Source organism: Neltuma alba, unplaced genomic scaffold, assembly GCF_004799145.2.
Source record: "Neltuma alba isolate B1F8T4 unplaced genomic scaffold, ASM479914v2 tig00012878_pilon, whole genome shotgun sequence".
Taxonomy (NCBI): domain Eukaryota; kingdom Viridiplantae; phylum Streptophyta; class Magnoliopsida; order Fabales; family Fabaceae; genus Neltuma; species Neltuma alba.
In genome coordinates this window covers 3,316-66,179 of record NW_021637255.1, presented here as the reverse complement: position 1 = coordinate 66,179, position 62,864 = coordinate 3,316, and the positions used below count along the sequence as shown (strand labels likewise).

Below are 62,864 nucleotides of genomic sequence, written 5' to 3'. Positions count from 1 at the left end.
ATCGCCTATTTAATTATTTTATTGGCATACAAAACGTGAGCTTCGAAAGAGACTAGCAAAGGTGGGTAAAAAGATTTCACCCACAAACTTTGCACCGACTGCTACCAAGAGGCAAGAACGTCTCTTGTTCTTTTGCTGCTTGCGTGTGCGAGCAGAACTGAGACAAATTCAAGCCTTTGGCGGCACGTCATATGATGACAGATCCGAATCTTCCTCCCAAACAGAGATAAATCGCTGGGCCGAAGAGCAAATCATTCTAGAAACAAAATTCTCATCTTCTCTTTTTTTTTTGTGCACTGCTGCTACGATGTGCATATATATATTCCATCTGCATCAGCTCGCAAAAGGCTATACATTAATACTCTTTCTTCAATTTCGGGATAAATAGATATTAAAAAAATGAACATATAAAACTCGTGTTTTTTACAATCCAAGCCTCATTTATAGAAAGCTGTTCTGCCGCCGGTACTTAAAGCTGTCTGCCTCTTATAGGGCTCTAAAAGTTGAAAGTTCCTTTACGCGAAAAAACGCCTTTGGCTAAAGATTATCAATAATCTGTCCTTGCCAATACTTAAGGCTGGTAGTACATACGTATAAAGTATAAAATAAACTAATGCCATTGGCGAAGGATAAACTCAAGCGCACTCATACAAGTAAACAATCTTTGTGAAAGATTTCAGGCAAGAAAGCCTGGCTAGGTCGGTCTTATTATTTTATTATTTTTGTGTGAAGTGGGGGGAGCTGGTGATCAATTTCTCATCATAAAATAAGAGCCTGTAAGTGGCTATGAAAAGAAAGCTTGGCTGATCAAGTGTGGGCCTAGTAGGCGTGCACTGGGCGTCTTTGACTTGGCTGAATTTGAGATCGCCCTCTAGAACCAAGCTTTTGTGCTCCGACTCAGTAATCCATAAAATCCTCTTTGGTCTAGGCCTGAATATAATCGAAAAAGACAAAACCAAGCACTAGAGGCTAAGGATTGAGCTCTATTTAAAGGCATAGTGGCTAAAAGGTCTGAACAGCTTGGTGATAAGAAAAACAAAAATCTCCACACTATTCAATTTCCATTGCATGGCTAAAAGACGAACAGAATAAGAAACATTATCATCCATCAGCAACATCATCCACATGTTCTCTTGTTATTAAATAAAAAGCAAGTTGACAAATTTAGTTCCTGTACTCTAAACTCTTGCCCCTTGCTTCTTAGCAGAGTCATTTGATCCTGACCATGTATGCATTAATTTGTGTCCATCCTGCCGTTTAGAAAACAGAAAAACTGCAACTGAGGTAATCTATGAGTCTATCTCAATATTCAAAGGCTGAAGATGTACAGAAGAAGGCATTTCCGAATTCACAAGGTGGGTTGACCACTAGAAATTTTAGAGCTATAAATGTGTTTCAAGAAGAGGCTCTTGCATTCCACAAACATATTGGCATGAAGCAAGCAAGCACTAGCAAATTTGACATGTAAAATTTGTGGGCACTAATAAAAGAGAGAAAAAGTGCGAGTTCAATCACATTCAATAACAAACTTTGAAATTCCCAGAATACAGTTACAAATTGTTGCCGAGGCCCCAAGAAAAAGGAATTAATTCCTGATGTCTGTAGCCAAAGAATGGAAACTCTCTGGTTTCCAAAGATGGCTTTAAGATAACTGTTCTCCTAATCAACAGGCAAAAACCCCTTCATTAGAAGAGATGCAAAGCATCTTTAAGGGCAATTACGGGGTCCTCTTATTAGAAGAGATTGCAGGAATCACTTAGCGGGTCGGTTGGTAAGATTATGATCATGCAAGAGAATCAAGCCAATCTCTGTGCTGAAAAAATCAATATGTTTTCAATTTATTTATCCTGGACCAACGCTGTGATGCAAAAGTATTAAGAGGGAACCCATCATACAAGATCATTAATATATGAGTAAATTAAAAGGTTGGTCATTGAAAGGCACCTCCCCCACCTCTAAAAGTGATGAGAAGAATGAAGAATATATGAACTAGAGGCAACAACTAGAATAGCTTAAGCTATTTTTGTGATATGGACAACTTCAAGCATAAACCATACAAAAAGAAAAAAGAAAAAGAAATCAACAAATTTAAAAGTTGCGTTCCCAATTAAAAAGAAAGTGCGAGAATGTATTTTAAGTTTGCGTGTCAGCTTAAGTTAGGATTAAACTTTCAAAGATTAGCCATCCTCAACTGTGTTAATCAGAACCAAAATTATGTATTTTTTAAAGCACAAGACTGGATTGATGACGGTAAGCTTTTAAGGATATTAAACGAATGGCAGCAGACTTGCAGTTTCTTTATAGTGAATTGAAACCTCCAGCAATCATAAATATAAACAGCTAGAAGAGATAGACAGAAAAGAATGATAAATATGCATAGAAAGTAAGCCGCATAAATATTCTCATCTGTTCATGTCACTTTTTCTATCCCCGTGATTGTGCAAGTACATAAGACCCAGCTTCTTTTTTCTAATACCTATGTAGTAGTTATGCAAATGCCGAAATAGTTCATCATGGTCGCAGGAGCAAATCCGGATAGATTGAGTAAAAGAGCCATATCATACATAAATAATCCTAATCCGAGGTGGTACAGTAGCCCGGAGGAATCATGAAAGCAAGCAAGTATTCTGAACGAAAAAAGAGTGATTCGAAATCACGACTAAAACAATCAATTATTTAGTTGATAACCAAAAAAAAAAAAGGAAAACGAAAAAGAAAACAATATAGCATAGCTAGTAGTTGTGAGTTATTAATATAAAAAAGGGCTGGGTTAGAGATCCATACACGTAGCAAAAAATAAGAAGGGACCAAGTTTTAACACAAAAACAGTATTGGATTCGTGGCAAGACTTTAAAAAGTTAAGAGCAATTGAAATTGTAGGGCTTGCGGTACCAAACGAAAGGGGAACATCAGCATCAGAAAATAAGTGCTCCGATGGTCGCCCAAAAAAGGGGGAATTATTAAACATGTGCACCCGCTGAAGGTGGCATGAGCGCGACGCATCCCAGAATCCGTACCCTAGATGAGAATTCAGAATCAAGCAGCCATAAACAACAACCCAACTTCATCCGCCACTGGGCCCACCACTGAGAAACTACACATCCGAGACGGTGATGGCCAGTGACTGACCTTTCATTTTTTTTTTTTAAATCTCAGTGAAGTGCGCATACTATTTTTTGGGCCTCAACAGTGCACACACTTTATAGTTTATAATTATATCCTCGGTAGTTTTTTTTAAATCTTTAACTTTGATTGTACGATGACAATTTCAGAGTGACCGTGGTTGCTGACATTTTTTAAATAGCTCCCAAAACATTAATATGTGTGTGTATATATATATATATAAGGCTTAGATGAGTTTTAAAAATGAAACAGATAGAGTTTGTGTGTGTGTCTGCGCGTATTAAGTTACTCCTCCGGTCCTAATTATAAGACCCAATTGACTTATTTGAGGAGATTAAGGAAGTAAGTTAAGTTGGTTATTTATAATAAATAAGTGTTGTCATTCCTAAAATATCCTTGCTAATTAAGTATATTGGCTAAAACTATCATTATTAGAAGGATTATCTTAGAAAAAAATGCATAAATATAAGAGAGAAAATGGATTGGGTCTTATAATTAGGACCAAATAAAAAGTCAAATTGGGTCTTATAATAAGGACCGGAGGAGTACATTGTAAACAGGATAACTTCCTAAAACATTTTTAGATGGAATACAAAAATTGATGTTTAGGTCTTGCTTATATTTTACTTGATTATTTGGAATGAATTTTCCCTTTTATATTGAAGATAGCTTCCGAACGGATGTAGTACAAGTGACTTGAAAATTATGTCCAACTAAAGTGATAAAACAAAAATTCAGTCCCCAAAAAAAGTGATAAAACAAATCACAGGTTTTTTTTTTCCCCGTGTTTTTCTTAAGATGTAGTGTTGATGGATAAGTAGATTGTTTTTTTAACCTTCGGTAGATAAGTAGATTCAATCGTTTTTATTTAGGGCCTATTCAGCATATAGAAAAAAAATAAAAAAAAATATAAGTAGATAAAAATAATTTTTGTTTTAAAAATATTTTTATATTCAAGAAGTCCTGCCGGAAGCCACTTGGGCTTTTCACTTTTTTTTCTCCAGTTCAGATTTTTTCTTGTTTTCCTTTTCCCTGAGTTCAGCTGCGGCAGCTTCAGCGGCAGATTTAGCCATAACGGGCTTAAGAAAGCCCTTAGGAGTGAAAGCCTGGCGAATCTTTAGAACAGCCCACGCGGCCCCCACGGCATGACCCGCAGCGTCAAACCCTTCATTCGTTGCCTTTGCAGCTTCTTCTCCATATCTGCAGTCACACACATCCACCAGACTCACAGTCCCCTCGCCACCATGCTTGCCTAAATTCACAAAGTGAGCCATCTAAATTAGAGCACAACATAAACCTAGGAGCCTCACCTGTGATTCACAAGGTCAGTTGTCACGGTAGACGTTGTTGACATCACATGTTTTCCAGATACCTCGACCGCATCACACACTTTGGCTGTTTACAAGAAAAACATCATGTGAAAGTATAGAATCCAAACTCATTACAGATCGAGATGAGAATCTGACCAAACTTAAATTCCATCAATTCTATCCATGTTTTTTTATTTCTTAATTATTTTAAAGTTGCAATTTCACTGAGAGCATGTTATTATAGTTCTTAGATTTACTGGTTAGCCTTGTCATCAAACATTTGTTATGTTAATTAATCCCTACTGTTGGCAGAGGATCTTTCTTGCCTTACTTTTCTTCGAAAAAATTAAAATGTCATAAAAGCTGTACACCATAACATATTTAGATTTTTCTTTTGGTAGAATATATTCAGATTGCTGTTCACAACTAAAAATAATGACTCATGGTTTCTTTTCTATTTTCCATACCGACATGTGGAATTTATGCTCATTTTTTACGCACACCCAAAAAGAAAATTTACTGCAGTCAGAATTTACAGGATACAGGGTTATCTAATATTCCTTGCACTTTATGAAGAGTATTATCTATTTCTTTCCTTCTTTCTTTATTGGCAGATACTTATCTAGCTCTTAGAACTAATGTTACGTGAACACATCAAAACCAGGGAATAAAATAGCTGACATACCAAATCCATCTAAGGATGCAAGTAAAACTTCTTCTGGTATAAGCTTGATAATTTTCTTTCCCGCTTTTGTATTTGCCACAGAACTAGCAAATAGTCCAGAGACTTTCACGACCCCAGAAAGGAGCCCAGTAGCCACCTTTTCTGTCATTCTAGTCACAGACTTAACCCTAAAAAAATATCAAGCCGAACGGTAAATTGTCATAAAGTAAATGAGCAAATTGCTCCAACTATACCAAAGTGAAAAATATCCCCCACAAGCCTAAAGCAGCAACCTCTTAACTTTCTTATCTAACACTAGGATATTAAATGTACTACACAGCAGGATGTAGAAAAGTCCCAGAGCAAATTAAATCTCCATAATAAAATGGCCATATAGAATACGGCAGGATGAAAACTCCAGTTTCTGTAAGCAATTCCAAATCCATCATAGTATCAATTATAGATCTCAGGCTTTGGTCCCAATTGCATGATAAAACATACATGCTCCTTGGTCAAAAGAAAAATATCCTGCGACAAGTGAAAAAGAGGATATGGCCAGGGGAACCTTTGGGAGCCTCAAAGACTAGTTCAATGACTTGCTCTGTTTTCTCTTTCCTTGATTCCAAGTTCCAACTCCATTCTTATTTTCAGATTTAATATAAGCACCAAACCATCAAACAGCTGTAGTCAAATCTTCGTTTTGATTATTAGAGTTTAGAATATATTTGTTTCGGATACATGTTTAAATGTTGAATTAAAATATTTGTAAAGAATAAAAAGAATCACAAGAATGATTTGCTACTCGCTTTATTCCGAGGAGATAATGTGTTCCAGAAAATCATTCAAATTAAGTTTTATAACTAAAATGCTCAAGAACCAAAAAATATTGCGCATACCTTTTAATCCGCTTTAATGTTTCAGGACTAACTTCTGCGTTTTCACCTGGAGCCATCTTCGTCTTCAAAACCTCATTTCCCACTTTCAACCTCTCCGCCGTCACATCGCCGCACCACAATATTCCTTTAATCAGGTGTCCAGATCCTTGCGCAATCAATCTTGCAGCTGTTCCACTGTAGCCCTCCACATTTGGAGCTATTGTGGTCCAATATGCAGCGCATGTCCCCTCCATGAATTCCTTCTTTTCCCCTGAACTCAAATCTGCAGGAGACATTTCCGTAGCCACCGAGGTATCCAAAGCCTCTCCCTTCTTCTTCGCATCCTCAGACACCTCCTGCACGGAGAAGTTGCTATAATTCTCGAAAATCGCATCTAGCTCCTTTAACAGAGCCTCCTGCCCCTTGGACGCGATCGTCAACCCATAGCTCAACACATAGCTCGTGACATCCCCTTGACAAACCTCTCCCTTGTCATTCTGATCGGGAAAGAAGAACGAAAAGAAATAATGCGAGTCGTCAACTTTAACCGCGGCCGTTTCCTTAGACAAAGACCACTGGATCTTATCAGCAACGCGGGCGAGGACAGCGACGGCGCTGCCGCCCTGGCAGAGACGAATGACCGTAAAATCGCCAGAACCGAGTATGACGCTGTATTGCTGATCAATGAGGTTCAGAACAGCACCGGGAATGTTGAGAAGAACCTCTCCGGAAGCCGGGAGCACCTCTTCATCGTGAACCGACGGAGGGGCAGAGAGCTCGTCTTCGCGAGGCAATGGAGGAGCAGAAGGGCGCGCTGGGAGTATGTCATAAGGAATTAGGTTTCCGGCGAAATCGCTCGGATCAAGTGAAGGGTAGAGATTGGACGAAGAGGAGGGGGCCGAAGAATTAGGGTTAGGATTTGGAAGTGAAGGTGCAGAAGGCTCAGGTTTCGATTCGATTACCTCCGGGTACATTGACCGTGTACTTTCCGAAGGCTTCATGGTAGCCATTGGCATTGATGAGAGGTCTGCAAGCTCAGATTGGAAATTTGGAAGCGGACGGGAAGAAATCAAATGACACAGACGGTCTGGATGAAATGGGCAAATTAAGAAACGACACGTGGCAATGGTGTTCTCGACAGTTGTTTCTTTAACTGCCCTGAAAAGCTTCCCGCGTGCATGCCGGTATGGCCGAATGTGTGCGTGTATAATATGAAATAGTTGAATTTTCCTTTTCTTTTTCGCCATCTTCAATATATATACCTTTTTGGCCAAATATATTCACGAGATGGAATCGAAATCGCACAAAACATTCAGAAAAATAATGTTTTTTTTGTTGTTGGAGCAATTTAACACCTGATGGAAAATCTTCTTTCAATTTAAATGTGAAACTTTGTGCTTAGATTGTCCCAAAAAAAAGGTGACATTATAAGAGGGAAAAATCGCAAATTAGGAGTCATTATCAGACTTGTATAGGTTTTAACAATAATTGAATGGCAAATAGAAATGACAAAATACCTTATTTATAATTTTTTAATTTTTCCTTATAACAATTCATTTTATTCTCTCATTATCTCTCATCTATTTATTTAAATTCTCGTCTTAGTATACTATAAATACACAAAAGCTTCCTTTAGTTTAGGCAGTGTGAAATTTTCATTTGTATTTTACACGTCACATAACTTTAATAATATACAAAGTGAATTGAGAATAAAATAATGATTGACAGATTTACTTTCGACTTGAAAGAAAGTTTAAAACAAAAAAAAGAATATAGTACGAGAAAAGCTCTAAAATTAGCTCTCTTTTTTTTTACAATTTTGAAAGTTCTCCCTCTTAATATTTTCCCGTTCAAATCAAGTCTTAGTCAATCATAATCTGAAAACCAAAAGAGCAAAATAAATGAAAACAGAATCAGACTTATTTTTCATGTGTCGGGTAAGCAAGATTGTTACAAGGAGCCCTGTTGCTGAGACGCTTACAAACCATATCCTATAATCTTAAATCACATGGAGTCGTTAAAACTTCAACAAGAAAGTGCGTATTTCCATGGGACCAAGCTCGACAATATAATCAGACATGTTGACTGGGCCACCCTTCACTGCCTGAGGCTCTTGACTGTTATCTCCTTCAACCTTCCAACGCAGCTTCTTCATCTCTGACTTCTCTTGATTCGCTGATAAGCTCACTTCCTTCAAACCCTTTATCTGCCACATACAACACCAATTACCCACAATTAATATTCACAACTTCTCCACAAGAATTGACTAAACTTGCAGCCTAATTCCCGTCACAAAAACCAGAGACGCGTACATTTTTGTTGGCAAACAGCTTCTTCAGTTCAACTTTGCTCAGACTTGAGTACTCAGCGTCTTCACTTGGCTGACCCCACAGAGAAAAATATGATAGAAACATCCATAAGATACAGGATGCAGCTAAAACAACTGGGAAAAGCGAAGACTATTTGCACTAAAATATGTATTAATACATAAGCTCGATCGTAACAAGCACGGTTCATCTCAAGTTTACCTCATATAGATGAGCCAATCGAAGAAGCACCAATCCATCATCCAACTCCTGCAAAACTTGTGAGTTTGAGATTGCCGGAGAGAGAAAGTATATGACAGGTTCTATAATTGTTATGTGCTGCTTGGCCTACCTGAAGGGTTATCAGTGCAACATTTTGAGGCAAGCTATAGTTTGGATCCACCACTGTTCCTTTTGTCAAATACGCGGACTTCCAATTTTCCAATGTCTGATGAAGTAAAATATTTTAGAAGTTGCGATATGACGATGATACTAAATATGCATGAAGAGGCTAGAGTGAAGCCGTACATCATGAGCAAAAGCCAGTAAAAATGGGGAGTAAATTTCCTGGCCAGTTGTACGGCGCCAGCGTGCGCCTGCTCCAAGCTGGTGGATGCTTACATAGTAATTTCCCCTGATCTGATACAAGATTTAGAGTGACAAGATACGGAACAGATCAATCAACATCTGATGATGGCCACCTTCTTAATGGTTGCAGTTATGTTAAGTAAGACTTAATTAAGATGCATAAATATATAAGTAATCGTCCGTATTGTCATACTGTTAGTCCTTCACATCTGTGTTTTATGCAGACTTGTTCATCGAGAGCTTCATCTACTCCTCTACCATCATCAAAGAGCATCCGCCTGAAGTTGTAAAAAGCAACGGTCAATGGTCAGGCGAGACGACCGAGTTTAGAACTACAACGTAACCGTACGGGGAAAAGCATCATTTGGGTTAATATTGTACCTGTGAAGCATAAGTTCTACCTCGCCATCTTGGATGCTAGCTCCACCCGTGGCACGGTCAACTAAGACTGAGAATTCATTTTTTTTGTCCTTGATATAAATTCCAAGATTAAGCTGGAAATGGAGAAAGTAAGTTTGAGTTTGATTTTTTTACCAACAAAATCAAGACTTTCTTAGCTCATTCCCTCTATTGGGAACTCGTTTTTCTTTACCTCAAGTTCCAAATGAAATTACTAGGGTTAAAATCTTACTGGATAGTAGTTTCCTGCTATAGGTTGGGTAACTTGAAGGGGCCAATCTTCCCTGAAATCACGAACCTACATTGACGACAGAACAAGTCACCGGTAAGAATTGCGCGTTTGCCTTTACAGTTTAACAATATTCACAAGGAACATGGTGCATGAGAGTTACCCGTTTCAGAAAATCTCTTCCATTAGAATCAGTATAAAACTCCTTGTTAGTGGCCATATTTGCTGTTATTCGTGTGATAACCTCCTTTCCAACTTGATCATCAGTAGGAATTGGACCGATCTTTAAAAATTAAAATTTCATGAGAAGCTGATTTGTCACTAAAATAACTCCACATTAGGCCATCCTCAACTTACAGTGAATTCAATTTCAGCATGCTCTTTGTCTTTGTAAAGCCTTGTAGCCTACATATAAATAATCCATGAGAAAAATTTAGGAATAAGTCAGAACCACAAAATGTCATGTAAGGCAAGATACTGACCTGGTAAATCCAAGGATTAAACTGCTGTTGAACCTCATGTACTACTGGTCCACGGATAACCTTGTAGGTACCTGTATTTGAAATCAAGTCAAAATTCATCTGACATAAAAGATGTTCTGCAAGAAATTTAAAAAAAAAAAAAAACTTATGGAGTGGGAGGAGATCTAGCAAATATGACTGCCTTTTTAAGTTATTTAACCTCATTTCTTGTGTCATCTTATACCCACTAGCCATAAAAGAACCTAATGCATTGAAACATTGGTGAGTTGACCCATTGGAAGAAGAAAACTTACTGATCTTGAAGCAACAGTTGGAGGAGCACCATTAGGTCGGAAAATGTACGCGCCAGATGCCTACGCATGAGGAAACACACCAATTATATTGACAAATCCTTTGTACTGTTAGAGTGAGTGCTTTTGTCTTTGAAGCGACACGACGCACCTGACCATCATCGTCACCAGCGCTAGAACCATACCAGAGATAGCTTTGTTGTACTGGTACATCGACCTAATTAAATTCTCAAATGATGAAATATTCTCCAATACATTAACTAAAAAATATCTCAATAAAAAGAAAGTGAAGCTAAACTCATATCAGCAGCACAGCTTGGCCTTCATAGACTGACTTATGCATAGTAATCTCCAATTACTTAAGTAATTAGAAATGATTTCGCGAATATGATCTCAACAAAAGATAGCCGTTACTAATATGTACTTTTACATGAATAAAATAGAACCCTTATGGGTAAATAGGATTCCATGCATACCACTTGCAGCATGTAGTTTATCAATATATTGCAGGTACAAGTTCATTCAACAAAAATTGCCCGCATTCCTCTATGGCGGATGAAGATGCAAAATTACTCACTCCGGTTCTTGAATTATATATCCGTTTGAGTTGCCCAGAGGTTGAAGAAAAAGACATCTTCAGATTTCCTGGTCCGATTTCAATATTTTCTCTCGCGAGGCTACTGCCAGATGTGAAAAGGCCGTTTCTTCTTCCTCCTAACATATTAAGAAAAAACAGTAATGCTTAGTGCAATGCTCCTCTTTAAGGAGAAAACGAGAACGTAAGAACTTCACCTTTTCCTGAAGCCTTAGAAATGAAGTATGTACTCCACCCAAGGGGAGGCACAGACGCCTGAAAAAGAAGCCAGAATTTCGGGGCTTCTTTTGGTGACAACCCTAAATAAGCATTCACATACAATTTTCTCAAATTCAGCGTTACATTATCGATCTCCACTAATTGTGCTGCAAGATTATTCCCTGACGAATCTTTGACAACAAGGTTGGCATCATTGACCTGTTGTAAAATTGTAACCATCAGAATTGAGCAGATATTATACAAAAAGGGTAACTCTGCTTTTCCCACAAAAAAAGTGAGAAAAAAGACCCCCCATAATGCAGAGTTTTATGTGAAACTAGAGTCAACTTTATGATATTGGGAGCAAGAGATGGATACTCACGGGAATTTTGATAATGTCGGTACGGTTCCATCCAAGTGGGTTATATGCCACTACTACCTGGAAGCAATTATCAATGCATGACACGTAAGATTTAAGGAAAATTTCATGAAATTAGAAGAAACTATGAAAATATTACCAAGCTCTTTGCTTGTGGAATATTTTCTTCTGTTATTGGGCAGTAGCTGATATTGAGTAATTGACACTGTCAAAATAAAATTAAAAAAATTAACCCAAAAAAAAAAAAAGCAAGACAGTTTGAGAACTAAGGATAACACTACCTAAGATTTAAAGGCGGAATCATTTATTGCTTAACATTACCTGGGAAAATGTAGATGACGGTGCTGAACATTCTGTCACTGGTTGTTTACTAGCAAGACAAGCCAAAGAAGAACTAACGAGAGCTTCAGCCTAGAAGGAGACAAACAAAATAATGAGTTCTAGGACAAAACAGAATACAAAAGTCAAATTTTGAAGAAGCTCCAGCTCCTTACCTTAGTGGCTCCAATAGCCAGTCGTTTGGCATAGTCATTTGTAGTATGTTGTTTGGCGGTTCCGGTGACAGCGTCATGGTGTTGAGCTACTCCTAGAGCATCTCCGAGGCCAAAAGTATGGTCTGTCGTAGGTTTCTTTCCCGCTAAAAATTCAAGTTGTCTTGATGCCTATATATCCATATTCGGTAATTCTTGATAATAAGTAGAAAATCCATCTCAAAAAAGTATCCATTAAGCAACATATTAGAGTAATGATGATGATGTTATACCAGATAGTATCCACTTAGAGCCCTAACATATCGCTTCAAGGCCGGGCGGCTGGTGAAAAAGCCTGTCCAATAAGCATTTGGTCTATCGGCATAACTGTCAGAAACCATCGGGCATGTGAATATGCAGTTGATTCCACACAAATTGGTTATATAATAATTAATAGTAGAGATTAAACATATCCTTACGGGAAGTAATCATCAGTTTTCAGCGGCCATGACTGTTTTGCAGCATTCTTTGCATTGGTGTAGAGAGATGGAGTAGAATATAAGGCATTCACTCTGCCATCCTGACAAGATTGAGCACACACAAAACACGTATTTGAATCCCAATTGCATACCCCCTGCTCATACACACATCAATAGCTCAATACTTACCTTATTGACATAGTGAATTAACTTGTCCATTTGCTTGAACCAATTCTCAGCATATTGGTATTGGAAATCATCACCCATTGTCCACATAATATGGTTTGTCCTTGTCACGTTTGCCTATGATGGGGAGCACAAGTTTAGTCAGTGCTTCAAAGTTTGAGGAGAAAAATACACGTTATTCAGAAAAATTAACCTCCAAGCGAAAGAGCCTACTTGGGTGATAGCAGCATTAATGAAATCATTGACTCGCTGTTCAACATTGTAATCAAATAGAAGAGGATCGTCCTGTCATTTATTTATTTGAGCATGGTCAGCAATGAGCCATGCACTTGACAAATTTTTCGACATTAAGCTTCTTTAAGTGTTAAATGTTAGAACCTGTACGGGAACGTAGTCACTGCTGACTTCAAAACCAAAGCCTTTTGGGGGACTATAATGAACAGGGAAGGCATTGGCAAAAATCTGCAAAATCACAAAAATGGGGGAAAAGATTGAGAATCAATTAAATTGACGCAATCAGTCATTCTAAGCAAAAGCCGCGATCCATGCCTGAGCTGAAGAACCAAATGTATTGGACCCTCGCCAAACAACTTCAAGAGATTTATCATTTTTGCGAACAGCTCTGTCCTGATAATCAATCCTAGCAAAATGTACAGAGTCGAATCCTAGCTGCAGAAACATGAAGAGCCCATAATCGTACGACTAAAATGGGAGTCCAGATTCTCTTATGTCCAGGGTCAGGACAATGAGTCCCACTGAATTGAGTGAGGTATGACTGATTTAAGAGGCAAAAAAAGAAAAAGGAGTTTGCGTTGAATGTATAAAAATGTAATTTTGGGAAAAGCTAATAAAAGCGACAACAACCAAAAGGCCCACCTCAGCACCGAGTAGGTAAGCTTGAACCGCAGAATGGCCGAACGGATCAATCTGCCAGCCAGCTCGAGGAGTCTTATTGAATTGTTGCTTGATAAAGCGATGACCCAGAGTGGTCTGGTCAATCATGTCTATGTAGTGACACGTGGCTTCGTCGTGCATGCACCATCCTCCATTCCTGCCGACACAGAAATTTACATCACAGTCTCGTCCGTACAGAATGGAGCGTCGTGGATCGTAATTTTCTCATGCGGAGACACAGCAAGATGAAGAACGCAAGCGGTTCATGAGTATAAGAAACGAATGATGCGCTTACACGAATTCCAGTTGACCAGCATCTACTAGTTTTCTCACTTGTTCTTGCGTTTCTGGACTCTGCTCTACCCACCATCGATGGAGGAACGCCTGTCATTATTAATGAAGAATATAAATTAGACCAGAATAATTTGCAGATTGAATGAATTTGAATTGACTCTCAGGCATCCAGCGCTGTTTGAGCTTCAAATGCGAGTCATATGTCAAGATAATGACTGGTATTGAATTAGCTTGTCCTCGAGTTTCCACGTTCAAACTGAAAATTCCATTTTGTATCAAATGGAAACAAACTTTAGAGTCCAGAGGTTGAGTTCACGGATCTGTACCATCTCGGCATACACGAACTTCCTATTAGGATCTCGCTGAAGTGATACCACGAGCGAGTCCAGCACATTTTGAACACACGCCCCCTAGAAAACAAGTGTGGACATTCATTCAGAACCAAGAAGAAAAGTGAAAGCCTTTGAAAGACGAAAGACTGAGCCGAATCAGTAAGATTAAATTCTAACCTGAATACTATTATTTGATCCAACATAGTACTGATCAATGGTTTTGAGCCAACCAACATCGTCATGAGTATGTGCCACCAAATGAACGTTCAATTTGCCATCAACGATCCCGGCGCCGGTATTGTACTTAATGTATTTGGCACAAACTACAGAGCCATAGAAAGAGAGCAAGAGGAGAAAAACAGAGAGAGGGTGTGAAGTTAACGAGGCAGCTTTCTGTCCCATCTCTAAGGCATCCCCAAAGTCTCGAGCGTTTGTGGGTTTCTTATAGTGGTTTTCAATTTGTGATTGTGGAGAAAGAGAAGGCCAAGACAGGGCTTGGACAGAGGCTGACAAATGAGAACAGACAAGGTGGACTTTGGCTTCCGCCTAAGATTGCCGGCCTAGGTGGAACGGGGGAGGGACCTCTCTGCATATTACAATTACGGAGCGCTAACGAAGTCTCGCATGCGACACTTGATTGGAGGGTTCTATGAACTTAAAAATGTTCTTTACAGTGTCTGGTTGGAACGGAGGACTTTGATTCAGTACGCTAACGTCCAGGCGCAAGTATACATCTACCTATATATGATGTATTAAAAAAAAAAATCATATTGTTGATGTTGACAAATATGAATGATATGGTTTATTTGTTAATATATATATATGAATAGCTTGATTTATATTTTATATTCCATGCAAACCACACGAGTTTGACAGAAAATACACCATCTTATCGATCTATAGATGCCACCAGGAACAATAATGCGTGTTTTTGTGTCGAGAGAAATTATTTTATCTTCTTTTTTGTAATTCTTATCCTATTCTTTGGTCCCCTCTCTGATCCTATCACAAAAGGATGGCTCCTGGCAGTGAATAAGAAACAAAATCCAAAATCATAAATTCATAATTATGAGAGAAGACCGGTTGAAGAAGAAGAAAAAGGAAGAAAAGCATACATGGAATGTGGTTGAGGGGCTAGTATTGGAAATTAACTTCTTTGTCATAAAGAATAATTTACATTAAGAGCTTCAAATTTTGATAATGAGATGTAACATTGAGGGGCTGGAGTTGAGTCACACGAAGAATTAAATTTAAGAAATAAAGTGGTACTCTCTTGAGACAACTTCAATACATTTTATTAAAATAAAGTTTAAAAAATTGACCTATATTGAGGGGGGAAATATTTTTTTCTCTACTTAGTGGGAAGAGTATTGGAAAAAGATAGAGACATAAGAGTGAGTGAGTGGATTTTAGTATATTTGCACCAAAGCGGTTCAAAATATAATATTACCTCCGATTCTAAATATAAGAGCTAGTTGATTAATTTGAGTAAATTAAGAAAATAATTTAGGTTAGTAATTTATAATAAATAGATGTTATCTTTTCTAAAATATCATTGCTAATCAATTGTATTAGCTAAAATTACTATTATTAAAAAAACTATCTTAAAAATATATATAAATATAAAAGATAAAGTAAATTACTATCTCCTGTCCTTAATATAATACCTTGTTTGACTTTTATTTTTGTCCTAAATGTAACACCCCAATCCACTTTTTTCTCCCATATTTATACATTTTTTTTTCAAAGTAGTCTTTTTAACAATAGTAGTTTTAGCCAATATACTTAATTAGCAAAGATAGTTTAGGAAAGACAAATATCTATTTAGAACAAATAACTAACTCAACTTATTTTTTTAATCTTCTTAAATTAGTAAACTAACTCTTATAATTAGAACCAAAGATGATATGATTTTATATTTAAAAATTAAATCAAAAAAAAAATTTGGGCCGACTGGCGGTATTAATGCAAGGGAAATGATTTTGGGAGAGAGAAGAGAGAGAAAGAGACACGTGAAAAGGGGTGGGTTTATATTTTGATAGAAAAAGGAAAAGTCTGCTCTGGGTTTGTTTTGTTGCGTTGGGAATGGAGCTTTTGGTAGGGGCAAGGGCGGCGGCTGCTCAATGCTCATGCCTGCTCCGTAAGTGGGGCAATAATGGAATTTTTCGCCACCACTATAAAAATCACACGTTTCATGATTTCCAATAGCCTTGCTTTGGCCAAAAAGAAATATTGGCTTGTACTCCCATAATTCAAAATACTACCTCCGGTTCTAAATATAAGACTAAGTTGATTTATTTGAGGAGATTAAGGAAGTAAGTTAAGTTAGTTATTTGTAATAAATAAGTGTTGTCATTCCTAAAATATCTTTGCTAATTAAGTGTATTGGCTAGAACTATCATTATTAGAAGGATTATTTTGGGAAAAAATGTATAAATATGAGAGACAAAATGGATTGGAGTCTTATAATTAGGACCAAACAAAAAGCCAAACGGGGTCTTATAATAAAGACCGGAGGTAGTATAAACTAAATTTTTTTAAGAGGTTAGTTTTTTCAAAATATTTATTTTTGTTCAAGTATTTAATAAGGTTTTTTTAATTTGACCCCATATATTCTCTCTCTTTTTTAATTCATTTATTATATCTTTTATTTATTCTCTTCATTAATAAGGTTATATTAGAAAAAACAAATATATGCCTTACACATTTATTATTTTAAATTAATTTTAATTAGTTTTTTGATAAACGTAATGGATAAAGTTTAACTTATATTTTGAACCGGAGGGAGTATTCTACTAGTATTATCTACTATTATTAACTATTTTTAGCTCAAACTTCTTGAGATATATTTCTTTCTTTCTTACTTTTTTTTTTTTGAACAGCCTTTCTTTCTTCTATTTACCTTCTACTAAGTATTAAAAACAAATATAGAAGAAAAATACTGATGAGATTTAAAGAGAATAAGTGTATTTTTCTAACTTTTTTGACAATTTTATTCTCTAACATGTAAGAATAAAAGCATGAAACATCCAAAACGTAAGGTGCACTGATTTACGACATTTTTGGTGAATCGAACGAATAATACGTAAAAAGGTTTACGTCGTCAACGTATCAAATATAAACCAAAAGCCGTCTGTTTCATCCGTTGGAACTGAAAAAGATTACTGCAACATTAAAGCGCCCCTTCGTTGGAGCCTCGTCGGACATGGCAGGCCTATCAGGCAAGGTCGCTTTTGATTTTTTGGGTCTTTAACTGAAAATAAATAATTTAATCAGCTTTTTAAATTGGTAATTTTCAAATGAGTTTAGTATTTGTTGTTTTCATTTCTTAATATAAGATTTAATTAACTAATTTAGAGAGATTAAAAATTAATTAAATCAATTATTTGTAATAAAATATATTATTTTTTTAAAGTATTCTTGCTAATTATATGTATTAGCTAAAATTACTATTTGATAGAATATTTAACATGTGTAATTACTACAATACAAGTACTACTTTAAAAAAATAAATTGTAGTTTTAAATTTAAGATTAAAATAAAAATTAAATTAGTTCTTTTATTAATGGATATATTTTTCAGTAGTAAGTTTATCCAATTTTTACATTTCCAACAGTCTTATCTACCCAAACCCCCTACTGAAAACCCCCACATATGAGTATTTAAAGATTTCAAACGCTTATGCTCTGACTACTCATTGTAGCGACACTAGGATATCGAGATTTGAATGGTTGCATAAATCAATTATTTAATATTTACACCCAACCTTCTTTTTTTTTCCAGCATTTACACCCAACCTTTAAAAAATTTGTACTTGGAGCTAAGCATATTGTTCAATAAATACATTTTTGTCCATTTTTTTATGCTCTGACTTGGGTAACATTTCACAAATTTGATGGCTTAAGTGTATTTATTTTAGAGTGCATTTTTTGTCTTGGAAATATTATTTGAGAAGATAAAAGTATTCTTAAAAAAATTAGAGTAATGTAATGCATAATCTTAAAAAAATTACTTATTTGATCCTATTTATAGATTACTTCTACATATTAAGAAAAATGTTAAACCTTATTAATTCTTATTTAAAAGTTAACAACTTTCTAATTTTATTTTTATTTGAATACATTACACCCTATTAGAATAAAGTGAACACAATATTAAATAAAAGGTGAAATTGTATTTTTTGTATCTTATAAATAGAACTAAAAAATTATTTTTCTCTATCCTACAAATAGGACTAGAGGAGCAGGTTAAAAAAATCTTGCTATGCATACGAATAGATGACTTAGCGTCGATGGTTAAAGCAATAAAGCAATAATACGCTTAATAATATTCTATAATTCTTTATAAAATGATTCTAGCTCCTCTAAAAATACCTCACAAGAAAAATTCAGTTTATCCTGTTTTTCCTTGAAGGTGAGATTTAAATCAATTTATATAATATTGATATTATATCTGATGATTCCTACCATGCCAGCAACATAGTTTTCCACGTTTGAGGATGGCGAACTCTCCAAAGTTAATCAAACGACAAAAGGTATTTTATTTCCTCTTACTTTAATTTTATATATATTTACTCTTCCAATTCTCAATATAAGACCTATTTAACTAATTTAATTAAATTAAAAAATTAGATAAGTTAGTTAATTATAAGAAATATAATATATTTAAAACACCATAACCATCTTCTTTAATATTCTGTCTCTCTCTCCCCTATTTGATTGTGGTTATGGGAGTATCAATAGAGGTAATTTAGAAAAAATTGATAAATATAAAAATAGGTCTTATATTTAGAACCAAAATCAACTTGACAATTAGGTTTTATATTAGGAACCGGAAAAGTACTTCTTGTCCTTAATTTAAAAACTAATTTGATTTTTAATTTGATCCTAAATATAAGATCACGGTTTACTTTATCTTTCATTTTTTTTTAAATAACCCTTCTAGTAGTTACACATGCTAAAAATTTATTCAAATCATAATTATAACTAATATACAAAATTATCAAAGATATTCTAGAAAAGATAATACTTAATAATTACAAATAACTAACTTAATAAATTTTCGCAATCTACTTAAATTAATTAATTAACTTTTATATTAAAGACCAAAGATAGTATTTACTACCTCCGGTCCTTAATATAAGACCTTGTTTAACTTTTATTTTGATCCTAAATATAAGACCTCAATATATTTTGTCTATCATATTTATCTATTTTTTTCAAAATAATCCTTCTAATAATAATAATTCTAGTTAACAAACTTGATTAGTAAGAATATTTTAAAAAAAATATCTATTCATTATAAATAACTAATTTAACTAAGTTTCTTAATTTTTCCAAGTAAATCTTATAATTAAGACGGGAAATAGTATTCAGCTCCACCAAAGAATGCCATTGCCATCATTGACGCAACAGATGCATGCCCACACACCATACATGATTTTATTAACATGAGTTGAATAATTTTATTAGCATAGGTTGAGCAATTCAAGATTTCCCCTTGTTATTGTATTTTAACATGTTGCGGTTTAACTATAACCACAAAGATAATTCGACATATGACGTTTTTTGATTAATTGGTATTTTAATCCTTAAATATATATTATGCATGCATATAATATTTTTTTATTTATTTTCTTACCGATTTGACTACGGGTTAAACAATAAAAAAGGAGACCCCGGTCTGACTTTAAACATTGCGTGATTGCAAATTTGCAATATACAAATATGCACAACTACGCCCCACCTTTTGCATTTGAAATTAAAAAAAAAAATCATAAAAATTGAATAATGCATCTGCCAGCATCAAATGGCCCGCAAGAAAACCCAAACTACATACTAATATGCTATAGCCTATAAATCAATTTCGAAAATCGGAAGGATCTATATGAAATATATATTTGAAGATATTGAAATATATATATATATATATATAAATGGTTCGAATGTTCCTCCCCGAGTGGCCACGTTGCAAAGCTCGGCCAACAGCAACGCGTAACTTAACAATCATCTAGAACTTAAGTCATGGAACCAAACATCAGTTCCAAAGAGTGCCCTATTTTGAACCACCATCCAACATGCTAACAAATTTGTCTATCAAGGGAACAGAATATAAAGCCTGACATGGACAATAAGATCCACAAGATTATTTCTTTTCCTCCTCATTTGGCGGCTTGTCTTCATTCTTCTGCTGGGGCTGATTATTAGAAGAAAGATCAGGGGACCAACAAGAGTGCAGACAATAAACCAAAATACCAACAATAGTCAAAATGCTAGCAATGCGAGATAGGTAGTTATTAAAACCAGCACGCTGTCGCTTGCATATCTTTTATGTTTATACATGAAAATCCACCAAAGTTAGTCCTCCAAAAACAGCGGGACAAAACCTAGATACAGTTTTTGAATATTTGCAATCAAACTTTTTGATAAAAACACTATAAGCAAAAAATTTTAATAGCTCAAGCTATGATTAATTCTCTCGAGAAAACAATTATATATCATATTTTGATTCAAGAACCTGGCAATAGGTTTTTCTTTCTTTCTTTTGAGCTATTAAGAGAAATCCATACATCGTATTAGGATATCATCAGGCAAAATACTCACCTCAGACTGATTTTGCATGGAGGCCAGCAGATCTTTGACAGATGGGTCATTTGGGTCAACACCAGGAAGCTGCAATAGCAATGAATAACTACTTAGTTCAGAACATATGGAACAAGATTTTAACAGTACTAAAAAACTACAGGATATATCAAACATACTGAGGCGAGGATAGAAGATACGAATGACTGATCAGCCAACAATTTACTCATGTCTGACTGGCTTGCCGAGTCCTTTGTATTGTCTGTTACTGACAACTTAAGGGCTGCGAAACAAGAAATAACCAAGAATCGGTAAAAAGCTGGACATCCATTAATATTTTTTTGAGTTACAATATAATCCAAGAAGAGATGCAAATCAATTAGATCCCATGTCCAGGTCACACTCAGGTTCTCATGGCTCAGGACTACCATTCAACTAATGTCAGCCCTCAAACGAGTAGAAGGACCCAAGAAAATACACAGATGCATGCTAAGCAATCCTGTGCAATGACATGATGCCAAGAGATCCTAAACACCAAAATGAATTAAAAAAATTGTTACATCCATCTTTGCTATAGGCACGCACAAGATATTCCCTCTCCTTCCTCACCAATCCAAGATTCATGCCTCTAAATTTCGTAATTAGTTCAATAACCAAGTAATAGAACCACGTGGCACTTCCCACGGATTAAGAGACCAGAAGTAAAGGACAGAGATGCAAGTCACTCGAGTATGAATGAAGAGTTTCTGAACAGCATAAAAACTAACCAAGTGCCAAATCGGGATCTTCTGCAGTTGTTTCTGACATATCTGTGTCTCTTAAGTCCTGGTTAATGGCAGGATCATCCATTGACATCGCAAGTGCTTGCTGCAGGAGAGCATTCTCATCATCCTGTTTGCATTTGAAGATCAATTCCAAGAATAAAATACCACCATCATTGTTAAATTCTATTTATGGAAAATTTTCAACACATAAATACATAAAAATATAGAACAAGAAAGCACTAACATTTTGGATCCCATTATTCAAGACCCTTTCAAACAGCACTAATAAGTCTCAAACGTTTCCCCCTTCTTTTTCTTTACTTGAAGTGTCTTTCTTATGAACACATGGCTAAAAAATGTTGCTGAATTATAGTTAAAGGGGATGATTGTTTTATAAGCAGCAGACTAAGAATGGGCAGATAGAACCTCCCATTATTCTCCTCCACACTATTTTTAATCACTCCAGAAAGATTACATAGAAAAAGTACATTTCTAGGGAGCCAGAGAAAAACAAGAATAATGCACAAACTAATAATGTCACAAATGCAGAGCAAACAGACTGGGAACTAGAGGGTCACCATAAAAGATGTACAAGGTCATGATGATAAAATTGATAATCATGGGTGTGAGAATAGAGCCAACTATATTGTAGCACCAGCCACCAGCAAGGGAAAAAGGAAAAATACATGGCATTTCCTTTTGGGTGCTCATGATGGCAATGAAAAAATAGCAGTAACATGATGGCAAAATCAAAAACTTCACATTAGCATGTCAAATTCAAATTGAAGTTGGTGTGCAGGACATGGAAGTGGTCCTATTTATCACATCAAAAACACAGGTCAATTAGCTTGTAGCATCAGCCAAGACAATATAGCCCCCTTGCCAGCACAACAGCAGAAAATAGGCAGAATAATAACAGTTGGAAGGACAAAATAAACCAACCATCATATCATTTGTCTTGTTATCAGCTTCAGATGTTGCAGCACTGGTTCGCTCAGTCATTGTTGCATCTTGTGAACTGGCTTGCTGATCATCTCCTTTCTCCTGTTTGGCAGCATCCTCAGCAGCCTTTTTTGCAGCTGCCTCCTGTCTGGCCCTCTCCTCCTCCATTGAAACTCTTAAAGCGAGAGCTAGCTCAGGATCCAAGTTTGGATCGACACCAAACTCAAAACCAGATACACCACCAGCTGCAGCTGCAGCTGCTGCAGCAGCGAAGCCACTTCCACCTTCCCCATCGCCAGTAAAAATAGGTGTACTGCCACAAAATAATGTTACATAAATATCCAAAATCACAACATGACTTCTTACATAAAACCAAAAACTAAAGAGAAAACAAGTAATTCAATATTCAATACACTACCTTATAAGTACATCAGAAAGAGCATTGGGACCAGCTGGAACATGGACAATGTGGCTTGTATCATTATTATTAACGGCTGCGAGAAGTGCTTCCAGCTTTTCAGTCTTGCCTTCATCTTCTTCACCAAAATTAATAATGTCAAGGGCTACACTGTTCTTTTTTAGTTTTCTCCCAATCATCTCCAGCATCTTCTTCTCGTGCTTGACGGGACTAAAAAGAAATGGAGGGGAGCATTAAAGAAAAAACCTAATTAACTCAACAAAATATGATAACAAATAAAAGAAGACATAGCCAAGTATACCTTCCAGCAAAAATGATGATTCTTTGCTGCTGTTTCTTATTTTGCCGATGTTTGAGAGCCAATTGTGCCACTTGAATACCAGCGGCTAGGTTCATTTCACCACCTATTTCTAGTCCTAATTTACAAGATTAAGATTAAGATTAAGAAAATAAACTTCAACGTGAACAGAAGAGTTTAAGTAAAGCCAAAAATGCCATAAGCTGCAAATTTCCTGCAATTCTTTTTCAGCATTTACAAAAGCGAGTTCCACAAAAGTTCAACCCCACAAATAAGCATGCAATTTAACAAATGATCTTATATAGCTGCTACTAAAATTAAAACAGAGTTCAATTAAAACCAACAAACAGAAAGAAACAATATTATTTCCACAGGCAAATCTAACACCTAAGCTCATCCCATTTGAAGTGGAAAAAACAACATGCATCATCGTCAAATGAGAAACACAAAAGGCGAAATCTTATAACAACCAGAAACAAAATCTAGTAAGGAAACATCGCGACTTCTTGGTATAAGAAGCACTGGCACCATCTTAACAAGCGAATCAAGTCCTAGATTCAACTGATTTAGTTAAAAAAAACGGATATAATTCAATTAACGAAGTGTGGCGATGACATGAGCATTCAATGAATATAAACTGACCATGCATGCAAGCTAAGATCTTGCCCAGATCGCTGGTGGGGGTCACCAAAACCCGAACTCCCTTCCCTGCCATTGTGAGAACTCCAACTGTATTTTCTGGATTTGACTGTGAATCAGTAAATATATTCATCAGAATTCAGAGTTCAAATAAGCCCCGAAAAGGTATCTCGAAAGTGCAACTATGACTGTAACAAGGAGTTCAGGTCAAGAAGGAATGATCCATATAGAACATGAAATTTTAAATATAATTAAAACATGTCAATCTTGAGAAAGAAAAATATACAAAATGAAACATATTTTCGAGCAAGAAAGATCGTCAGTAATAAATGAACAAGTCGCCCCCATCTCAAGCCACCTATAACAATACCTCCTTTTCTTCTCGTCCAACTAGTTCCCCAGAAACGAAGACAACTAATAAACAGAGAAGAAGGAAATCTAAAAGAGGATAAACATTCATGATCAACTTCACCTGTGTTTTGGCACCGCAGATAAGATTGACAGCATCTGCTTGAGCTTGAAATCGAGAAGGCGAGTAATCACCGTTACGCATCCATTCGGAATTGTCAATACAGATCATTGTCGCCTGTGAAGAAAATAATCTAATGAAAAAAAAAAAGCTCCAATAACGATAAGAAAACCCTAATTTGATATATTTTAAAAAATGAGAAATACGTTTGCTAGGGTTCGTTAGGAACAAGTAGAAGGGAAAGAGGGGTTTACCTCGAGCACCATCGTCGCAGATTTTAGAAGCCAACGATCTAGTGAGTCCGCACCTTACAGAGAGACAGCTTTTTGAATTGTACCAGAAACGGAGAGAGGAGAGCAGAGGCCTGCTTGCTGGAGAGGGCTGCCTCCAGTTAACATGGCTATATCTGCCCGCCGTCGATTGACGGAGCCGTTAAGTAACGGCAACGTAAAATTTTTAATATTTTATTTTTCTAATATTGTCAATATTACATAAAAATATAAGGTATACAGAGACTCGCACTATTCATAAACAAACTCGTTTCAAGACACATTGTGAGGTGTTAGTTTAAGTTTAAAGAAGCCAATCCAAATCAATCTTTTTCTGGAGACTTTGATTCTCTTATGCTACTAGGTAGGGGTGAGTATTCGGTTTTTTGATTTGGTTATTAATGATAACAGAATAACTGAATAAAATAAATTTTAAACACCGAATTGAAACCGAATTAACCGAAAATTTTGATTCGTTAATCGATTAACCGAAATATATAAATATGAAAAATTATTTTAAATTAAAAATAATAAAACACGATTACAACCATTAATTAATAAATATTTCATCATTGAATGTGATTTATTATAATAATATTTATTATAACCATATTTATTGGATATAAATATATTTAAAAAGTTCATATATACCCACATATATATTTATTATAACAATATTTATTAAATATAAATATATAATATATTTATTTCGGTTATTCGGTTATAACCGAATTTTTTTCTACTAACCGAACCAAATACAGAAACCGAATTGTTAAAAAAATAAAAACCGAATATATAACCTAAAATCGAAATAACCGAATCAAAAAACCGAAATTAAATTCGTTTCGGTTCAGTTTTCGGTTATGGTTTGGTTTTGCTCACCCCTACTACTAGGCCATGCCGTTGAATTAGGGCTGCACAACAAACAAACAAGACCAGACCAGAGTCCAACTTGAAGTCTGGTCTAATTTTGGTCGGGTCGAGTTTGACAATCTATAATCTAGTCCAGTCCAATGGTAACCCGAGGTCGGGTTGGACTGAATTTGGTTCATCAAACTAGTGGACTGGTCCAGACAATCCAGGTTTTCAATTTTTTTCCTTTATGAGAAGCAAGATTTTAACATCATAAATACAATTTAAGACAATAAAAGATACCTACAATCATATAAAACTCATCCTAAAATATTAAGACTTTATCATAAATACATAAAAATCTCTAGAAATATTGAAAAAAAATTAAAGGTAACATCTAAATTATAAATTATTAAAAAATAAAAAATTCACTGAGACCAGATTGGACCGGACCAGTCCAGGTGGTTTAATCACTTGGTTTGAAACCCAATCCAGCTCGACCAACCAGTCTGGTTCAATCTAGTCTAATTTCATTATATAATTTATTTGCACTAGATTGGATAGGACCATACCACTTGGGATTGAATTGGATTGGACCAGACCACCGGTTTTTTGCATACCTGCACTTTGATTTCTGTCCCAATTGAGGGTACCTCTGCTGGAGGCAAGTCCTTGCCACTTGGTATGGTATTCTCCGAGTTTCTCATAGTGCTGCATTCTGAGGTAGTATGATAGTTTTAGCTGCTTCCTTGACTTTCACAGTTGTCGCAAAGGCTGAACAAAATATCCTAAAATTCAAATTTTATCTCAACATGAAAGATTATCAAATCAAATAGGATACCATAGAGGGTAAAAACCACGCTTAGCAGTGCGTTAAGTATGCCACTTCATTTATACTTTTCTACTGCAAGCAAGAGTCGTAGAGTACTACTTCCGGTCCTAATTATAAAAGCCAATTGACTAATTTGAGAAGATTAAGAAAGTAAGTTGAGTTAGTTATTTGTCCTAAATAGGTATTGTCTTTTCTAAAATATCCTTGCTAATCAAGTGTATTGACTAGAACTCTTATTATTAGAAGGGCTATTTTGAAAAAAAAAATGTATAAATATGAGAGACAAAATGGATTGGGGTATTATATTCAGTACCAAAATAAAAGTTAAATAGGATCTTATATTAAGAATCAGAAGTAGTATTATGGTATCAGCGTATGGCTTCCCACAAAATAATAAGAGAGAAGAGATCTGGTCCTCTCAAGACTATCGGGATTGGTCTTCATCGAGTCCTAGAATTCTTTTTCGTCCCGCGACTTTGGTTGTCGTCTCTAACATGATATTGGTGGCTTGGTTTAGCTCCAAGGAAGCTATTGTGAGAAATTGTTATTCAGTTCGTTCTTCTTGAACGAAGATTACACGAATTCCTCTTCTTAACTAGTCTGGTGCTGTGTGGTACAGGATAGAAGTGAGATTGTAGAACTTTTAGTTGCATACGTTTCTGTTTTATGGCTTGTTTTAGTTTTGTAGTTCATTTTTCATTTTATTTATTAAGTTTCTTTTCTGTTAGTTGCACCGAGCCAACCTACTTTTTTTTTTTTGTTGTTCATTTGGGTTTTGTTCAAATTAATATACTATAATAACTGGCTTTTAATGAAATTGTCCCTTGATTGAAAAGAGAAAGTTATATGCAAATGTAATCACTCCCTCTCATTTTAACTAAAATTGTTTTTTAATGATATAAATGTACTCATGTTTTAAAAATTAAAATAATAACTGATTTTCTAATTATGATACATGTATTGATATAGATATATGCCTTGCAATTTGAAGAATACTGACAACGAAAAATTGTGAAAATGAATTTATGTATTTGCAAAAAAAAAAAAAAAAGAAACTAAAACTTCTTCTGCTTTTTATCAAACGATTTCCTTTTGTATAGTAAATTATCTTGTGCAACAATATACAATATTGATTGATTTCAGAATAATCTGAATTCGAACTCCAAGTGATTGCTTCTAATTCTAATTTAGTTATGAGCCAGAGCCGGAATTTTACCTAATTGGTAACAATAACTATACCACTCTTACAACATCCATATCTTCCATGACAAGGCTCAAAGCTCCTATGATGCTTTACCATCCCAAGATTTGCATGGGTAATCGGATGTTTTGCCCTTACCGGTTTGAAATATGTTCATATTCTTCTTCTTCTTTCTTTTTTACCATCGGAAAATGTTCATATTCTACTATATATATGGTGGAAGATGTTCATGTTCTACTATATTAGATTTGTAGTTTTCTATGAATTTAGAATTTAACATTCGATCTAATCATTAGTTTGGCAGGCAATTTGAGGATCTACTATTGTTTTGTGTTGGCTGTTTCAAAACCATAGCTTGTACGGCGATGCTTGGTGGCATCATCATTTATCCATGATCATGTATTTTCCATTTTTACGAGCATTGTTTAATGCCATTTTTAGCATTCAGGTTTTAACTGAGGATTAACTATCTTCTAAGTTGAACACCAATTTTGAAGAAAAACTGTCCCCCAGGTTGATTAACCAAATGTTATGTTTGGTAAGATGAAGTTTTTTTTTTTGGATAGAAATTTTGGGGGGGGGGGGAGGAATTAGTGAAGGTTCCATATTTCCATTACTGAAGAGAAGCACCAATAACTCATTGAACTCTTAATCACAGTGTACCAAGCAAAAGATAGATATTTCTCTCTGATGTTCCCTTTCCTCCTTGAATTTTCCTTAAGCAAATGGTTGGCTGCGTTGGGATGAAGAAAATAGCATTTTGGCAGAACACGTATTCATGAGAAGGAATCTCAAATTCTCAAAGTCAGCGAAGGAGAAGAATCGTAATGTATATGGGTATCCGAGTAATCATCAAGATCATGCGAGAGACCAGACTCCTTAGTTCCCGAGGAGCTTCCTTCCTCACTGTTTATTGCATTGTAATTTGAGTTCACCATCTCGGACGTCATCAAATCGGACAACGTTGTCACTGATGTTGTTGTCGCGCCAAGGAGCGAGGCAGAAGGACTTTGTCTGCTCTTCACTCTCCTCTTCCATTTTGAGAGTGATTTTCTCACATTCTCAGATATCACAGACTTCTTGAACCGCGACCCCATCTGCATAATCAATACTCATGAAGCCACATTAAATGCTTGCCATGTGATGAAGAATATATTCTAACGAGCGACAAGAAGAAGAAGAAGAAGAAGAAGCTGAACCTGCGTGACGATAACATACAGAGGAAACGTTATGAAGCTGCACCAGATTTGGGAGATGACCCTGTGTTGGCAATTAATCATGTTACTCTTAGTGGATTTGTGAATGCTCTTTCCTGAGGTTTAGATTATCACGTGATTTTTACCCAAATGACAAGCGGATTACAACCAAGGTTCGACTGTCCATGAAACAAGAAGGTTCTCTGATTTCCCACTGCAATTTGAAAAAAAAAAACTCAAGACCATCAAATCAACGATCACGTCCTTAATTTTGTGGCGCTGTAATTGTTCGTATATGCTAATTTTAGAAATTTGAACATAAAAGCAAAGGTAGCTTCTTACAAGGGACCATATGAATGATGCCATTTCAAATGCATTCTGCAAGGTTACTAGAGAAGTTAAACGAGATGAAAGAAACGTGTGAAGGTGTTATCAGTTTTGAAAATGTCATTTGGTGACTGACCAGGAAGGATATGAGCTGAATTAACCACAGAAGAAGCCTTGGCTTCCCAAACCAGAAGAGCTCATCTCGTAAGTTGAATTGAGTGTGCTTCATATATGGGCAACGGTCCATTATCTCCACAGCCAGCTTTACCACCACCCGATGCAGTTTAGTACCAATTACCAGGAGCAACTGAATTCCAAATCAACAACAGAAAGTCATCATCATCATTATTTTTCCCTAACATGACCTTTTCTTCAAGTTGAGGAAAATTCTTTGTTTAGTAATGAATCAAAAGGGAACGACAAGCATTATCAGAACTCACAATTGTTGGAATGAAAGAAAGCCAAAAGTAGAAGTGGCTTCCTGAACAAAAATAACAACGTTCAGTTTGATTAGATCCATGACTGACGATTGAAGAAACTAGCTAGCATCATATTCCCACAAAAAAAAAAAAAAAACACTAGCATCACATATCACACTTGTCCTAAAGAAATTATCAAGCTTATGATAATACCCACAGAAACTTACCATGAAAATCTAGGAAAATGCAACAAATGGCATATATCCAGAGAGGCACGCTGCAAAAACAAGTTAAGGTGAGGCTATCAAATTAATTTTCCATGACCAAAAATCAGTATGATAAACAAAGGTTACAGGCTAAAGCTAATAATCAAATGAGTTAGAGTCCATTAGAAAAAAGGTGACAAGAGGTTTGCTTTATCTCCCATAAAGTATCAACTGAGGAGTCTGGCAGAGAATCTTGGAGTCATTACTTGATTTGCGTAAACTGCATGTAGTCACTCACCATATCTATATCCAGGCGAGCTTAAAGTAGTGAAACTTGCAAATTCATCAGCAAAATTAACTTTAGTTATAGTAATCTAGTGAAAGCCTTATATTCCAATGTCAGAGAAGAAGCAGCACCTAACACCAACAATGTCACGGAACTCATCATCCATGCTTCGAAGAATGTAGTTGTGGAAATCATACGTCAGGGGAAGCTGATGAGTCTACAGAATATCATAATAAAGAAATGGATAAATATTAGCCAATAAGCAAAGTTAGCCGATGAGTCACCTTCAGCCCTCCATTCCTTTCTGCACGAGGGCACAAGTAAAAGGTATATGCACAGCAGTTATGTAGCGATCAGAAAGCACTCACTGTAACAAAACCTAAGCGCAATGCCATGTAATCAGCTCGGTTGATGGAACTCCAGAATTGGCGGCTGAAGCAAAGCTGCATTTCAGGTCCGTGAGTATTATGAGTCATCTAAGAGAACATTAAACGATAAGGAAAATTCCACTGAAAAATCTGGGAGATAAACTGTAGCAAGCATACAGCAGCCTAGTAATACTTAGACCGTTTAAAAAAAATCCTTGTAACACGTCAAGGAAAATGGGGAAGACTCCAAATTAAGCAGTTCACGAATTTGATTAACTAAAATTTATGTAGAAGACAAGCACGTTCCTTTTGCAGTGAAGATTAAATTAAGTTGTATAATTGATCTGATCCTGTTCCATAATTTTCATGTTCCTTAGCATGAACATGAAGCAAGATCAAAATATATCAATCAAACTACGAACAGATACAGTAATTTTGTTGGTGAGTTCATATATCTTAACCATGGAAAGAAAAGAAAATAATCCGTATACAGTACCAGCCAAACAAGAACTTTGTGCTGACTCCAGGGATGGGATGCCTGGTGAACAATGAACGTAGAAAGCCGTCTAAATCTTACATTTGATGTGACTTGCGAAGGATCTACCTTGACAAAGATGGAACATCATCAGGATGAATGTTTCAGTTAATGCAATGGTTCGTTGCAGTTATCGGATCAGAAATTGTGGACCTTGTAAACTCTGCATAGCCATTGTCTTTGCTTCACTTTCCCATGCTCTCCAGCTATATATCTGCATGAACTCAGTTAAGATAATCAGGGCCCATACATCAATTCTAGGGATCAAAATCAGTGTCAGAAGGATGCCTGAACCTTAATCATGGCCAAGGCAATAGCGACAAAACTGTAGGAAACATGAGTAATCCCCAGGACAAATATGAAACGATGAAGCTGTTCAAGGCTGTCATAAGAAGCAAATGACTCGTGACCCTGGAAAGCGAATTATGAGAGTTTTAATAAAAACAATAGTGTTCATGAACTATGCAGTTCATATGCCCTTTGGATTTAAACCAATGAGGAAGTGTTAACCGCATTGCAAGTTACTGGCTAAAATGTTATGTGAACTGGATGTGATAGGAAAACTACCTCAGGGCAATAATCATGCAGCCCAGAGTTCCCATGCTCGTTGAAAACTGTCATATTATGATGCTCTAAACTTGAACGGATTGATGAATTGCCTTCCACAGCACACGGGAAAAATTTGCTGCTTAAAACTGAAGACTTAACACAAATCTTTGCCACAAAAATAGTCCAATGACCCATCAGCAATGAAAGCAACCCAAAAAGCATAAGCTCTGTTTAGAAATCAAAATTAAATCAGATCATTTTTAGAAAGGTGGAAAATTTTAATGAAACTCGTGAGGGGTTAAAACTTCAAATTTCACACCTTCTTTGATCTTTTCCATTGCGGCAAGCAGAGATTTTCTCTTGGTTCTATTCAACCACTGTGGTATTGATGAAATAACAAGTTAACCCATGAATGGGAGAGTCTCAAAGGGGACAGAAAGCATAGAATAGGATGGCTTAGTTTACCTTTATAATTTTTTTCAATGAGACGTGAGACAAGAAACTTGTAGTGACCAATAGAGTGATGACGGTTGCAACTGCCCAGGTGGGGGTTTCAGCCAGGGATCTTCCTTCCATATTTTCTTCCACCATTTGTGCATTCTATCTCGGAACCCACACTCTTCTAAACATTTGAGCTTCTTCTTTACATGAGACAAGAACAATTAACCTAAACGTATTTAAAGGTCAGTTTGATGGAGCAGAGCAAGATGTTGGCCATTAATGTGAGCATGTGGTCGTTGGGGGTTTGCAGAGGCAGAACGTTGAGCCTTTGTTCAGAACAACTGAGCACATATAAATTGGCTGCGCTGTCATGAACTGGTCTGAGCCTAATGGGATCCAATAAACTCATTACCTAAACAAGGCGGTTTCGGTTAACGTGTCAATTCTCAGGTTGCATCTTGTACCATGGGTCAGTTTTATTGAGTTGTTATAATTTGAAAGGTCCCACCGACCAGTTACACCAAGAAGACTTGAATCAAAGTGGGGGAGAAGTCAAGAAAGAGTCGTCAATGATCTTCTACAACCAATTCATATCTTATTTTTCAATAGTTATCAAGAATTTCTTCCTTCTGATTTGTAGTTCATGGCAGTTTGAAGAACAACAAAAGAATTAAATTTGCCTCAACTTCGCATGCGGTTATTGTGTAGTCATATTAATTAGAATGAGAATTAAAACTGGCAACCAACAATAGCTGCATAGAGCGGAAGGAATTTAATTCTTCTTAACAAAGACAAGGATTCAAATACTGGTGATAAAAAAGATCACCTTAATAATCCCTTGTCACCAAAAAAAAAGAAAAAAGATCACCTTAATAACTTGGTATTATTGAACTCCAAAAAGTTATATTTAATGGATGGTGCATTAATATCCATCTGATATTTTTAATATTTTATATTGGTATTGAATATAGTTATTATTTGAGCATGGTTGTGAGTTGGTGGTGAATATAAAATGTTTATCTTCGTATCAACAAACCATTTACTCCGCCTTTATATCATATGCTTATTTCTTACTAGCCCGCTTTTTGTTTACTTTGATTTTTAACTTAGTTATAAATATAAGATTCTAATTTATTTCATTTTTTATATTTATTTATTTTTTTCAAAGATAGTTTTCATAGTAATAATAGTTCTAACTAATATACTTACTTAGTAAAAGTACTTTAAGAAAGACAATACTTATTTATTACAAATAACTAACTTAACTAATTTTTTTAATCTACTTAAATTTATCAATTAACTCTTATATAAGGACTGGGAAGGTAGTATTAGAGTGGACCTAACTATTTTAGTAAAATACCTGCGTAAGCTTGTGAACTTTTCTTCGAACTAAAACTCTCGAATGTATTAGTCATTTTTAATCGTGTAACATGAATGTCTATTTTAACTGCAAAGGAGAAAATCGTTACGCAGGTAGCATCAAAATAGTTCGCGTCATGTATTTTTTTTTTTTGGATGACAGGAAGTTCCTGTCAGGCTAATAGTGGGAAAAACAATAGTTCATTCAGTAATAACGAATCATTGACTTTTTGGGGGACATTTTTGTTTGTACTAACAATTTGAAACTTTTATATGCTTTTTTTTGGGTAAAAATACAATAAACATTCCAGCAAAATATTTAGTCTCCGGCATATGTGATGAATGGAAATTTAATGATTTATAGTTTGAGTTTGACTAAATTGTATTTTAATTCTCTAAATTTACATCAATTTCAAAAATAGTCCATATTTATAGTTATTTAATTTTGACATCGTTAGTCTCGTTTAATGGAAAATATTAACTCAGTAACTCTAAGTAGTGATTCCATAATTAAATGTTAACAAAGTATGTTGGAATTTTAAAATATACAAACAATTATATAAAATTTAGAGTATATTTTGTTGGTATTTAATTGCAGACCATTTAAATGTGTTGCTTAAATGAGAGCAATGTGTTAATATTTTTTTTTTAACAAAAACTAAGTGTTAAAATTAAATTACTAAAAATATACTCTAAAAATTTAGGGGACTAAATTAGAATTTGAGCAGATTTAAAAGGAAAAAAAAGAAGAAGAGAGGAACGATTTAACCTTAAAAACAGATAAAACTGAAGGCCGCATGGCATAAAAACGAAGACGATAAAACAAGTTGATAGCACAGCTTGATGAAGAGAAAAAACCAAAGACAACAAACATGGTGGACTGGAAGATAGGGATATAAAAACTGATGAGGCAGAGGTAAATGCGCTGCACGAGACAGGTGGAATGCGGATAAGGCATTTAAGGAGGCTGGTGGAAGGAGCAACGATCGATGGCCGATGAGTTCGGCGGATCAGTCATGGTCATGGTTGGCCTCCGATGCTTTCACAGGAAGTTGGTTCTTAACCCACTCCAAATACCCTCCTCCCACGTTCCTCACCTTCTCGTACCCCTGTCATTTCATTCTCACTCTTCGTTAATCACTATCCTCATCACTCTCTCACCGCTCATGTTTATGACTCTATCTGTAAACTTAATCCACTTACATTAGCCTGAAGATCCCTTGCTGCGTTCACAGATCTCACCCCGCTTTGGCATCCCTGGATTGCACATCCAAATAACTATTACTTTTCACTGCAAATAAAATCCTTAGACCCCAGGCAGAAAGAAAAGTTTACCACGAGCAAATGATCTTCCTTGTTGCAAGCACAGGAAACTTTGTTCAGAAACTCCGGATTCTTCACCCTCCCTGTTGCATGAATTCACGAGATTTTGCCCCCGGAAATGAAATGCAACGTTAACCAAATCAGACCAAAGCAAAGAAAACAAAATTCCATTACCCTCTGCCGTATTGAACATGTATGGAATGTTGATGATCTTATCCGCAACCGGATGCCCTTTCTCGAACTCTTCTACTGTCCTGTTCAGTTCTTCCCACCAGGTTAGGTTCATTTTCTCGGGGGAAAAAAGCATAACCATGAAAAATATCCGATACCAGACATGTACCTGACATCAAGATAAACATGGCCGGCGTGGGTCAGACCCTTGGCGGTGAGCACGTCAACGGTGACAACCTCTGCTCCTGAGCTGCACAGAGAAACAAAACAGAAGATCGAGAGGAAATGCCACAGGTAGTAGAATATGTACGCAGATCCATGAGAGCAGATCGAACCTTTCGGTAGAGCCCATGGCGAAGAAGGAGATGAAGCAGTCGGAGAAGCCTTTTCTTTCCCGTAAAATGGGCGATTTACCTTGCAAATATGTGATCGAAGAATTGCTGCCCGAGTCAGATCCCATCTTTTGTGGGACAGATTATTAATGCGCCACGCCATCGAAAATGACAGCTTATTTCGTCCGGCTGTGGCTTTTTGAGTAAGGCAAGCCATAGCGGATTAACAGAATCAAAGGCTTCAGCTTTATGCTCTCTTGCTCTCTCTGTTCTAGTGTTTTTCCTTTTAAATTGACGTCAAAAGTTCCGTATTAAGATTGTACTACTTTTAACCTTTGGGGCAATATTGAATATTGACATTGTACTGAATTGCATCTATCGTGGTGTAAATACATCGTCAGCACACGAACAATATTGTCTATTGTTACTGATTATATTTTGTTGAGAGTGGTCCTAGTGTCCTACATTTTTTATCATGTAGCAGGTAGGGGGATAGTGAGTCATGAGATAGTGGTGTTAGAGTCCTGTCGTTCTTATGAAGCCCAATGTAAGGTTGATTCATTCATGGAATGAAACCATTCCTCCATTTCGGAAAAGCAGAGTTTCTTCAAGTTTTGATCCTACTGCTTATTCATTAAACTGCGAAATAGTCGAGCGCAGCAATAACGCGTCATGTGTATGCTTTTTCCAAATACCATGTATAACCATGAAAAACTATTTAAAAGAATCAAGTTGCATTTCATTAGAACTTCCTTGTTATTTTTCAAGGTAAACTGTTGGATGTGCAGGATTTGTGAGGAACGACATTATACAATAATTAATTGATGGTATATTTGACATTTAAAATAAACAAGATGGGGAGAGTACTGCTGGTGATACTGATAAATGAACAGGGAGAGTAAAAGCAAGTTGATTCCACAGTGGGATTAAGAGGAGGAGGAGTAGTAGTAGTAAAACGTGGACGATGGATGGCTGCTTCATTACAATTTAGCAGAGCAGACAACGTGGCTGACCACTGATGTTTTCACAGGAAGCAGGTTTTGAAGCCGCTTGCCATAACCGGAACGAGTTTCCCTGCTCAGCGGGAGATGAGCACCGATAGCTCATCTCTCACTCCGCACCGTTTTATATAAAACAAGAAGCAATTTCTTTTTCGTTTAAAACTAAACACTCTGTTTTAATTAACTAATCTCATTCATCATTTCCTGTCCCTATCTTAGACCCCTGAATCATGAATTTCTTCCTCACCTGTTTTAGACTTTCAGCCCCTCCATGGCCTCCGGCATCGATGGTCTCTTCTAGTCATAAACCTCACATAATTTGCAAAAGTCTGAAATTCGACGTCTTTTTTAATCACAAAGGATGGTAGAAAGTCGAACACCTCATTCTTCAATCTGAAATTTTTTCTGCACTAAAAACCCCTCTCTCTCCAAAGTTATTGCCAAGTGTCTCAATTCTTCTCTCTCGTGAGGGCTGAATGATGCGACAAAAATTTTTTTTTTCTTAGAAAGTAGAAACATAGTAAAGACGATGCCGTTTGGCAATAAACTTAAACACATCTCCTACTTGTTTTAAATAAAACGATGTGCAATGCGAGATGAACTATTAATGCTCATCTCCCGCAGAGCAGGAAACTGATTCCCCTACTTCTATTTCTAAATTAGATCCCTTGCGTTCGTCTTTGTGCTTTAGATTTTATGCCTCGCCTTTTCGTCCATCACACTCATCTTAATATTAACTATACGGTGGCCAGTCACATGGATATCAATAGTGCACAAGGAAGAACATAAAGTATCAAGAACCCACGACTGATCAATGACGTCTAACAGGTCGTCTTTTAAATTAGGACGCATTCCTGACCTAATCGAGTAATTTTGGAAAAAGAAAGACAAGAGAATCATTAAAATATTAATTCTGAAAAAGGTCACAAGCTCATAATCGCAAGTCACTACCCTTTTTCATCAATTTTCTGAATAAAATAAAATATTTTCTCTGAAATCTTCGAGTTATATGGGCTTCAATGGGGAAATGGGCTCCTTACATGTTTAGCGTGGGGCCCTCGGCATCGATGCCGGTATAGCTGTATCCAGTCAGATACACTCAAAAGCCCACAAGACCTCTTTGCTCTCAGCTCCGTATGGTGAGTCAAAAACTAAAAAACAAAAAAAGGCAAAGTACTTCAGATTTCTCACTCCACAGAGGGAAGACGATGGTGAGGCGTAAGTGATGGTGGGAAGCAGAACCAATGAGAAAGCTTCATCTTTGAGATGGAAGATCCTTCGCCAGGCTCTTCTCCCTCGTCCTTCTCCTTCAAATCCAGGTCTGCGCTCTTGAGCTTTTCACACTCTATCCCCCGAGCATGTGATGTTCATGGCCGTCACCAGCTGTGCCTTTCTTTAAATTGCAATATTTTGGTTGCGAATTGATTCAGATCATGGCTTTGCGGATGATCAAACCCAAATGGGCATCAGGCGCATTTCAAGAAGGAGCATTCATGGCTTCAAATTAATTCCCTCTCGGCTACTCGACAAATGTGAAACTAATGATGAGTCGACTTCAAGGGATGCTCGCTTTTGTTACACCATACCCATCCATGGCTTTCCGAAACTACTTTTAATGTGAGTTCATTTCCTTCGATGCTTTTCTCTTCGTTTCTTTTTCCTTTTGGGAAAGTTGACTTGCCCTTAGATTGGTTACGAGCTTGTTTGGGTGCGCGCGCGCGCGAGAGACTGCACACACATTTTTCGTATTACATCACCCTGTGTTCAGTTAATGTAGACACTAGTGAAGTAACTGAGTTAGCCATGATTTCTACTTTCACTAGAAGTTCATAAACTGTGTTTCTATTTTATAGCGAGATAAATATATCCCCCAAAAAAAAAAAATTTATACTTTTAACTTAAATAACATTAGCTGTGTTGTATGTATGGTAGTGAATGTTGAACGATAAAAAAAAAAAACAAGAACATAAAGTTAGAGTAGCAAAAATAAAGATGTTGAGATGGTCATACAAGAAAAGATAAGATTGAAAGTGAAAATATCTTAGCAAGAGTAAGTGTATCACCCATTAAAGAGAAAATGGTTAAATATCACTTGAGGTGGTGTGGTCATGTGTAGAGAAGGCCATTAGAAGTGCCGGTGAGGAGGCTAAATCAGACAGTTTGAAGTCTTACAAAAAGGGCAGAAGAAGACCGAGAAGAACGCTTGATGGGATCATTGAACGAGACCTTCTAGTCAACAATATATCTAAAGACTTGGTTGTTAATAGAGCACAATAGCGTCGTGCGATATATGTAGTTGACCCTGCCTAATAAGATAAGGCTTGTTATTGTTGTAATAACTTAAATAACACGGGTTGGTGTATTTATGCCTTCTTTTTTGGATGAAGTAGAATTATTGTGGGCACGTGCATAATATCCGTGTCACCCTTTAGAGGGCCTGGGTAACATAGTCATTGCATTTTAAATTGTTTTTTTCCCTTTGAATAACGGTCCAGTGTTATGAACAATTTTATGCAGACAAAGAGTGGACGACCATGCTCAGCTCAGTGATTTTGAGATCTGCAACAGATACAACATTGACAACACAGGAGTTGTTTGTAAGTTGCTATTATCTTACTCAGGGAAGATTTTCTCTCCCTACTTTACAGGGACTAAAAATACTTGCATCAAATTTCAATGTAAGCGCAAAAATAAAATCATCACTCAAATTAATGTAATCTTTGAATCGCTCGCATCCCCTTCTTATTTGTAATATTTCCTTTTTCTCATGAATTTCAAGGTCAAAGACACAATAGTGCTTCTTTTGAGTTGTATTTGTGATGACTTCTATGTTAAGGTGGCTCTATAGTATAATAAAACCGCAAGTGTTTTATCCAAGGAGTCTAAAGTACATATTTTATTTATGAATGTACATATGCATGCTTGTTGCATTTATTGTTTAGTCCTGTTTAATTATCAGACTGAGATGGCTATCTTGCAAAGTCCCTGCTTAGCTTATGAAAATCAATGAACTTTTTTTTTTTTATTAAAACATTTTTTATCATGTGAAGAATTGCTCGGTTACTAAAACTAATGAAGGAAACTATTTCTTTAACGAGATGGATCAATGAAGTTTGAAAGACTAGGTGAAGTGAGATTCCGGCATTAGATTTCAGAACTAGTATTTAGCCTTTATTATTATTTGGAGGAGTCAAGTGTAACCTCAGGACAACTTTTGTTTTTAAATAAAAAAGAAGAGAGATCTTTTTTTACATTGAATGGCTGGTCTTGCAGGACACCATTTTGCCCTGAAATTTTCATCATCATGTTTCCAGGAATTGTTAATGCAGAGAGGTTGCTTTTATTAAGTAATGTTTATGGTGCACAAAGGTGCTAATGAATCATATTTAAGTTGCCTTTGGAGAATTCTACTGGAATCAGTAGTTACTTTTAGAAAGTAAATTATCTGTTCTCACTTGTCTCAATGTAATTTTGGTCTTTATTTCATGAGTTTCTGTTTATAAAGTTGGCATTCCCTCTGCAGGTAGCTGGCCATCAGAAGATGTTCTTGCTTACTATTGTTTGTCAAATGCAGATCTTTTCAGGTTTTAAAAAAAAAAAAAAAAAAACGATGCCGTGTTGCTTGCCTGACAATTTAATTCCTTGCTAATCATTACTTCTCTAGATTCTTTGGTGTTTTGGTTGCTTTGATTTCTCTTACTTTATGCTATTTTTTTTATGTTCTTCTGCATTCCTGACTTCTTCTTCTTCTTTTTTTTTTTATGTTACCTTTTAATATTATCAGGCATAAAAAAGTTATTGAGCTTGGTTCTGGTTATGGTTTGGCTGGATTTGTTATTGCAGCTGTTACTGAGGCGTCGGAGGTTGTAATCTCAGATGGAAACCCTCAAGTAGTCAATTGTATCCTTTTGTTTGCTTGTGCGTGTGTGTGTGCGTGTGTTTTTTTTTTTTTTGGCTGGCTCAATTTTGATATGTTTCCACATGATGACCCTACATTTTTAAGCAATGGCAATACGTTGATTTAAAGGATTAGCAGACTGCTATATTTGCATTCAACTATCTTCTTTTTAAAATTTGTTCATGAAGGAAGTGAGGCTTATGAGACTAAATGTTCAAAATCTAATTTGAGGATGCTCTTTGATGGCATTGCTAGTTGGTGCGTCTATGTTTAAGGCTTGTCTGAATTAAATTTAAGAAATGCTTGTACCATTTGGTGTCTGCCAATGGCGTGGATGGATAAAATTATTAGTTGCAGTAACAAAAGTTACGAGAAACTTTTTAAAGTTTTCCGAGATTGTGGAATTTAAGAAATTCAGTTGAGTTTAGCAGTGATTTTGTGATGTTTTTGTCTATGTTTAGATGCACATGTTTTGCTACTGCTAGAACAATAATAATTCTACAGAGAGTGTATAGTTTTCTTTGTCTCAACCCTCTATCTGTTCTTCTTGAGAAAGGAAAGAACTGCTTAGAACTTGGAAAAAGGTATACAAATAAAAGGATACTTCATCAACTTCCTGGCTAATGTAAATTCAAATGCTCCCTATCATTCTTAATTTACAATGCTCCCTTATCCCAATTTACCTTTAATGTTTGTAATTTTCTGTTCATATTTTTTATTTTTAATCCGTATATGCTTAAATGCCATCTAATATTGAATCATAAAGCTTTGACGGTTGCATTGTGAATTTTGTATTGAACATGGAAGTATAAAGTTTTGGTGCCCTAGATTTGCACTCTTCCGAATATTTATGCTCGTACAAGATTAACACGACAACAAAGGCTCGATTTTCCTCTTGATTTAGAATAAGCTTTCATTACAATCAGATATTCAGCGCAACATTGAGGTTAATTCTGGAACATTTGGAGATACAACAGTGAAGCCTATGATGCTTCACTGGAATCAGGAAGAAACTTTTGATATTGCCAGCACTTTTGACATCATCGTTGCAAGTGATTGGTAAGGTTATATTCAATATAGAGTTGACTGATAGCCTTAGACGTGTTCTTCGTGCTTATGATGCTTTTCTACATCATGTCGTGAAAAAAGAAGAAAAAACTCAATTGTAGTTTGAGTAACAGCCATCCCAGTGCCGGTCGTATTGGATAAATTTGATGTTACGTGAATTGCATTTGTCCTTACTCTATTGGATAAATTTGACGCGTGAACATGATTTAGAATGACGTGGCAGTCATGAAGCCCCAAATTTCTTGGTTATCTGGTTGAAGGCCGCAAGTTATGTTCTCTTGTTATGAGTAGACTTTTGCATTCGTGGCATTGTTGGCAAATGGGATTACTTTTCTTTTTCTCCTTTTCGTTTTAGTGGCAAAGTAAATGTTGGATACGTCTAGATATCCAAATTTATTCGCTTGTTGACAAAGGGTTGTTGTACCCAGTACGTAAAGCTTGAGCACGTTCACATGCATACAACTTGTCTTGCTTTTTTGTACCCAGAAAAAAAAATTGTCTTGCTTTTTGTGATCTTTATAATAGTCTTCTAATCTCTGCTTATCTTCTATTATTTTCATGACTTTGATTGGTCACTTGACAGCACTTTCTTTAAGGATTTCCACAGAGACCTCGCCCGAACTGTCAAGCTCCTCCTGTCAAAAACGGGATCCTCTGAAGCAATTTTTATAAGCCCTAAAAGAGGGGATTCTCTATACATGTTTTTGGAGATTGTCAAAGAATATGGCTTGCAATTCACTGTAACTGAGAACTATGACGCAGAAGTCTGGAACCGTCATGAGAAATTCATGAATGGCGAGGATAGAGACTCCTGGCCCAGCTATGAGAAAGACCACTGCTATCCACTATTAATCAGAATTACGCCATGAACTTTTAGAAGCCACCTCCTTAATCCAAATGCTTTGCTTGTGAATTTTTTTCCATTTCTGGTTGACTCATGTTTGACGAGGATCACGTGCAAATGCATTCTTCCGACGCTTAAAATCTCCTAGTACAGATACTTGCCAATAACAAGGCATCGTTGGATTAATTTATTGCTGGGCTCGTATCATCAATGTAATGGATATCAAGAATATTCGATGGTTCCATTAATCTGGTTGAGAATTTCTAGCCCCGAAAGGACCATAGACGTGTATTCTTAGCTCATGATAAACTTTTGCATTTGTTCTTTATCCGTCAATATTAAGAATTCTGTAGTTGGTAGATGGTAGCGTTATTGTGACAAAACTCCAAGAATTATTATTGTATATCGTTTTTCATGATTTATGGCAGTTCAAATGAATCATGCATGTGTTTTTTTTTTTTTTAAAATGCCCTCTTCCGGTGATAATGTTTGGGACTGGCTATTGGTTCCTGCACTGGAACTTTTTGACAGAAAAAAGCTTTCTTATCTTGTTCTAGGCATCAAAATAACTGGAAAGAAGCTTTTCGAATAGCTGTCCGCGAGTAAATAAAGCAGCCCCTCCAGTGGGGTGGAGCTGAAACTGTGTCAAAAGCTAACAGATCCACTATTGGTTCGATTAAACTAGAATTTTAATCCAAGCGGAGGGATTGCTGTTGCTTTTTCTCTTGTACGTAACTGCGTGGAACGTGCTGTGTCTCCAGACGGTGACTAACTGACTATGTTCTATGGAACTCGGGATTCTTAACTATCACGAAAGCAACCATTTGTTGCTCTGTTAATCGAAGTTGTCTCCATCTGACTTTGCCAATTTTCTCATTTACCTGTCTGAGTCTGAAAGATTTCCTGGTTGATAGCATTCTTGACGAGTAAAAGGGAGCTAAAAACAATGATAGGACAGTTCTTGTCGGGTTTCATATAATGTAATACAAGCTACTTTGCTCAATGTCTGAATAACTCTACCAAATTGGTGAACCTATGCATTTGTTTCATTTACAAGAGGCCTTTCGAATGACATTTGACAGGATAGTGTCTAATTGGCCCCTTTTATTTCCCATTAAATGGTGGGGCATAGAAAAGTCACCATAAAATGAGTAATGACCGGTCATGGCGAAATTGCCCATCCTTGAGTAACTAATTCAACTACCACGGGCCTATTTCGGATCTATAAGTTAATGCAGCACATGAGGATCATAACTTCATCTGTATATATGTTACGTGTTCATAGCATCAGAATTGGGTGGAAAGTAGAGAATCTCCAATTATGGGAATGTGATCTTGAGGTGGAGATTCTGCCATTGCCAATTGTTATGGTGGCAGTTGAGTAGATACACGAAAACCTACAATGAATTTCCATGACTTATTATTAGGCAAAGCTAATCAATGCCTCAAGCTTCCATCATGATTAGTCGGTCGGTACAATCTCTCCCTAATAGTAGACCAACTTATAGGGTAATTTTAGGCTTTTTGTGTTGAAGATAGTTGGTTATAGATCTTCGTCAAGTAGTAAATATTCGGCGGGCGTTGCTTCCCTTTTTCGCATTCCCTTTCGGTTAAGAAACATCGGGAATCAAAAGTTGAAGATGGAAAGTAAACAAGCACTGAGGAATGGCCCAAAAGTAGGTTGGTTTATTTGCCTCGTTCAAGTGGTTCCGCTTCTTGTGAAAGCAAACTGGCATCTCATGACCCCATTTTGACATGGCAATTTGGTATCCCCTAGTACTCTTCCCTGATGCCAAAAGCAAAAGCCTCACTCTAGCATCTCATCGAGTCAACTGTAACTATCACGTTAGAAGGTAATGGCGGAAAGTTTGGAGCAACATGAAGTACTTAGATGAAATTCGAACAATAAAATTGCATATGCATGTTGTTATGTTGGTATCGTATTCCTTAACTATATTGATATGGTTTTCATATTTTTACTTTGCAATAACCCCAGCTTCTGGCATGTGGACCAATCATGTAGGTTTCCACATTGCATCCTATTCGTGTTCACATAGGAAAAGATAAACAATTAAATTGTTAGTGATATTATGGGAGCAAAGCTTAATTGGGCCATCGTTAATGATGAGTGTGAGGGAAAATTATAGATGTTGCCGTTATTTGATTCTTACACCAGAAGTGCGTAAGAAACCAGAATTCTTTTGTCATCATGTGTCATTTTTTTGGATTAGACGGTGAAATCTCTACTAACTAGTAAGCAACCCAAACTCATCATATCTTTGATTTATTTTTTGTTTTTGTTTGTTTAAAATAATTATTTCAAATGGGTATAGAATTTAAAATAAAAATAATCTTTTAGATATTATTTTTTTTCAAAAAAATAATTTTTTCTGCTTACAATTAACTAATTAAAATTTAAAATATGGACTGTGCACACAAGATCTGAATAGTTCATTTAATATGCTCATCATATTAATGAGTATCCAGACGGATTCCGAAATTCCCATGACGTTAAGTACGTACAAGGAGCGCGAACAATGAAGAAAAAATGAGCAATGAAGTTTGGGGTAATTTCAACTGGAACACAGAACTGCGAAATTTGTAGGAACATTTTAAGCCTTTTTTAAAATTAAAATTTCACACACAAACTGTATTACTTATTAAGATTGAGTGCCGGAAAAGCAAAGTTTCAAGCGGCGCCAATCAATCAATTTTAACCATTTCCCTTAATTCGGCGCACAGAATTAAATGGCTTCCTCCTTCATGATGACATTTCACAAAGAGGGGCTTTGAAAATACAAGTTTCTAGCACCTGTGTGTCTCTGGACGCATCCTGTCCTTGTTGGCCAATTAAAAGGAAAACTGTGCATATCTTCATTCGATTGAATCTAACATTTGCCGCTGGCTGCTACAGTCAGAAAGCGATATAATCTACATTACCCAGAAAAAGATTGGAAGAGAAGATCCTTTCTTTCCCTGATTCCTTTTAGCTCTTTTTCGCCCCTCTTCTTTTATATCTCATTTTCTCAGTAACATTGAGGGAGCTTAAAAAGGCCACAAACGTCAACACCCACCAATCTCTCAGGCTTCTCGCTAAATTTACAACTTAGAAAATAACTTGGTCACATTGTTTACATTATAATCACTTTCAAGGGCTCATAAAGTGGGGAAAACAATAAAGAACGAAATCCGCAACTCATGAATAATTAATTACATAGAAATGTGAATAATCTCAGTAGCATTGTTTAATTTAACCCCACGGTGACGTGGGTGATTGATCTATTCCTGTGTCTCAGAAAGGTAGATGAGGATGATGACAAAGCGAGATGTCGTGGGATGGGGGAAGGACATTTTTTCCAGAGACTAGAACACTAAAAAGGAAAGAATGATAGTAAGAGCCACAAAAAATGCAGATTTTGGAGCCCCTTGATGATGATTTCTCGGAGAAGCCCCTGTTGCCATATTAGCTAGCCATGAAGTCGAGGCGAGTGCACCTTCTTCCACTGATGATCCCGAAGAGGAATCCGTTCCTGCTGGCGACGAACCCGTCGAAGACTTAAGGCTGCAACACAATAACACAAACCCTATAAAAATTCCAATCCTAAGCCATTGCATTCTCACGTTTTATAAAAGTCACACGCGGGATTGTGCTTCATTATGAGGGAACATTTGAATCAGTCAAGTGTACAGCGAACAAATAGAAAGAGGAAGGTTATGTGGTGATGCTAGGGTTAGAAGCATGACGGCCGAATGCATTACAGGTAGGTGAAAGTGAATGAGGGCAAGAAGCGTAGAAAAGAAGGAAAAAACCAGAAAGGTAAGGGAGCACCGACCTTGGGGAAGAAGAAGGACAGAATGTGACGGTATAGTCGGCAGCTGTGCAAGTAAAGGTACTGGTAGCATCATCGTAGGCATAACTATACGATTTCGGGCACGCCGACTTGAACATCGCCGAGTACGTCGACGGTTTGCATGTCGACGGCGAACCATACTCTCCGTTACAGCAATACTCCGGCTTCCCAAACGCCCCGCATGCACTGTTACACGCGTCGCCGCCCTCCACCCTCAGCTCTGACGGACACCGCCGGTTCAGATCCTCCACGCAGCCTGTACTCGAGCAGGATCCCGAGCCGCCGCTCGCTTCCACTGTCATCGGCAGGTTGAAGCCGTCGACAAGGCTGACGTCGTAGTAGTCCTGGGAGCCGGACGAGCCAAGTGTGAACTCGGCTAGCGTCGCCGGAGGCGTGGCGCCGGAGCCGTTGCACTGGATTTGGCCGGAGCCGCAGTCGCCGGTGGCACAAGTTCCGCGACCGGACTCATCGAATTTGCAGTCGGTTCGGGCCCAGAATCTGCCGGACCAACCCGTAGGGGCTTGGAAGCTTTTGGAGCTCCCTTTGGCCAGCTCGAATCCCGTGCTGCCGATGTCTGGTTTTCCTAGAATTCCCGGCCATACTGTGTAATCACACTTATTCACGAACGTGAATGTAGCACCCGAAATTCCTGAATGAATAGTGCAGAACAGAGCAAGAAAAGTCAGTTTCATTAACTTTTGTGTTGAGGTTAATTAGACACCCAGACTATCCCAGTTTAATCCAAATTTACCTTTAAAAATAAGAAAAAGGAAGAAACAGAAGAGCAATTGAGGAGAATGCAGAAAGTACGATAACAGAGCCATTGTTGCTATCGTCTGATGTCGCAGCTGAATGTGTAAAAAGAATTGATATGATGGTAATAAAATTTAAATGAGGCCAAGAGCTCAAATGCTGAACTAGGAGGTCCTGCGCCTGCCTCTTGCCGGCCAGACGCAAAACTTAGTGGATAAAGAAGCAGAGGCAGAGATTGGGCAGATGGCACAGCAGGAATGAGGTGCAAAATACTAAATTCAGAAGATTCTCTGGGCAACGGGTATACGTTCTCACTCTCTTTCTGAGAAGAAAAAGAGCGAAGGGAAGAGGAAGTGGTGAGGGGAGTTGTAGAGCGGTGCCCCGCATTATATTTATAGACCCAAAAAGGAGAGAGTTAGGAACAACCGCCACAGTTATTCACTGCAGCTCAGAGTTCAGATAATGGAGAGAGAGAGGAGGTACGAAGTTTTACCTCACCCCCAATTCTTCATTCGTTGGTGCAGTGGAAAACTGTATATCCCACCAGCTCAAAAAAAAAAAAGAAAAAACAAAAGGAAAACTGTATATCCCACACCATGACTGGCTAGAGGCCAAAAGAATCATTATTACTATCAATTTCTATCAATCATCAATTATCATTATATATATAATAAAATCATTTCACCGCAACTCAGTAGTATTTTTTTAAAAAAAATTCAAAAAAATACCTTTAAAATTTTAAAATAAGAATGACTAAAAAAACATATTATTATTTACCTTTTAAATATTATCAATTATTATTTAAAGTGTTGTGAATAAGAATGATTTAAAATTTAAAAATTTAAAAATATTTTTTAGAATTTTCCCTGTTTTTTATTTTATTAATATTTTTAACGAATTATTCAACAAAATTTCAAGATATATCAAAACATGGTTTCTCTTGCAATATTTATTAAAGAGTTGAGATGTATCTAGGATCCTGAAATATTTTTTCAGTCGAAATATTTTTTTTAAGTGCGTCTAACACTTTAAAATCTTTTTGTGCCTCTAGCACCCAAAAATTTTTTTGTGTTTGAAGTACCTAAAAATATTTTTTGGTACATATAGTAGTAAGGTAAAAAAATATTTTAAGGTATTAGATGTATTTAAAAATCATATAAGAAAGTTAGACGGATCACAAAATATTATAAGATACTAGATGCACTCAAAAAAATATTTCAAGGGTGCTGGAATTACTTAACACTTTATTAAATTATTTTTAGGTGCAGAATTTAGATCATAAAAAACTAAACAGATACGAGTTACTACCTCTGGTCCTTAATATAAAACCTTATTTGATTTTTATTTTGGTTATAAATATAAGACTTCAATCCACTTTGTCTCTCGTATTTATACATTTTATTTCAAAGTAACCCTTCTAACAATGATAGTTCTAGTCAATACACTTGATTAGTAAGGATATTTTAGGAAAAATAATATTTATTTAGGATAAATAACTAGTTCAACTTACTTTCTTAATCTCTTCAAATTAGTCAACTGATTTTTATAATTAGGATCGATGTAGTATTAAATAGATGTTGGTTTTAGGGGAAATTAATAGAAGTAGTGGCGGCAGGTAAGAAAATCCGGGAAGGCCTAATGGTTTGTCTCTTTTTGGAAGGGTAGGTGGCAAAATATAATTAGTCCACGACAGACGCATGTTTTTCTCGAGGAGGAGAACCCACACAGCCGCCGACTTTTTTTTTCATCACATCCCATTCACAGAAGGAGCAATGTCCTATCACTTTGAGTTAGTGAAGTCAGAGTGAGCCAAAAAAGAAAGAGAAGGAGTTAGTTAAGTGAGAAACTGATGTTCATGGGAGCTCTATTTAATTTCTTGATATTTTTTTATGGAACTCCGGCGAGAAGATTGAAAGCAGTACTAAAATGGAGAAGCTGACAAATGCCTCGACCATTATCAGACTCTAATGATCGTTTTCATTTTTTGGGCGGTAAGAGAAGTCTCATCAATTTGTCGGTGTTGTGGAGCAGCATATTGTTGTGATATGAAAGAATTCAAAGTAATTAAGATTGAGCAGACTTGCTTGCTTGCGTCGTTTTTGTCCTGCCGTGTTGCTCCGGAAGCATCGTTTCTGTGAGCATACGCGTAAGCCTCACTTTTATTTTTATTTATACACAAATCAGTACATTTGCTTTGCCTACAACACAAAAAGGGATAGATAAAGAAGGAGGAGGAGGAGATGGAATGCATGGCGGAGGGTGGGGTTGGGAGCATGAAATGAAAGCAGAGAATGGCGGAGGGTGGGGTTGGGAGCATGAAATAATGAGGTCGGAGTGAGCCTCGGCAGCTCAAAATAGAATAGTACCATCTCTGCTAATTATAAAACCTGAAATGTTATAATTAGAACTTATATATTCTATTCTTCTGCTTCTAAATATAAGACTCTTTTTATAATGTAATTTAGACTATAAAAAAAATTTATATTTAGAACAGGAAAGTACGAATACTAACTTATTACTGTGGGAAGAAAAGCAGCGAGCAGATGGATCAAAGTGTGGGAGTCGATGCGATTACGTGGACGCGTGTGAAGCGTGACATGCGTGGGACAGAATGAAGGTTGCCGACATAATTGGAGGCCTGAGCTCGAGGAAGAGCCGGCCGCTGTTGCTCCATCACTTCACGGATGCCGTAGCCACTCACTCTGTCTTCTCCTGTGTCTCGGGATATATATGTATCTATCCCAATAATAGGCAATTCTCCCACTTTCTTGTCGCCTTCACGGTCTCCCTTTAAAAGAAAAAAGAAAGTTCAGAGTGCTGCGTAGTTTAAATGCTCATCAGGCATAAGGGATTTTGGATATTATGTGTGTGTGTTTGTGTGTGTGTTAAACTGTTTGTTAATCAGTGACACGGGTTAGAATAGGGTTATACTACCTCTGGTCCTAATTATAAGAGCCAGTTGACTAATTTGAGCAGATTAAAGAAGTAAGTTGAGTTAGTTATTTGTCCTAAATAGATGTTGTCTTTCCCAAAATATCCTTGCTAATCAAGTGTATTAACTAGAACTATTATCATTAGAAGGACTACTTTGGAAAAAAAATACATAAATATGAGAGATAAAATGGATTGGGGTCTTATATTTAGGACCAAAATAAAAGTCAAATAGGGTCTTATATTAAGAACCGGAGGTAGTATATATTATGAGGTCTATTCAGATAACAAGACAGGGTAAAATGTACATTTAACAAGTGTGTCATACATGGATATGCTGTGTGGGCGGGTGTGAGAGAATGGAGAGTGAGATGGGAGGAACAGAGGCACGTGGGGGCTGATGTGGGAAGAGCAATGGGTCCCCAAACGATGGTCTCATCTCATAGTCACCGCCAGACCTTTCCACGTCCCCCCCGCCCAAAAAAAAAACAAAAGACGGGGGGCCCTGGATTCACGTTCATTCATTTCACCGCGCAGTCAGTTCAACTAGCGTATTTATTATTTTTTGAGTTACAGGAGGGCGGGATCGAACCCGCATTACACACACCCACGCACACACCCACACCACTGGGCCAACAGGCCGGTAACTAGCGTATTTATTATTTAAGTAGGCCCAGATATAGGAAATATTTGTGCTTTCTTACAATTTTAATTCATTATGCCGTCTTCAACTAATATTTATGATGGGAGGTGATGAAAGGCATATGGAGTACATAGGCTGACATGGTAATTCTTTTCCATCCCCCCAAAGCCTTGTCTGTAAATATATTTCACTTTATTTGGGAGTCAGGTAGGGCGCTGAATTTTAGGAGCATTAGAAAGCGAGCCCGAAAGCGATGAATCAATTTATCTAATAATGATGTGGACGCCACTGGCTTCGTCCCTTTATGACTCTGGTTATTATTTAACACCAGCACTCTCAGCACATTGATCCTCCTAGCAAGCCTAACATTTTTGGGGAGAAAGAAAAACATGTGGAAGAATCTAAGTTTTGGTCGTCCATTGATGTCGTCCGTGGAAAGCGGCAATGACAGACAGTGAAGATAAGATTTATTCCCTTTTATTTTTATCTTTGAATCTTCATGCGGCTCAGCTTTTTGCTGGCTATTTTCTTTTCCCTCTTTGCAATTTGCATATGCACTGTCCGTTCTTTATTAAAGTTTTGCATCAGCTGATGCTGGCCGAGTTTATCTTAACTTTTCGATCGGAGTTCCACATGTCAAATATTTGGCTTCGCTAACCACATTTTCTGTCAATTATTTATGAATTGTTTGTCACGAGGGTTGAAATATGTGATTTGATATGAGTGCGTGCGCAAAAGGGGGGATCTGATGCTACTGAGAATGTGGAATAAGAAAATCACAAAGAAAACCCAAAAGAAAATAGAAGGAAGCGACGTAATTAAGAGGGAAAACAGGATGGGAGTCAAATGAAGGAGAAAAGAAAGAAAGGAAGCAGGGAGGATAGGGGTGGAAGTAGGAAAGGTCAGGCTGATCAATAGCTCAGCTTATCGTTAATTTCTTTAAAGGCGACTGTCATGACATCTATGGGTGATGGGTGAGCCTCTTGACACATCCTGCTGTTTCGACTCTAGACTTTTTTTTTTTTTTTTTGGGGGGGGGGTGTTGAACCAATGAATCTTTGATAAGGAAACTGCACATGGAAAACAGCACAACTTGCAACAAGACATTCCATTTGATTCAAATTACGTGTTCATAACATATGCACCAAGTGGCGATAAATCGCGCAACTAACTACATGTCGAAGTTGAGTATGGATGAGCATTATATTACGTGGAAAGGTTCGTTTGCATCTTTCCGGTTGAGAAAATTGCGTATTTTGGTCAAATATGAGTAGGAATAATGCAACTAAGAGGTCTAGGCATGGATACTACTCTCGATAAAGTTAAGAGAGCTTACTGATTTTGAATAAAACTCTACGTACGAGCCCAGTGGCCTCAAAACCCCCCTACTTTTTCAGGCCTAAATAAAACACCCCATTGCTTTTGCAAAAGCTATGTCTTAATTTGACCAGACCCAACAAACGCCATCCCATTAAAGTTAATAAACCATCTTATCCATTCATAAGCACACCTGATTTTTTTTTTAATTATATCCTTCTTCGATCTGTCTAGTGTCTACCATTTGCCCGCACTCAAAAGTGGAAGTAACGGAACTGTTCTTGTTTCATTTCATGCATGCATGCCTTGCAAAATTTAACCATGGAATACGAGGGCGGGTGTGAAAAATAATTAGCTCTTCTCGAGGATGGTTCACTGGGTTTAGTTTCTAAGGTGAAATGACGCGTCGTATGACGTATCAGTGAATATTTTCTGAGAAATCAAGGACGCTTTTATATATATAAGAGAGTTACATGTGCTTCACATTAAACAAATAATTATTGAGGTTAAGTAATACAATTGAGATCCGCATAGAAGTATGCCCCTGGCGGCCATATATCAACCCCCCCCCCCCCCAAAAAAAAAAGAACTAAACTTGAAAGTGCAAATTAACCAGCTCCAATCAAGGCTGTTCATTGTTCCCCCCATGAAAATGAGTGCGTCTTCCTTGAAGAAACCGCAGTTTATTTTATTTTATTTCATTTCAAATGAAAAGAAAAACATCTATTTCTTATTGTGATGGAGGGTGCGGTGCAAATTGCGGTGGGATCGGGACGGGGTGACAAAATGAATAAACTAATGAATGAAGGTGGGGGGGTGACGTACTAAAGGCTTTGACGAATGTGGCGGGAGACAAATTCGTCAGGGGCTCATAACAAAAGACATGCAGAGACGCACAGGCACCAGGAATCAATCTGTCTCTTCATCCTTCAACCTTGCCTGGTAATTAATACTCTCCCATCCAGCACAAATAAATATCACCCTTTCGTGCCTCTGAAAAGTCATCCTTTTTAATTAGGTAAAACTATACATATATTCCCCACTCATAAAGCGAGAGGCAAGATACTTCCCGTTTGATGCGCCGCTCTGAATTCCCAGTTCTCTTTATTCCGTGTTTGAATATTTTTTCTTATTATGCCGGACAGAATATCATTTGAGATTTGACCAGATTGACACATTCCTTCAATTCAAGATCAATTTGTTGGTTGAAACTGAACAACCATTTCATGACATAAGATCATAGTTCTTTTGTTCCAATACAAAATGAAAGCCACAAATCATAGTCATCTGGCACTATATATGCGCATATGTCTCATTTCGCGTGTTTAATTATTACCACGCCGAAGTACCATATATATATGGACATAGTTTTGTATAAGCCAAGAGACATATTTATTCAGTACACGATCGTCAAGATCAGCATTATTTATAGTGACGCCATCCTTGAAAGGCGACGTCAATGATTTTGTATGGAATAATGAGAATGACGAATATAAAATAAAAAAAAAAGGGAATGCTTTAAGTTCGCAACCACAAGATTATTATGGCGGGGCGAAGTGTATGGGTTGCGTGTGTGAAGGACGGTGACGTTGAGAGTTGACCCATTTCACACATAAAATATATGGCAGTTGAATACTTACAGATAAATAAACGCAGCAGATGATGAATGACCTAATCAAGAAGAGAAGCTAATTAAATGAAGAGCAATATGCGGTTCCGAAGAGAGCAGGTAGTAGATCGTGTCGGAGCGAAAGAGCATTGAGATTGGAATGGACTCAAAATATGAAAGGAATATGTCCGCCCGCACAACATCACATCGGGAATATTAGCAACAAGCAACATCTCTTTACTTAATATATGCACGGATCTGTGCGGCCCACTCCAACTTGCGTTTGGTCAGCAGTGAGGGCGGTGCGGCCTAAAATGATCGAAAACGCCACCTTCATTCTTCCCTCAACAACCGTCCCTGTTGCCACTGCCGGGGAGTGAGAGTGCCCCTCCCAGCTAAGTTGAAGAGCACAGGCCACCTAATTCGTGCAAGCAGCCACCAACAAACAATAATGAGGCTAACTCATCAACATCCCAAATACTGCCATCCCTCCAACCAGAGCCCACTCCATCCTCCACCTCACTCCTCCGCCGCCTGCTACGTCCGCTGCCTCTGCGTATTTCTCCTTCCCCGCCTTCATCACACTGCATCATTCAACAGCTTCCGCATTACCATCTCATTTTTATTATATCAGCAAATTAAATAACCCCTTTCTCAGGCATTACTCATATACATGGGTACGGTGAGGTGTCGTCTTTGTGTTTACCTTGTGGTGGGGCCGGCGCAGAATGTGACCACGTAATTGGCGGACGAGCAGGTGAAGGTGCTCGTCCCGTCGTCGTACGCGTAGCTGTAAGCACGTGGGCACGCCGCCTTGAAGAATTCCGAGTACCTGCTCGGCTTGCACGTTTGAGGAGTCGCGTACTCTCCGCTGCAGCAGTACTCTGCCTCCCCGAATGCCTCGCACGCACTCTTGCACGCCACCCCCTCCTCCCCTCCGCTCGCGCCGTACGTCACCTTCAACTCCGTCGGGCATGGCCCGTTCAGATCCACCACGCACCCCGTCGACGTGCAGTTCCCTCCGCCCGCGCCCCCCTGCGGCTCCACCGTCATCGGAAGGTTGTAGCCGTCCACCAGGCTCACGTCGTAGAAGTCCATCCCCTCCGCTCCGTTCAGAGTGAACTCCGCCAGCGTGGCCGGTGGGGCGGCACCGCCTCCCCCGCATTCCACGCCGGAGGAGCCGCAGTCCCCGGTCACGCAGGAGAACTTGCCGGTGGAGTCCTGGGAGCAGAGGGTCCGACCCCACAGGCGGCCGGACCAGCCGGTGGGGGCAGTGATGGCGTTGGATTCACCCGGTTGGAGGACGAAACCGGTCGTTGAAAGCTGCGGAGTTCCGGCGCCGGACAGAATGCCGGGCCATACCGGGTAGCTGCACTTGTTTACGATGGTGAACGTCGCAGAATACGAACCTGCACGTGACAAACAATGCGAGAACCAAGTAATTATTTATAGGAGAAACAGATAAATTGGTTGCGGGGAGACGTCGCGTTTGAAGCACAAAGAACATGCGTGCATTTGGTGAGTTTAATGTCCTGGGTTGGAGAGGAAACAGGGAGCGGGGAATGAGGAGCAGAATATGGTGAGAATGATGAAGAGTATAAGCTTACCTGTTAACAGGAATCGAAGGAGAAGGAGAGAGAAGAAGGTGGTAGCGAATGGAGCAGAAGAGGCCATGATTGAGAGAGATATGTACGAGGATTGGAAGGAGGTCACAAGGAGGATGGGATACTTATACAGAGATGGCTGGGGGGGGGGGTCCATTTATAACAAAGGCACATGCACGGATCACTTACAACATGGATGCGCAAAGAGTGAGGAGGTCGGCAATATGTCTGATTGTTTATCGATGGGTGAGGAATAGAGTTGGTATAAATTATTATATGAACGAAACGTACAGAAGATAACAAATGAATAAATAAATAAAGAATGGGAATCATAAGGGGGAGAGACAGGCTTATTGAACAAATCAAGAGAGGGCTGACACAAGTGGGGTGTTTGGACGGCTACGAATTCAGATGCAGAGAGAAAAGGGAATGGATATGAATAAGGAATGGGATATTTGGACGGGAGGGAAGCGTTTCGAGATGAGAAGTGCTCTACTAGCATTGCGCCGCTGCATAGTATTCTGCTGGTTTCAACTCCTGAGAGGTTCTTTGCCATGGGGCTGGGCTGCCATCACAATTTAAATTTACAATCATGTCACCTCAGTGTCCAACACTCGACGCCTCTTCCTTCCCACTGCGCTCACTCCCACACGCCTTCACGCCTCTCCCATACAAAATAAATACGAGTAAACACCAATCCCCACTGCATAACCAGCACATCACGCTGTCTTCTCATTAAATTTATGAACCCGCCCAAGAATCTGTCTTCTCCCGTCCTCATTTTAAAAATTAAAAGCTCCTGGGCTCTTTGCTGTCCTACAAAATCTCTTTATTTTGAACGTGTTTTCATTGACCAGATCGTATTTTAAATCAACATATCAAAAATACAAAGAATAAAATCAACACATCCTATCGGTATTTACTGTTTCGTTTGTCACAAAAATATTGCAGTAGATATACCTGAATATAGAAAAGGCCTGTCTGATTTTTTATTTTTCAAGCATCAAACATGTCTTCTTTTATTTCATTTGACAACCACAACGTCAATTTCATCAAACATTAAAAAAAAAAAATAGTAATGTGTCGCGGATGAAATATTAGGTAATGTAGCTTTCAGGGGAAAGGACAGGCATTTGCACCGAAGGACGAAACCAACAAGTTGGCAGTCGGCTGAAATTATTTACAAGTTGACGAGCGTGTCCCATGACGTTTATTCACCCCTCCATAAACCTTATCACACGTCATCTATTGTTCCCAATTAACATCGTTAAACCAACCAATTGTGGGCTGCCTTCTCAAATTAAATAAAAGAGAGAAGGTGAAGATGAAATAAGTAAATTCCATATTTACTATACGTACAACTTACGGTCTCGGGCTGGCTGTCCCTCAAACATCAACAGGCAGAGATAAAGGCCCTACCAACAAAACATTGTCACACCCAACGTTCTAGGATTCCTGGGAAGCGGGCCGATAACCCATCTTGGGTTGGGGGACTGTGCATTAATGCACATCGGGTCATGTTACCAACTCTAGACTTTGGACGCGAAAATACAACCTAGTCACGGGCCCAGCCGATATGATAACAAGGTCCAAACGAAAGAAAATTGTGTTGTGACGTACGAATTTTAAAAACTAACTCAATCGTATCATATGTGAACATAAACCGAGCGCTCATTATAAATTTGGCCGGAGTGCTAATACCTCAGCTACTGTTGGAACACAGAAGACCAACGCAGGATAAAGTAATGTAATGGTAAATCTTAAATTCTCAATAGGAGCAGCCGCCTCCCCAGGCATCTCAGTGCGGGTGAAAGATTTTGGGGTGAGGGATCTGAGGACAGACTTCATTGCCTGAGTTTCCAACATGCTCGGGGTCCATGTATCTCAATACAGCCTGAGAAATAATCCCCTCTATAGATGCACATATCATATACAGATTCTGTGACATTTACCCATTTATTAAAAAAATCTTGGCCTCGTGGTAAATTATGACCAGAAACCAATCCACCGGCTCCTACGCAGTTTCCTTAGACAACAGTCCCACACAAATGTCCCCGGAATTATATCAAGGTCCATGTATCTAAATGTTTTCCGATAATATGTATCTGAAGCCAGAGCCATTGGAGCAAAAAAATAAATAAATAAAATAAAATAAAATACAAAAAGTAAAAGCCAGAGTCAACCTCAAGCGTAAACATAGTCGATACAGACACCCGCAACAAAGAAACTGAGCACAAGTCAAACATCAGAATTGATGAGCATGCTTAAAAGAGTGCCATAACAGTGTCAGAAAGCTAAATTGCATATGACGGCAATAAAGGTGCCCATGGCAGGGAGAGGAAAAGGAGAAAGAAAAAGAAAAACTCTCCGGCTTGCAACTAAATTTGTCAATCAACTTAGAAAAATCACAAGCACGCAATTCAGCTGAAAATCAAGAGGATGCTTAACCTGCTGTGCAACACTTGTATCAGTTAAGACTATAAAAACCAATCTCCAGACAAGGGTGACGGGAACAGCGAGTTTCCAATGCAGAAAACCCGAATTAGAAGTAATATTATATCCATATAAAGCAGCATCGAGGACCGAACGGAAGCCTAAATTTGAAGCAGGGACAAGAAATATGTACCGAAATCCGATCAAGTAGAGATATGCCAAAGCAAGAATTATCCTATGAGAACATCCATTCAATAGTACACAAAGGGCCTCAACAGATAACGAGAGAGCTTTACATAAAAGACCAGAAGGTGGGAGGGAAGTCAATTACAGGACAACAAGCATGAACTATTGCCATTATCTTCCATGCTTTCAAGAAGCAATCTCTGATAGAAGACAGTTTTTCAATACTTGCCTCAATTTATCAACATTAAATGCTTTATTAAAAATTCTGTTCTCAACAGTAAATATGTTACAAGTCACGATCCGAAAATGGTCATACGAAACAAAAATTGGGTCCAAGTCCGTCCAATACAGCTTTGCATAGGCATATGACCAGATAGCTGAGGAAAAAGCTTTAGTATGTTGACTCACAAATTAAAATGCCGGAGAAAAAATTCCAAAGAAACAGCATTTACCTTTCTTTCTTACCTTCTTAATGATTAAAGAAAGAGAAGCAAGAAAGAAGGGTAGTTCTTTACAATTAAATTCACACAACACTAAAAGAGTGTTTGGATTAACTTTTTGGAATTGATTTTGTGTATGCGAAAAATGTTTTGTCTAAGCTTGAGTGAGAGTGCTTCTAAGCTAGGAAAACACCCCCCCCTTCAAAATTAAGACCATATGAACATTTCAGGACCGCACTATCTTGAATTATAGCAGCTCTTGGGCGACAACGGTGAATAATATATTTGAAGCAAGGTCTGGCAGGTCCATTATAGTCACATGGCTACATTCACTGCATCACTTTCTGGAGGGGTAAAATAATGGACATGTCAAACAATGAAAGCAATCAAGGGAGGAAAATAACTGCTAAATTAGAAATTTATCTCATAGTCATTGATGAAAAAAAGGAAGTAACAGAGGAATTCTGTTCCTCCTCTAGTCGAGCAATTTGCGGAAAATTGCCGGTCAAGCAGTAACAAATTAGCTTATCGCTGATACCAGAACAAAAGTCATAATCCTTTGCATGGACAACCTATGTATAAATTTCAAAAGGAGCCAGAAAAAAAAAAGGAGAAGAAGATAAATTGTCAACCCAAAAAACAGAGCGAGAGAATAAGTTCTCCTTTTCTTTCTACTAAGTTTATATCATGCAGAGGCTTCAGGGCAGTCTCGCGCAAAATGCCCACGCCTCCCACAATTAAAGCATGTATTTCCTCGGGTGCCGCCGCCTCCATACCTTCCGCTGTCCTTGGTGCAATCCCTGGCCAAGTGACCCACTTCACCACATGTGAAGCAACCTCCACCGCTCCCACCGCTTCCCCTGGTGCAGTCCCGCGCCATATGCCCATACTCATGACACCTAAAGCAAGCCCCGCCGCCGCCGCCATTATTTCCAAGTGAACAGTCCCTAGCCAAGTGCCCAACTTCGCCACATTTAAAACAAGATGGGCCACCGGCATTATTGCCGCGGTTGCAATCTCTGGCTAAGTGGCCAACATCGCCGCACTGATAGCAACCAGCACCGCTAGCTCCCCCACTGTTACGCCTATCCCCGCCTCTCCATCCACCGCTAAAGCCATAGCCCCCATCGCGACCACCGTAATTGTCTTTCTTGGACTGTAGAGGAGCTCCATCGGGGCCAGTAACATCGATAGCTTTGGTTTTGTCGTTGTCGCCAGAGGCAATCACGAACTCGACACGATCGCCTTCTACAAGACTACGATATCCTTCGGATCTGATGGAAGATTGATGAACGAAGAGATCTTCCCCTCCATCGTCCGGCTTGATAAAGCCAAAGCCTTTGGAATCGCTGAACCACTGAACCACACCAGTTGATCTCTCCTCCGCCATTAGAGTTGAACCCTAGAGAGTAAAGAGAATTTCGATCGGGGAATGTGAGAGAACGGCAACGAGTAGGTTTATATATATGGAATCAGATCTTTAGTCGTGAAACCCAAAAGATCAGCTAGGAATAAAAGTATAAAACCCTAATTAATTCGGGCTATAATAATAACAATAATATATCTGATTAACAGCTGATTTATCTGTGAAGCTTTATTATTGATTACTAATACTAATTACTCATAAGGAAAGTTTTCTAATTAAAAAAGGGGATAGGCCTTTAAGAAAAGAACGATAGTTACGAATATATTCGTGTGCGTGCGTGTGTGTGTAATGAACCTAATTAATGGAAAATCGCGTAAGGTCGGCCAAAAAAAAAATCGCGTGAAGAGAGTTAGGAGTACACATTCGTTCCAGATTGGTTAAAATGTACCAAGGTAAAAAAAACCGGACTGGACCGGCCGGTTCGACCAGAAAACCGGTGAACCAGTGGCTGGTCCGGTCCGGGAGGCCAAAAAACCGGCCTCAAGTTGAACCGGTAATAACCGGATCAAACCGGGCAACCCGGCGGTTTGATGGGTTGTCCGGTTTTGAATATTTATTTTTTTTAATCCCCCAACCATTGAAACGGTGCCGTTTAGCAGTGAAATTTACAAACCAGAAAAAAAACAAACACGGTCCGGTCCAAATTGAACGACCTCGCTCGCCCTGCTTCAGTTTCTCTCGCCGAGTCGCCGTCGCCACCCTCCCCAAAATCGAAAATCCCTAGCTGAATCACTCATTGTGCCGGAGTTTTCTCGCCATCGGAGGTCTCGGATCGTCGCGTCACATCGTCGAGGTTGAACGTTGAAGCAGCCGGTGATCGTGGTTCAAAATATTCTCTGCATCGCAGCCGTAGGTGGTCGCCTCCCATCGTCGTTGCTTCTTCCCGGTCGCAGAATCATCGTCGGAGCTGCAGGTGGTCGCTTCTATGCTCTTGCCTCTTGTTGTCCTGTTGGTAAATTTCATTCAGTTAGGCTTAGATATTAAATCATCACCGTGCCCTGCTCTCGGTCACTGCTCATGTTTTTGTGCGTTCTTGGGTTTGTTTTTCCATCTGAATTCTCAAGTAGCTAGGCTTAGATAAAATGAGATTTGTTTCCTTTTTCTAATGTAGAACAATATCGTGTATGATGATATGAGATTTGTTTCCGGGAAAGATCATTTGATTCGTTTGAATGATGATATGCGTTCTTCGGTCATACAGCATACTGGTTGATTCAATGATTCGTTTACTTGGAACATCATTTGATTATTTGAATGATGATATCTGGTCAGCACATGTGAGATGATTCGTTAACTAAAATTTGATCATACTGAATTTTGGCATGATGATATCTGGTCAGCACATCTGAATATTGGCATGATGATATCTGGTCGTAACCTGAAAATTTATGCAAATGGTGTTTGAATATTAGATCCAAGTACTTAAAGTGCATATTTCATATGAAATCTGAATTTATCAATTTGATCTTTGATTTTTAATCAGTGATGTTATATTATCTGAGCTAATCCCATAGCAATGAACCCCCAGATGTTTGATTTTTTTAATTTGTTATTTAGTAACAGTGATGGATATTTCAAGTAATCCAAGTTCAAGAAGTGACAATGTGACTCCTAATACGGGATCTTCCACTCCTAATATTGAAACTTCCACTCCTACACCCACTTCTTCATTACGTACCAAAACTGATCCTGCATGGGCACATATTGCATACAAAAAAGAGGGGACACAGAATATATATACTTGTCTTTTCTGTGCTAATAGTTATAGAGGAGGTGGGATAAATAGGATGAAGCAACATCTTGCTGGTATCACTGGTCAAATAGCTTCTTGTAAGAAAGTTCCACATGATGTACGCCATAAAATGTTTGAATCTTTAAAAGAATCTTAAAAAAAAAAACTGTTGAAAACTTAGAAGAGGATGTTGAAGAAACCCATGTTGATCCACAAATTATCATGAGTACTTCAAAGAAGAGGAAAGCTAGTGGGAGTATGGACAATTATTTTGCTCCTAGGACAACCCCTGATTCCCAACCGGGTATTAAGAATGCATTAGCAACTAAAGAAGCAAAACATAATGTGAAAATGTTGATTGCTGAATGGGCTATTGTGAACTGTATTCCGTTTAAAGCATTTGATTGCCCTTTATTTCAAAAAGCTGTGGATGGAATTGCTTCAATTGGGCCTGGGTTAAAGCCCCTAGTGCTTATTATTTCAAAACCAATTTATTGGGTGATTGGAAAAAAGAATGTCAGTTGCTGATTGATTGTCATCGAGCTAAATGGAAAAACAATGGCTGCACACTCATGGCTGATGGATGGACCGATGTTAGACAACGCACTTTGATAAATTTCTTAGTGTATTCTACACACGGAATGGTATTTGTGAAATCTGTTGATGCATCAGATCTAGTCAAAGATGCTAAAACTTTATTTACACTATTCTGTGAAGTCATTGAGTGGATTGGTCCTAAGAATATCGTTCATGTAGTGACTGACAATGCAGCCAACTATGTAGCATGTGGCAAACTGATTAAGGAAAAGTATAAAAGCATTTATTGGTCTCCTTGTGCTGCTCATTGTTTGAATCTTGTATTGAAAGACTTTTCCAGCATGTCTCATGTGTCGGACCTTGCATCAAAGGCATCAAGAATAACCATCTTTTTATACAATCATATGGTTTTCTTATCCTGGCTGAGAAAAAGACCGAGCTGGAAAGAAATTGTGCGTCCTGGTGCCACAAGATTTGCTACTACATTTATTACATTGCATAGCATATATATGCACAAAAATGACTTGCAAGCTTTGGTTGTTGATAAGCATTTTGTGGACCACAAATTATCCAAGACCGAAGCAGGAAAATTTTTTAGTGCAATCATATTAGATAACCGGTTTTGGAATGACTGTTATGAAGTGGTAAAGATTGTATCTCCTTTGATAAAATTATTGCGAATTGTGGATTCAGATGAAAAACCTTCATTGCCTTATGTTTATGAAGGCATGCGAAGAGCAAAAATAGCAATTAAGGAGATGTTTAAGAAGAACAAGGAGATGTATAAGCCTTATACAAGAATTATCCAAGCTCGATGGGACAGGCATTTGAAAACCAATCTTCATGCAGCATCATACTTGTTAAACCCTGCAATCACATATGGTCCAGACTGTCCTAGCAAGTCAAAATTAATGATGGCTTTGATTGATGTGGTGGAGTCTTATTCAGATGAAGATGTTGATGGCTTTCTGGTAATGAAACAAGCAACCACTTACCGTGAAGGCAAAGAATCTTTCAGTAGACCCTCATGTTAAAAAGCTGCACAAAAATTAGATCCTTGTAAGTGTTAATACTTTATAGTATTTTTATAGTTATTCACTAGTTCTTTATAATATTGTATGCTAAATGTATTTTATTATGCAGATGAGTGGTGGACATATTATGGTTGTTCAGTTCCAGAATTACAGCGCGTTGCAATGCGTATTCTTAGTCAAACTTATGCTTCTTCTGGTTGTGAGAGGAATTGGAGCTTGTTTGAGAGAATTCATACAAAAAGAAGAACAGATTGGAACATAGCAGGCTGAATGATTTGGTTTTCACAAACTATAATCTGCGATTGAAGCATAGGTACTCTTAGAAATACTAAATGCTTTTAATCTTCTATTTTAATTGATTTATATTTAATTGAATTTTTATTTGTCATTGAAGGAATACATTGAAGAAGAAGAAAAATTATGATCCAATTGACTTTGAAAATATTGACATGGTGGACTTTTGGGTGACTGAAGAAGATCCCACCCTTGAGTTTGATGATAGAGATGTGGCTATAATTGAAAGTGTTAACAATGAAGGCACTGCAAATTCAACAACTTTTGAGAGGGATAATGAAGGTATATATATATAATTAAGATTCTATTAGTATTCTTAGATGAATATATAACTATTTGCATAATCATTAATATTGATTATTGTCTTATGTAGGTGATGAAGATATGGACATT

At 37.6% G+C, this 62,864-nt stretch overlaps 10 protein-coding genes across 10 annotated transcripts; 2 read left to right on the top strand and 8 right to left on the bottom strand.

Annotated features, from left to right (window-relative positions):
• Window positions 1-4,093: 4,093 nt before the first annotated feature.
• Window positions 4,094-6,968, bottom strand: LOC114732132 (protein EARLY-RESPONSIVE TO DEHYDRATION 7, chloroplastic-like). Its single transcript, XM_028919424.1, has 4 exons — window positions 5,994-6,968; window positions 5,119-5,285; window positions 4,434-4,518; window positions 4,094-4,323 (listed from the first exon to the last, which is right to left on the bottom strand). Exons 1-4 carry the CDS (start codon window positions 6,944-6,946, stop codon window positions 4,110-4,112), a joined length of 1,419 nt encoding a protein of 472 aa, XP_028775257.1. The 5' UTR covers window positions 6,947-6,968; the 3' UTR covers window positions 4,094-4,109.
• Window positions 6,969-7,748: 780 nt separating this feature from the next.
• On the bottom strand, window positions 7,749-14,672 carry LOC114732131 (alpha-mannosidase). Its single transcript, XM_028919423.1, has 29 exons — window positions 14,271-14,672; window positions 14,088-14,171; window positions 13,763-13,851; window positions 13,450-13,624; window positions 13,123-13,242; window positions 12,952-13,035; window positions 12,787-12,858; window positions 12,577-12,690; window positions 12,388-12,488; window positions 12,202-12,295; window positions 11,933-12,100; window positions 11,760-11,849; window positions 11,578-11,643; window positions 11,442-11,498; window positions 11,059-11,278; window positions 10,844-10,980; window positions 10,418-10,483; window positions 10,266-10,329; window positions 9,977-10,047; window positions 9,852-9,899; window positions 9,658-9,777; window positions 9,498-9,563; window positions 9,248-9,360; window positions 9,060-9,144; window positions 8,807-8,917; window positions 8,631-8,726; window positions 8,501-8,548; window positions 8,285-8,353; window positions 7,749-8,178 (listed from the first exon to the last, which is right to left on the bottom strand). The coding sequence occupies exons 1-29, from the start codon at window positions 14,493-14,495 to the stop codon at window positions 7,990-7,992; spliced, it is 3,042 nt and encodes a 1,013-aa protein (XP_028775256.1). The 5' UTR covers window positions 14,496-14,672; the 3' UTR covers window positions 7,749-7,989.
• A 5,380-nt stretch (window positions 14,673-20,052) lies between these two features.
• On the bottom strand, window positions 20,053-24,566 carry LOC114732124 (26S proteasome non-ATPase regulatory subunit 4 homolog). Its single transcript, XM_028919417.1, has 10 exons — window positions 24,459-24,566; window positions 24,208-24,321; window positions 23,739-23,844; window positions 23,100-23,214; window positions 22,799-23,008; window positions 22,381-22,693; window positions 21,442-21,565; window positions 20,854-20,957; window positions 20,696-20,764; window positions 20,053-20,288 (listed from the first exon to the last, which is right to left on the bottom strand). The coding sequence occupies exons 1-10, from the start codon at window positions 24,468-24,470 to the stop codon at window positions 20,238-20,240; spliced, it is 1,218 nt and encodes a 405-aa protein (XP_028775250.1). The 5' UTR covers window positions 24,471-24,566; the 3' UTR covers window positions 20,053-20,237.
• Window positions 24,567-27,871: 3,305 nt separating this feature from the next.
• On the bottom strand, window positions 27,872-31,605 carry LOC114732123 (MLO-like protein 4). The gene is made up of 15 exons (XM_028919416.1): window positions 31,564-31,605; window positions 31,263-31,471; window positions 30,990-31,106; window positions 30,849-30,909; window positions 30,657-30,760; window positions 30,161-30,235; window positions 29,924-30,009; window positions 29,528-29,577; window positions 29,322-29,362; window positions 29,018-29,188; window positions 28,897-28,932; window positions 28,701-28,768; window positions 28,558-28,618; window positions 28,129-28,455; window positions 27,872-28,095 (listed from the first exon to the last, which is right to left on the bottom strand). Exons 1-14 carry the CDS (start codon window positions 31,580-31,582, stop codon window positions 28,150-28,152), a joined length of 1,404 nt encoding a protein of 467 aa, XP_028775249.1. The 5' UTR covers window positions 31,583-31,605; the 3' UTR covers window positions 27,872-28,095; window positions 28,129-28,149.
• A 2,202-nt stretch (window positions 31,606-33,807) lies between these two features.
• On the bottom strand, window positions 33,808-35,013 carry LOC114732129 (thiosulfate sulfurtransferase 18-like). Its single transcript, XM_028919422.1, has 6 exons — window positions 34,874-35,013; window positions 34,708-34,788; window positions 34,542-34,621; window positions 34,380-34,450; window positions 34,248-34,301; window positions 33,808-34,153 (listed from the first exon to the last, which is right to left on the bottom strand). Exons 1-6 carry the CDS (start codon window positions 34,996-34,998, stop codon window positions 34,055-34,057), a joined length of 510 nt encoding a protein of 169 aa, XP_028775255.1. The 5' UTR covers window positions 34,999-35,013; the 3' UTR covers window positions 33,808-34,054.
• Window positions 35,014-37,034: 2,021 nt separating this feature from the next.
• On the top strand, window positions 37,035-42,122 carry LOC114732126 (calmodulin-lysine N-methyltransferase). Its single transcript, XM_028919419.1, has 7 exons — window positions 37,035-37,190; window positions 37,317-37,488; window positions 38,389-38,468; window positions 39,395-39,455; window positions 39,656-39,771; window positions 40,696-40,828; window positions 41,421-42,122. The coding sequence occupies exons 1-7, from the start codon at window positions 37,097-37,099 to the stop codon at window positions 41,704-41,706; spliced, it is 942 nt and encodes a 313-aa protein (XP_028775252.1). The 5' UTR covers window positions 37,035-37,096; the 3' UTR covers window positions 41,707-42,122.
• Window positions 42,123-44,900: 2,778 nt separating this feature from the next.
• On the bottom strand, window positions 44,901-46,644 carry LOC114732127 (thaumatin-like protein 1). Its single transcript, XM_028919420.1, has 3 exons — window positions 46,284-46,644; window positions 45,515-46,181; window positions 44,901-45,243 (listed from the first exon to the last, which is right to left on the bottom strand). Exons 1-3 carry the CDS (start codon window positions 46,354-46,356, stop codon window positions 45,045-45,047), a joined length of 939 nt encoding a protein of 312 aa, XP_028775253.1. The 5' UTR covers window positions 46,357-46,644; the 3' UTR covers window positions 44,901-45,044.
• A 5,905-nt stretch (window positions 46,645-52,549) lies between these two features.
• LOC114732125 (thaumatin-like protein 1) lies at window positions 52,550-54,774 on the bottom strand. Its single transcript, XM_028919418.1, has 3 exons — window positions 54,393-54,774; window positions 53,492-54,194; window positions 52,550-53,369 (listed from the first exon to the last, which is right to left on the bottom strand). The coding sequence occupies exons 1-3, from the start codon at window positions 54,544-54,546 to the stop codon at window positions 53,243-53,245; spliced, it is 984 nt and encodes a 327-aa protein (XP_028775251.1). The 5' UTR covers window positions 54,547-54,774; the 3' UTR covers window positions 52,550-53,242.
• A 3,074-nt stretch (window positions 54,775-57,848) lies between these two features.
• LOC114732128 (cold shock domain-containing protein 3-like) lies at window positions 57,849-58,884 on the bottom strand. The gene has a single exon (XM_028919421.1). It carries the CDS (start codon window positions 58,836-58,838, stop codon window positions 58,134-58,136), a length of 705 nt encoding a protein of 234 aa, XP_028775254.1. The 5' UTR covers window positions 58,839-58,884; the 3' UTR covers window positions 57,849-58,133.
• A 2,363-nt stretch (window positions 58,885-61,247) lies between these two features.
• Window positions 61,248-62,177, top strand: LOC114732122 (uncharacterized). Its single transcript, XM_028919415.1, has one exon. The coding sequence runs from the start codon at window positions 61,248-61,250 to the stop codon at window positions 62,175-62,177; it is 930 nt and encodes a 309-aa protein (XP_028775248.1).
• Window positions 62,178-62,864: the final 687 nt, after the last annotated feature.

What these genes read in the sequence shown, in the direction of transcription:
- LOC114732132 (XM_028919424.1), bottom strand. Translation starts at nt 6,946, where the DNA reads ATGTACCCGGAGGTAATCGAATCGAAACCTGAGCCTTCTGCACCTTCA. An exon ending in ACATTAAAGCGGATTAAAAG is followed by an intron (nt 5,286 to 5,993) that starts GTATGCGCAATA and finishes ATATTTTTTTAG; the next exon opens with GGTTAAGTCTGTGACTAGAA. An exon ending in ACTGACCTTGTGAATCACAG is followed by an intron (nt 4,324 to 4,433) that starts GTGAGGCTCCTA and finishes GTGTGACTGCAG; the next exon opens with ATATGGAGAAGAAGCTGCAA.
- LOC114732131 (XM_028919423.1), bottom strand. Translation starts at nt 14,495, where the DNA reads ATGGGACAGAAAGCTGCCTCGTTAACTTCACACCCTCTCTCTGTTTTT. An exon ending in TTCTAAGGCTTCAGGAAAAG is followed by an intron (nt 10,981 to 11,058) that starts GTGAAGTTCTTA and finishes TTAATATGTTAG; the next exon opens with GAGGAAGAAGAAACGGCCTT. An exon ending in GAAGAGATTTTCTGAAACGG is followed by an intron (nt 9,564 to 9,657) that starts GTAACTCTCATG and finishes TCGTCAATGTAG; the next exon opens with GTTCGTGATTTCAGGGAAGA.
- LOC114732124 (XM_028919417.1), bottom strand. An exon ending in TATCTTCTATCCTCGCCTCA is followed by an intron (nt 20,765 to 20,853) that starts GTATGTTTGATA and finishes TTGCTATTGCAG; the next exon opens with CTTCCTGGTGTTGACCCAAA. An exon ending in CCATGCAAAATCAGTCTGAG is followed by an intron (nt 20,289 to 20,695) that starts GTGAGTATTTTG and finishes TCTAATAATCAG; the next exon opens with CCCCAGCAGAAGAATGAAGA.
- LOC114732123 (XM_028919416.1), bottom strand. An exon ending in TTGCCTTGGCCATGATTAAG is followed by an intron (nt 30,910 to 30,989) that starts GTTCAGGCATCC and finishes GAGTTCATGCAG; the next exon opens with ATATATAGCTGGAGAGCATG. An exon ending in ACAAAGTTCTTGTTTGGCTG is followed by an intron (nt 30,236 to 30,656) that starts GTACTGTATACG and finishes CCTGAAATGCAG; the next exon opens with CTTTGCTTCAGCCGCCAATT.
- LOC114732129 (XM_028919422.1), bottom strand. Translation starts at nt 34,998, where the DNA reads ATGGGATCTGACTCGGGCAGCAATTCTTCGATCACATATTTGCAAGGT. An exon ending in GCCATGGGCTCTACCGAAAG is followed by an intron (nt 34,789 to 34,873) that starts GTTCGATCTGCT and finishes TTCTCTGTGCAG; the next exon opens with CTCAGGAGCAGAGGTTGTCA. An exon ending in AGGAAGATCATTTGCTCGTG is followed by an intron (nt 34,302 to 34,379) that starts GTAAACTTTTCT and finishes TGTGCAATCCAG; the next exon opens with GGATGCCAAAGCGGGGTGAG.
- LOC114732126 (XM_028919419.1), top strand. Translation starts at nt 37,097, where the DNA reads ATGGTGGGAAGCAGAACCAATGAGAAAGCTTCATCTTTGAGATGGAAG. An exon ending in TCCTTCTCCTTCAAATCCAG is followed by an intron (nt 37,191 to 37,316) that starts GTCTGCGCTCTT and finishes ATGGCTTTGCGG; the next exon opens with ATGATCAAACCCAAATGGGC. An exon ending in AAACCCTCAAGTAGTCAATT is followed by an intron (nt 39,772 to 40,695) that starts GTATCCTTTTGT and finishes CATTACAATCAG; the next exon opens with ATATTCAGCGCAACATTGAG.
- LOC114732127 (XM_028919420.1), bottom strand. Translation starts at nt 46,356, where the DNA reads ATGGCTCTGTTATCGTACTTTCTGCATTCTCCTCAATTGCTCTTCTGT. An exon ending in CCTTTTTCTTATTTTTAAAG is followed by an intron (nt 46,182 to 46,283) that starts GTAAATTTGGAT and finishes CTATTCATTCAG; the next exon opens with GAATTTCGGGTGCTACATTC. An exon ending in TGTCCTTCTTCTTCCCCAAG is followed by an intron (nt 45,244 to 45,514) that starts GTCGGTGCTCCC and finishes ATTGTGTTGCAG; the next exon opens with CCTTAAGTCTTCGACGGGTT.
- LOC114732125 (XM_028919418.1), bottom strand. Translation starts at nt 54,546, where the DNA reads ATGGACCCCCCCCCCCAGCCATCTCTGTATAAGTATCCCATCCTCCTT. An exon ending in CCTTCGATTCCTGTTAACAG is followed by an intron (nt 54,195 to 54,392) that starts GTAAGCTTATAC and finishes TGTCACGTGCAG; the next exon opens with GTTCGTATTCTGCGACGTTC. An exon ending in TGCGCCGGCCCCACCACAAG is followed by an intron (nt 53,370 to 53,491) that starts GTAAACACAAAG and finishes TGAATGATGCAG; the next exon opens with TGTGATGAAGGCGGGGAAGG.
- LOC114732128 (XM_028919421.1), bottom strand. Translation starts at nt 58,838, where the DNA reads ATGGCGGAGGAGAGATCAACTGGTGTGGTTCAGTGGTTCAGCGATTCC.
- LOC114732122 (XM_028919415.1), top strand. Translation starts at nt 61,248, where the DNA reads ATGGTATTTGTGAAATCTGTTGATGCATCAGATCTAGTCAAAGATGCT.